This window comes from Carassius gibelio, chromosome A4 (genome assembly GCF_023724105.1).
Source record: "Carassius gibelio isolate Cgi1373 ecotype wild population from Czech Republic chromosome A4, carGib1.2-hapl.c, whole genome shotgun sequence".
Taxonomy (NCBI): Eukaryota; Metazoa; Chordata; class Actinopteri; order Cypriniformes; family Cyprinidae; genus Carassius; species Carassius gibelio.
Window position 1 is genome coordinate 1734197 of NC_068374.1, and position 72089 is coordinate 1806285.

General features: G+C 43.0%; 5 protein-coding genes across 11 annotated transcripts in view; 4 read left to right on the forward strand and 1 right to left on the reverse strand.

Annotated features, from left to right (window-relative positions):
* Positions 1 to 5235: 5235 nt before the first annotated feature.
* LOC127967903 (protein kinase C and casein kinase substrate in neurons protein 2) lies at positions 5236 to 18470 on the forward strand. 7 transcript variants are annotated; one of them, XM_052568672.1, is made up of 11 exons: positions 5236 to 5318; positions 8046 to 8100; positions 8177 to 8333; positions 11525 to 11760; positions 12208 to 12360; positions 12754 to 12929; positions 13015 to 13135; positions 13948 to 14045; positions 17326 to 17460; positions 17581 to 17792; positions 17861 to 18470. In XM_052568672.1, the coding sequence occupies exons 2-11, from the start codon at positions 8047 to 8049 to the stop codon at positions 17971 to 17973; spliced, it is 1455 nt and encodes a 484-aa protein (XP_052424632.1). In that variant the 5' UTR covers positions 5236 to 5318; position 8046; the 3' UTR covers positions 17974 to 18470. The 7 variants fall into 7 exon arrangements, with proteins under 7 accessions (XP_052424632.1, XP_052424625.1, XP_052424641.1 ...); XM_052568665.1 differs by having other exon boundaries at positions 5264 to 5381; XM_052568681.1 differs by having other exon boundaries at positions 5265 to 5381; positions 17341 to 17460.
* A 1179-nt stretch (positions 18471 to 19649) lies between these two features.
* arfgap3 (ADP-ribosylation factor GTPase activating protein 3) lies at positions 19650 to 26185 on the forward strand. Its single transcript, XM_052568658.1, has 16 exons — positions 19650 to 19818; positions 20275 to 20393; positions 21822 to 21894; positions 21982 to 22113; positions 22201 to 22281; positions 22551 to 22629; positions 22712 to 22771; positions 22845 to 22891; positions 23033 to 23169; positions 23246 to 23377; positions 24721 to 24846; positions 24927 to 25019; positions 25094 to 25208; positions 25278 to 25365; positions 25448 to 25578; positions 25658 to 26185. The coding sequence occupies exons 1-16, from the start codon at positions 19750 to 19752 to the stop codon at positions 25673 to 25675; spliced, it is 1500 nt and encodes a 499-aa protein (XP_052424618.1). The 5' UTR covers positions 19650 to 19749; the 3' UTR covers positions 25676 to 26185.
* On the forward strand, positions 23384 to 24819 carry LOC127968173 (uncharacterized). Its single transcript, XM_052569166.1, has 2 exons — positions 23384 to 24529; positions 24671 to 24819. The coding sequence occupies exon 1, from the start codon at positions 23477 to 23479 to the stop codon at positions 24383 to 24385; it is 909 nt and encodes a 302-aa protein (XP_052425126.1). The 5' UTR covers positions 23384 to 23476; the 3' UTR covers positions 24386 to 24529; positions 24671 to 24819.
* Positions 26186 to 27844: 1659 nt separating the features above from the next.
* Positions 27845 to 45585, forward strand: LOC127968115 (T-complex protein 1 subunit beta). The gene is made up of 16 exons (XM_052569025.1): positions 27845 to 27939; positions 28635 to 28709; positions 39473 to 39538; positions 39616 to 39727; positions 40436 to 40512; positions 40587 to 40699; positions 40775 to 40977; positions 42089 to 42189; positions 42263 to 42390; positions 42578 to 42681; positions 42800 to 42919; positions 43014 to 43142; positions 44805 to 44908; positions 44999 to 45098; positions 45173 to 45314; positions 45411 to 45585. The coding sequence occupies exons 1-16, from the start codon at positions 27937 to 27939 to the stop codon at positions 45439 to 45441; spliced, it is 1608 nt and encodes a 535-aa protein (XP_052424985.1). The 5' UTR covers positions 27845 to 27936; the 3' UTR covers positions 45442 to 45585.
* A 19035-nt stretch (positions 45586 to 64620) lies between these two features.
* The window catches only part of LOC127968077 (gastrula zinc finger protein XlCGF8.2DB), a 9749-nt gene continuing 2280 nt past the window's right edge, over positions 64621 to 72089 (reverse strand). The window contains exon 3 of the mRNA XM_052568958.1: positions 64621 to 66262. Coding sequence (XP_052424918.1) covers positions 65208 to 66262 — 1055 coding nt within the window. The 3' untranslated portion in view covers positions 64621 to 65207. The remainder of the gene's footprint in view (positions 66263 to 72089) is intronic.

The following is a 72089-nucleotide window of genomic DNA, read 5'->3' on the forward strand; positions in this document are numbered from 1 at the left end:
TTAAGGGACAGGTGGCAACCCTAACGGTACCTGACATTGTTTCAACATTGAAATACCGGCTGGGGAGTGCACAGGAGCATGACATTGCAGAAAATGTGCGATCACAAATGTAGCCTATGTTGATCCAAATATGGAAAACACTTTCGAATTTAATAATATGAGGTTCTCTCTAGAGATGTTTTGCCACATTTCTTTAATTAAGGATGATCGGTGCGTAGTATTGTGACGGTTGGTGAAAGGACAGTCTGGAAGCAATAGCGAGTTTACAGTTTAATGAGAAGATATAGCAGTGGTACATAAACAATGACGATGAGACAACGATACTCCGAGGAGATGGTGAAGCGGTGAGAAGTCCAGATGATGATGGAGAGAAGGTGAGTAATCCGGGTGTTGACGGCGTGAGGCAGCAGGAGAGAGTGGCACAGGAACTGCGGGGAACAGAGCCGAAGGTAAGTGTCCGTGGCTGAGTGAACGTGTGAAGAGTGGACGAGGTTCTGGGGAAACACAGACATCCAAACGCAAACTACAAAGAAGCCAGACGGGGGTAACACAACGACATAAAACAATGATCTCACAAACACAAGACATGAGACAAGCCATTATATAGGAGATGAGTAATGAGTGGCAGCTGTTGCTGGTACAATTAACGGAGACGCCCACAACTAATCAGTGCAGACGCAGAACACACAGAATTCACCACAAAGTGTAAACAACCCGAGATCACGGTTTACCAACCGTGACAAGTATATGGGGTTTCCATTTGCCTGAACTTCAAGTGAATGGTGGGGCAAAATGAAAATCCAGCACGCTCACATTTCTTGTTTTCTCCCTTTAAAAATTTTTTGTCCATTCTGATGCAAAATTTTTACCGAACTAATGGCTGTTGATGACTATTTGAATTGAATTCTGCCAAAGTGAATGCTTGTAAATATGTGGTCGTTAAATGCGTAACGTTATGGGATTAGGTATGCTCATGTCTGAAAATAATATATGAAAAACAATATATTTCACATAAAGCCATTAGGTTTGTAACAAACGGACTGGCGACAGAAGATTAAGGTTAACTGGTATTTTTTTGAGGAAGGCAGAATATAACAGTGGGTGAGTAGTAAATGGAAGTAGGAGGATCCTTGCACACGGGTAATGCACTTCCCAGATGGGGTGAACAGACTGGAGGATGATGGTGATGGTGAGTAGTAGAGGTACTGACCGAGGTAACACTGGAGCCACGGGATGGAAAAGGCAGATCACTATGAGAGAAGGTAAACACAATATGGAAGTATTCGCAGGCATCAACTCAAGTAACTTTACAGGAGAATGTTCCGCTGAATAGTCACGAGATCAGACAGGTGAGGATTTGAGGTGTGTGCTTATATAGTGCTGGGGCAGATTGGTGATTGGATTGTGATTGGATGGTGAGCAGGTGCTGATGATTAATATTCAGGTGAGGGAGTGCATTGTGATGAGCCTGACCAACTTGAGACAAAGATATAGCTTATATTTATTTAGTAGCCTACTTATTTTTAATGTAAATAATAGAATTAATTGTAAAACTGAACGTTTCTTTTTTTATTGTGTTAAGCATATGATGGCTCGCATTTGAATTTGTGACAGGCCGCAGGTTGAGAACCACTGGAATAACCTGAGGTAGACACTTATACATCGGATGAATTAACAAAGATACAACTTCACAGTGAACTCATTTGGACATTTGGACATCAAAAGATTTGAAATGTCTGAATCTTTCCCTTTCTGTAACCTGTAAACTGTAAACTGTAATCTGTAAACTTTGGTAGGTTCTCACTTACATGGAAACATGTTTCATGCTCAATCAAAACAAAAAAGTTATTTTGCTGAAAACTGGCATGTTTTCATTAGTACTCGTTCAAACAAAGAGTCCAACACGATACTCAACATCACAACATCTTACCCACTTTGTGAGATTGACAGTGGCTTGTGAATCAACATGGAGAAATTCAGTTATATTTTCTGAAAATTCAAGTGTGTCAAGTCAACACATTTAGTGTCTTTATAGACAAGCATTCCCAATGATATGCTACTGCAAACTGGTGTTTCTTTGCATGCAAAATTGTCAAAGTTTTTGAAGTTCTTAACATAATCTTTACAAATGTTGTGTTTAGCTTCAAATCTGATGGTCCAGATATTAATGAGTAGTCCAATCTTTCTAATGCACCTTGTAAAATTAAAATTAAAATGATGTTTTGGAAACAAGTTTTTTGAAGGGCACAGTTCTTTAAAGAGTTTATGGTGTTCAGTAATAAGGTGCTTTAAATAAACTTTCATGCCCTCAGTGACTAAGTAAGAGAACACAATGTTTATGATGTTCAACAACAAGAGCAACAGGTGCCACTGCAAATCATCATCTGGTACCAGGTCATGAAATATCAAAGGTGTGTTTGTGACTAAACACAGTGTTCACGATGCATTTAAGCCTATCCCCATGTCCTCCGCTCTAAGAGTCCTCCTGTAATGACTGTCCAAGCCACTAGGGAGCGTTGTCTGCTAACTCATGCAACCACTCTCCCAGCCATTGGTTGGCACCCCCTGCTCTTTACTGAGAAAACTCTCCAGGCCACTAGGTGGCACTAACGGCTGTGAACTCATTAATTAAGACTGTATTCCACCTGTATTTTGACATATTTAAGTTTGGCAGTTTCAATGAGCTGTATCTGTCTTTAGCTTACCCTGTACAGGTTACCTGTGTTATAGAACTGTTAACTTATGTTTTCCAGTTGCCATTTGGCCTACCTTCTGTTTTGTGTTGTAAAGCTGTAGAGCTCAAGTAAAGACTGTTTTCCTCTGAGTTACCTGAGCCTTTGAGTTTGCCCTTCCTTCTGCACATGGGGCTTCTAAGATATTTGTGAGCTTGTTTTTAGTTTCCATATAGCCATTATTAAAAGCATATGTCCTGTTTCAAACTTTCTTTAGAGATGAAATGTTCAGTTAGATATTCATAAAGTAGTTTTATCTCACATTGACCAACCCTTTCCAGAAATATCATGCATGACATTTGCCAGCATAGTTTTCCCCAGTATTGAAATTCTGCCAAGTACTGAGCATGCTTTTCCTCTTGATGCAAAAAGAAGATGATGTTTTTCTTCCCTTTCTGGACATGGACAGTAGACCGTACACACAGCTTCAATGGAGGCACTGAGAGCTCTCGGACTAAATCTAAAATATCTTAAACTGTGTTCTGAAGATAAAAGGAGGCCTTACATGTTTGGAACGACATGAGGGAGAGTTATTAATGACATAATTTTCATTTTTCGATGAACTAACCCTTTAAGATTTTTATTCATTCATTTATTTTAAAAAGGATAAAGTCATGTCTTGAAGCAAGACACAAACTCAGAAAATATCTTTATCTATCTATCCAGCTCTATGCCCTGGTCATCTGTGACTTTCAATGTAACTTTCTGCTGGACTAAAACATTATACAAAAACAGTACAGTACAAAAATACTGCTACTTAGTCTTTATTAACTAAATACTGATTATATATCAGTCACCTGCACTAAGAAAATAATACAAACTTCTTCCAGTTTTACATATATCTTCTTCCCTCCACATTGCACTTTTATCAACATTGTGACCTGAAATAAAAGAGAAAACATGTCATTTAAGATAACAACTAATGTTAGTCTGATTGAGAATGTTATATATATATATATATCTGTGTGTAAGCTGAAAATCACACACTCTCAGAAGTATTTATCATGGCTGTAACACTTAAAAAATGACAGGACTACACTTTCTCTGCTCAAAATGTATCGTATTAGCCAGGTACACTGCAGTTTAAAAGAAAAACATCAGGTAATGTTCAGATATAAGACTCCTGCTGGATAAATAATATCACCTCTTCGACTGGCTGAACAGAATGTATCAGCTGCTGTTGTTCACAATGAAACTAAGACAGTTAAAGTGCATTTAAACTGCAGAACATCTTCATGTGAGTAAAGTACATTAGCGTAGAGCTGCAGGTCAGTGTAGTAAACTAGATTTCAGTCCCACAAGAAAGAAGAGGAAATGCCTCCTTTCGGTTCAGACTCACAGACTCCTAGAAATGATCTCGAACACACAACAGAGCTTCACTGTTTAACTCAACAGTGTGGGATCCGCATTAAAATAAATCTTTACCATGCAGTCTACATCCTAAACAGATGCTTTTGATGAAGAAACCTATCATTTCTTGATCTTTATTTCTGACAGGATCAATATAACTTAGTTATCTTACGGTCAGCAGTCTGCCACATGACATTAGCCTACATAACGTAACAGCTACGACAAAACTGTGTTCCTGTCAGAAAATATCAAACAATTTGAAAAACAGTTCTCCGTGCTGCAGAACCAGGGTTCACCTTCTGAACATTTAACTCCCATGAACACCAATGAATCAACTCCAAACTACAACACAGCCACGGAGTATCCCATAACACAAACTTTAGTCAAACTCCTAAATTTGACTCTTTCACACTTATTTGCCTATCTCCAGAAATTTGCTGTGTATGTGTGTGTCATTCAGTGTGAGCGCAGGTGTTATCAGTGGATTAAACACACTGCTGCTGAAACATGAGCTCAGCTCTAATTCAGGACGGAGGGAGAAACCCCTAAAATATCCCGTGTGAGACACACACGTGTGTGTTCCTGCAGCTCAACACTCATCAGAGTAGAACAAGCACAGGAAGAAGAGTCACTGCTGCACACCTGCAGAACACACACACACACATGCACACACACACACACACACACTATAGGAGACAGCGGGGCAGCTTGTCACAGCGTCTTTGTCTCATCAGATTTGCTGTGATCATTTAGATATGAATCCTGTCCTTCAAACTCTAAGTCTAATAACTTATTTCTCATTTATCTGTTGTGTAGAACATGAGCACACTTGACCCCATATAGTGGATGTGTGCTGTGTTAAATAATGAACTGATTGATTTATTTATATCTGAGCAATACCGCTGGATATGGACTTCAACAATAAACCTGATAAAGTTAAACCCGTGTAAATACTGTCAGGATCAGTACAAACGTCAGGTTTATTTCTGCTGTGTGATAAAGACGACATAAAGAGTGACATAACTTCAGAGATGAATACAGTCTCGTTTTACATGAAGACAACCCTTTAATGTTCCCCAGATTTCTTTCATTCTTTAATTGTGTGTGAAAGTGAAACTAAACTGTGAGTGCTGAGTTTGTATGATTGCGGCGAGCGGAAGTGACGTCAGAGAGCCGCTCAGTCAGTCAGTCAGACTCAGATGAGAAGCGGAGAAAGTCAGACTGAAACCCGCTCAGGTAAAGAGGATTCCGCCGCAGTCCGAGATCTTTTCTGTCAGCACTGATCACAGGCGCTTAACGGTAACGTTACTCGAGCTTATACAGCTGAACGCGTTGAACGCGCGCGTCGTTTGTAACGGACCGCGCTGGTGTGTGTGTGTGTGTGTGTAGTCGAGTGAGTCATGATCTTTTCTACAGTCTATGGTCATGATTCAGAAGTGACAGAGACGCCGTGACGTCACGAGCGAAGCCGTCTGCCCCAGTGACGTCACATGTGTGCGAGAGGATCAAACTCTGATTTTATTACTTTTAATAAAATATACATATAATGCCTTATTACAGTATGGCATTATGACTGCATTCATAGTGAATGGCATACAGGTGTCACACACACACACACACACACACACTCATTTACTGTCTGAAAGTGATTTGGTGTAACCATGAAGTGCTAACATTATATATTTTACATACATTTATCTACATTAGAACACTTTTTGCTAAAGTTACAGAGAGGAGGGGAAAGTGAATTTAAGACCACGTGTTGTAGTTTTTAGGAGTTGGTTTATAAATTTCAAATATTATAATAATATTTCACAGCTCCAGGAAATTAAATCACATCAGTTTGCAGATTGAATTTGGCACCGTTAAAATACAGAAATAAAAACATGCTAAAGTTATACTGAAGAACTGAAATTTGAAAAACTCACAAAAAAACTTAAACTTATTTTATTTCTGCTACATTTCTCTTTCTCATTTAGTTGAAGTACAGAGTAACTAAAACTGCAGTAAGACTAATGACATGATTATTTAGTAAACTGATACTATACAGGTGCTGGTCATATAATTAGAATATCATCAAAAAGTTGATTTATTTCACTAATTCCATTCAGAAAGTGAAACTTGTATATCATATTCATTCATTACACACAGACTGATATATTTCAATTGTTTATTTCTTTTAATTTTGATGATTATAACTGACAACTACGTAAAATCCCAAATTCAGTATCTCAGAAAAGTAGAATATAACTTAAGACCAATACAAAGAAAGGATTTTTAGAAATCTTGTCCAACTGAAGAGTATGAAAATGAGAAGTATGAGCATGTACAGCACTCAATACTTAGTTGTGTCTCTTTTGTCTGAATGACTGCAGCAATGCGGCGTGGCATGGAGTGGATCAGTCTGTGGCACTGCTCAGGTGTTATGAGAGCACAGGTTGCTCTGATAGTGGCCTTCAGCTCTTCTGCATTGTTGGGTCTGGCATATCGCATCTTCCTCTTCACAATACCCCATAGATTTAGGACCACAGGTCAGGCGAGTTTGCTGGCCAATTAAGAACAGGGATACCATGGTCCTTAAACCAGGTACTGGTAGCTTTGGCACTGTGTGCAGGTGCCAAGTCCTGTTGGAAAATGAAATCTACATCTCCATAAAGTTGGTCAGCAGCAGGAAGCATGAAGTGCTCTAAAACTTCCTGGTATACGGCTGCGTTGACCTTTGACCTCAGAAAACACAGTGCACCAACACCAGCAGATGACATGGCACCCCAAACCATCACTGACTGTGGAAACTTTACACTGGACCTCAAGCAACGTGGATTGTGTGCCTCTCCTCTCTTCCTCCAGACTCTGGGACACTGATATCCAAAGGAAATGCTAAATGTACTTTCATCAGAGAACATAACTGTGGAGCACTCAGCAGCAGTCCAGTCCTTTTTGAAGCGAGACACTTCTGACACTGTCTGTTGTTCAAGAGTGTCTTGACACAAGGAATGTGAAGCTGAAACCCATGTCTTGCATACGTCTGTGTGTAGTGGTTCTTGAAGCACTGACTCCAGCTGCAGTCCACTCTTTGTGAATCTCCCCCACATTTCTGAATGGGTTTTGTTTCACAATCCTCTCCAGGGTGCGGTTATCTCTATTGCTTGTACACTTTCTTTTCTACTACATCTTTTCCTTCCCTTCTCCTCTCTATTAATGTGCTTGGACACAGAGCTCTGTGAACAGCCAGCCTCTTTTACAATGACCTTTTGTGTCTTGTCCTCCTTGTGCAAGGTGTCAATGGTCATCTTCTGAACAACTGTCTGGTCAGCAGTCTTCCCCATGATTGTGTTGCCTACAGAACTAGACTGAGAGAACATTTAAAGGCTTTCAGGTGTTTAGAGTTAATTAGCTGATTAGAGTGTGGCACCAGGTGTCTTCAATATTGAACCTTTTCACAATATTCTAATTTTCTGAGAGACTGAATTTGGGATTTTCCTTAGTTGTCAGTTATAATTATAAAAATTAAAAGAAATAAACACTTGAAATATATCAATCTGTGTGAATGTATACATTATACAAGTTCCTCTTTTTGAATGGAATTACTGAAATAAATCAACTGTTTGATGATATTTGGTTGTTAAGTGTTGATGTAAGAAGTGCTGTTTCTGGGTCCAGGCCTCAACTCGCTTCACTTGGGAATACGACCTCAGCAGACGTTTATGAGCATTGTTTATTCATATTAATAATTTAAGCTAAACGCTTTCAAACTTATGATATACACTACAGTCTCCGTGCTCACAGCGTCCCAAACACAATGTTGAGTGTGTTTTTAATAGAGCAGGAAGTGAGGTGATGGCAGCTCACACGCATGGGCTGTGTTCATGGGAGTCACATGTGTCGCAGTGTGTGTGTGTGTGTGTAAGAGCAGTGTTTATCTGAATGTGAATCTCTTGTGAACATGTTGTTGTTGTGTTTCAGCATGTCAGTCTTGTCCGACTCTCTGGGGGATGTGTCCAGCGACAGCTTCTGGGAGGTGTGTAGCGCTCCTCTGTGTGTGTTTCTCTGCTAGCGTGTGGTGTGTGTGACGCTGGTGTGTGTTCCTCCGTCAGGTGGGGAACTTCAAGCGTGCGGTGAAGCGTGTGGACGATGGGAACCGGCTGTGTAACGACCTGATGAACTGTCTGCACGAGCGTGCACGCATCGAGAAGAGCTACGCCACGCAGCTCAGCGACTGGGCCAAGCGCTGGACACAGCTGCTGGAGAGAGGTGCACACACACACACACACACACACAGCTGAGGGTTTGACGCTGTGTGTATCTTTAGCTCACACTGGCTAGGCTGGTGAGTGTATCCTCACTTCCCCTAGATACACTGTTAGGGGTTTGCGGTTCATCTGAGGAAACCATATAGGGAGGAAGTGAAAGTGAAGTTAGCGCTGATTTAACTGTAATCTGAGATCTGTGTTTAAAAGCTGACAGGAACGACATTAATCTATATTTCAAATCACCACATGATGATGTTTTAATGGTTAGGACATAAACAGCTGATCAGTAATTAAATGTTTCATTTCTACAGGCTTCTAGAGAGAGTAAATAACAAACCTCAGGCCAGGTAATACATTCAGAAGGAGTGCGGGAGTGTCTTAACATCCTGTGTTTTTCATTTCTAGCCAACTCCGACACACCTGTCTGGAGGTTTCTTGCACGTCTGAAGACCTTGATAAGCTGGTTTGGTGTGTTTGATTAGGGCTGGAGCTGAACTCTGCATGAAATATGGTCCTCTAGGATATATTAAAATATGAAATAAAACATTACAAATGAGGAAAACACAACAAATGAAATATACAGAGGTTTTATAAGTCTTTACAGAAAGACCAGACTAAAAATATATGTTTTTAATTTAGATTTGAAACTATATTACCACATTTAGTTTTGCTATGAGGTACTGTTAGAAGAAAAGAATAAGAGGACCTAAGAGTTCTTCTAGGTTCATATACTGTAAGCATTTTTGAAAGATAGCCTGGAGCAATGCCTTATAAACTAATACTATATTTTTAAAATCGATAGGAAAACTATCAGGTAACCAGTGTAATGACTTTAATACTGGTCTAATATGATCTCTTTTTGGTTTTTGTCAATATTCGCAGCAGTATTTTTGGATTAATTGCAATTGGTTGCTCATATTCTTTGGTAGACCAGAAAGAAGGGAGTTATAGTAGTCAAGCCTGCTAGTTATAAATGCATGAATTCATTTTTCAACAGGTGTTGCTCAGAGAAAGAAATGATCTTACTTTAGCAATGCTCTTCAGATGATAAAATGCTGTTTTGGTAACATTACACACATGAGCTTTAAAGTTAAAAACAGAATCAAAGACAACTTTTAAGTTTTTTCTAACATGGCTTGGATTTGACCCGACTATATTTACTTCAGGGGTCAATTTCTGATCCAGTAATCAATACTTCAGTTTTATCTTGGTTGAGTTGTAAGAAGTTTGGTGACCTCCAGACATTTATGTCTTGGATGCAATTTGTATCGATTTGCACAGGTTCATCAGGAGACATGGCTACAAACACACTGTGGGTCATCAGCATAGCTATGAAAAGAGATACCATGCATTTCTCCTGATGATGTGACAGAGAGGTAACATATATAGATTAAAAAGCAGTGGTCCTAAAACTGATCCCTGAGGAACCCCACATGGTACCTTTTTATATTCAGACAACCTATTATTAATAGATACTACAAATGTTCTTTCAATAAGATATTATAAAAAATAAAACTATTTAAAATGCTTTGAATTTGCATTTATGAACATACTCAACTGATTAAAGGGAGGGTGAAATGCTTGTTTTCACTCAGTATCCTGTTAATCTTGAGTACCTATAGAGTAGTACTGCATCCTTCATAACTCCAAAAAGTCTTTAGTTTTATTATATTCATATGAGAAAGATAGTCTGTACCGATTTTTCCCGGAAAAACACGACCGGCTGGAGGCGTGACGTGTGGGCGGAGCTAAAGAATCACGAGCGCCAGTAGGCTTTTGCGTTGAGAGCGTTTGGAAGCTGTGACATTACCGTGAGGAAAAAACCAACCAAAACAAACCATGGCTAACAGTCAGATTCAGCGTATATTTATGATCCAGAATCAGATCCTGAGGCTGAAACTGAACAAGAGCAGTATCAGCAACGACTCGCTCCGAGCGGGGCTCGAACCCGGGTCTCTGATGGGAGGGGACGCACTAACAAGGAGGCAGAGATATTTGAAGCAGTTTTACTCACCGCCTGCGGTTCCAACACACGATCGTGACCCTTTTTCATTGGGATTGCATCATCCTTAAGAAATAAACGATACGCAAATCCAGCGTCAAACTGGGCCTTGTTTGTAAAACAAGCATCTTCGAAATGTAGGGAACAAACAAAAACACTTGCACAACTCCGTTGATGCTCTGTAAAAATAAACTCCATCCTCTGGTCCCTTAATGCTGTTTCTCTTTTGGTAATCTGTGCAGGGTTGTCTTGCCCTGGCAACCAAAAACACACTCCTTTTGTGACATTTCGCGACGCTATCTTTGTCCATGTTTAGCATGGGAATCCAACTCTTTAACAGTGTAAAAAACTCAGTATGCATGAAATAGCATTTCACCCCCCCTTTAAAAATTATTTTCTCTAATATTTTACATAAGAATTTAAGATTTGAGATGGGTCTATAATTACTAGGAGTAAAAATATCTGAGCTCCCTCTTTTTTATAGACAGGTTTTACTAGGACAGTAGAGAAAATGCCAGTCTGCAGGGAGTGATTTACTATCTCAAGTCTATCAACAGATATGGAGCCAACAAGTACTTTTTAAAAGAGAGGTAGGAACTGGATCAAGGGAACAAGTAGATGGTCTCAGTTCTGTCACAATCTTTCATAGTGTCTCAACATCAACCAGAGTAAAATGGTAAAATGATGGAGGGAGCATAATGGACCGGCTATAACATATTAAACAGATTCCTGATCTAATGTTTATAACTTTATCTCTGAAGAAGCATGCAAACTCTTCACATTTCCAACTTGGTGACTTAGAACTATAATTTTATGATTCATAAGTGAATCCATTTTATTAAATAATAATTGGAGGTTATTATTATTTGCATTTATAAGGTTTAAGAAATAAGCTTGCCATTTTCTTTGAATTTCTTTATTGTAAATGTTAAGATTTTCAATGATTTTAAGCGTATTTCTAGTTTAGTTTTACGCCATCTTCGATCAGCACGTCAACAGTCTTTTTTCAGTTTCAAGAGCTGCTCTTATTCTATTATTAAACTCATTAACTCATTAAAATGTTCCTTTCACAAGTCTTATAATGCATGCACTTCAGAAGTAATGTAATGTTTTTTAGCGATGGGTTCAGTGGCTTGTGACCCAGAGGTCAGAGGTCTTAATGAAGGTCTTGTCTGTGTGGTCTCCTCCAGGGCCTCAGTACGGGACGGTGGGGCGAGCATGGTCCGCTCTGATGACGGAGGCAGAGAAGGTGAGCGACCTGCACATGGAGGTGAAGACTGCACTGACCGGAGAGCACCTGGAGAAAATCAAGAGCTGGCAGAAGGACGCTTACCACAAACAGATGATTGGTGGCTTCAAGGAGACCAAAGAAGCAGAAGATGGCTTTCGCAAGGCACAGAAACCCTGGGCCAAGAAGCTCAAGGAGGTAGGAGCACAACAGCTCCACACAGTCTGCAAACACAGGTTTATCACTGTCAGGAAGCTTCAGGGCATGTGATGCAGTGTGTTCAACTTATCTGACAATAAATATGGGTGTGTTCAGCTTATTTCCACATGAGACTGTTTAGTATGTCACCCACAGAGCATACACTCAGTTTGTTGGTCGTACTACATTTTAAACAAAAATGTTTAACATTCTACTTCCTTGATAAAAATGTTAACAATTATTATTAACCATTACACCTGTCATGAGAATGAAGATGTGTGTGGTTGTGCTTTTGAGGACTTCTGTTGAGTGTGTGAGATTGGTGTGGCCCAGAAACATCTGCAAGGTGCTCATCCATCCATGCAGGCATGCTCTTTGGAGCTGATATTACCCACAACCCCACTGCTGTTCTCTGATATTGTATGAGTGCATGTATGATGACGGCAGGTGAATGCGATGAAGAAGGCCTACCACAACGCCTGTAAGGAGGAGAAAACGGCCTCCAGCCGAGAGAGCTCAAGCAAGCTGGAGAATAACAACCCAGAAGCCCAGAAGAAGCTGCAGGAGAAAGTGGAGAAGAGCCAGCAGGAAGTTCAGAAGGTCAGTGGTTTCTGCAAGCAACCACAAACCGCCCGAGCTGATGTTCTTTAAGACTTCTGTACGCAGATGAGCAGATGTTGATTGGCTTACTGCTTTCTGTAGTGTTTTTACAGTACTTACACTCTATAGGAACTTATGAAAGAGTTGACACAGTTAGTGAAAGTTACTGTATGTTTAAACAGAACCTCTTAAATATACAACAATTGAACAATAAGATCTGTCATGAACGAGTAACATTTAATAGTGTTATAAATACCTATTTTAGATTTTAGTAGTATAAACTGGCAACACAATCTGTCATCAACGTATTGTGAACGCTCAGATTGCGTAGAAAACCCCTATGTTTCAGGTTGGTCCAGCGGATGTGACGGCGTGTGTTTGTGTGTGTTGCAGGCGCAGGAGCACTACAGGACGTCTCTGGAGGAGCTGGAGAAGCTGACCCCTCAGTACATGGAGAACATGGAGCAGGTGTTCGAGCAGTGGCAGCAGTTTGAGGGCAAGAGACTGCACTTCTTCAGAGAGCTGCTGCTGGACGTCAAGCAGCACCTCGACCTCTCCTCCAATCACAAGTGAGCACCTGACCGCGGCCGTGTCATCATTAGAGACACACAGGAGCGCTGTTGTTGTTCAGAGCTGTGATGGTGTCTCCTTCAGGTACTCCAGCATCTATCACACACTGGAGGACACGCTCCAGGCAGCCGACGCACAGGAAGACCTCAAGTGGTTCCGCTGCAACCACGGGCCCGGCATGACCATGAGCTGGCCTCAGTTTGAGGTACGAGACACACAGAGAACCGCCACGAGCTCCAGACGCATGTGACTTCCTTCTGCCGATCACACTGATCTGTTAACACAGAGAGAGTGAACAGGGCCGACACACGAGCACCATAACTGTGTCATAACAGCAGTCCAGATGATGCTTGGTGTGAGGAACAGGCTGAAACTGAAGACCTCGTGGACCTCACATAGCATTGGCCTAACACCAGCACACATGAGATTGAGGAGCTCTGCTGGAGGGAAAGACTCACACTTCACATGTTATAAGTTGAAAGTCAATTATGAGACACTAAGTCATGATTATGAGACAAACAAGATAAATAGATGAAATCGTGAGATACTAAGACATAACTATAAAATGGTCAATGTAATTAAAATTAAATGGACATCATGAGATGCTTTCATAATTATGAGATGATAAGCCATAACAATGAGATAAATAGTCAAAGGAGCACAATAAAAAGTCTACTCATTAAATATTAGTCATAATTCTAAAACTCTACACATAATCGTGGTATACTGTCATTACTATAAGACACTGTGAGTCATCATTGAGATAAATGGTCAAAAGAATGAGATAATTATGAGATCCTAAGAAAAAAATGTCTATTTCACTCTGTTCCTCACACAGAGCATGGTATGAACACACACGTGTCACGTTGATATGATATTCATGCTGCTTCTGCTCATTTTGGAGTCTGATTTGCATCCACTTTGACTGTGTGAAACCAGATGCTTAAAGCAGTTCCACAGGTTAATTAGAAAAGCCATGGAGGGTTGAAGGGCCGTGTGTGTGTGTGTGTGCTGCAGGAATGGTCCATGGACTCGAATCAAACCAAGAGGAAACACGCTGATGGAGAGACTCTGCCGGGGATGAGTCAAACCACAGAGCAGACCTGTAAAACCAGGTGAGTCCTCCGCTGGAGCAGAGCGAGTGTGTGTGTGTGTGTGTGTAGCTCTTGAGCGTTATAGTGTGTAGACTCCAGTGAGAACAGCATGTTTTATTATTTCAAGTGTTCTGGGTAAAGAAATGTGTGGGAGCCTGTTTCTGTCATGAGATGCTGTACGGTAATTATTAGATCATAAGCTGAAATCCTCAGCTACTCTCATAACTGAGGAGACGGTATGATAAAAGTCTAAATCCTTTCATACTGACATTATTAGGAGAATAACTTGACAAAAGTCAAAAGTGTTTTAGTGATCATTCTGACTTGTCAAGTTTGACTTTTCCTCTCAATTATCATTTATCTCATAATTTCTTGTCATTTTGATTCGTTTCATAATTACAACTGAGTATCTCATAATTATAATAATGACAGTTTCGCATGATTTTGTCTGTTTACTTTTCAATCTTATCATTTAGGTTTTTAGTTATTATGAGGTGCTATCTCATATCTTGTTATTTGTGCTGATTGTGAGCAGTTGCGGGTACAGAAGGTGATTAATAGGTGGGTGCCTGGTGAATATACGGAGGGGTCTGATTCCCGGTATTGTAGAGCGTTCACCCTGCGTGCGGACGCGGTCCGGCGATCCGCTCCATGTGCGCTGCAGTGCAGAGATGGTTTCGCACCGTGACCGAGTCTCTGAATTACAGTGACAGGCTGACAGTGCACGGTCCGTGGTCAAAATGAACACAGATTGACATGAAAATATAATAATCTCACCATAAATGCGTTTAATTAAATAAAATGTGGTAATCTCACCATAAATGCGTTTAATTAAATTATACTCTTTTACACAGTCATCTTTTTTTACTTTAGGACCGGGGTAAAGCAAGGAAAAATAACATTTACTTCAGCAAGGCGACATAATGAACAACTCTCGTCTCATTCATGGTGGAGGTGAAAAAACGATTTATTTGTGACATGCAATATTTATTGTATCAAAACTTAAATGCAAAAGAAAAGGCATGATAGACAGCTGTTTTTGTCAGTTTTAAGTTTTAATTTGAAATGTTTTAATATAAGTAGGCTACTACATGGTTAAATATTTTACCACTTGTTTGAGCAACTTAATATATAAATCTATATAAGTAGCGCTGAATAATACGTCGTTTAAATTGTGTTTAAACGTCTATTAAAGAGTGTATATGTACAAAGAGAATCGCAATGCTGACAAACCTTTTTATTACTTTTTTTAATAAAAGTGTCTGATAACTTCTGGATTTGAAATACAAATAGTGAGTATGTGTTTCGTGGATCAGTCACTGCACACACGGAGTATGTGTGTTTCACAGTGTAACAGAGGCGTTACACTGCTTTTAAGTCAGTGCGCACGGAGAGCGTGTGGCCGGCCCGTGCAGAAAACAAAAGAATCACGACAGAAGAAAACAGGTATGCTATGTGTTATATATTCACAAGGCAAACATGTTTTTACTGGTGTTCAGGTCACACACAGATTACATCACATCAACACGTGCAAATCACATCACGTGACTTAAATACCATAATACACTCAGCTGTATTTCGAGACACAGAGCCAGAAGTGCATTCACAAAACGTAAACAAACGCCAAAGGAGACGTGAACATTATACGAAAAGTGGGCAGAATAACACAGATAACACCCTGTTAGATGAACAAAATAAGAAACAACAACAGGTCTCGTAAGAGTTGCTACACCCAAACTGAAATAACTCGAACCATCCTTTCAGAAACAGCAGTAATACACACACGCAGCGCTACCTGAGCTCTAAAGCAGGCCGAGTCTTCTGGGCTTTGAGTTGAAACGCTGATTATGTCATCAGAATCTGAACTGTCAAGAAGTTCTCTTTCAAAGGACAGAAGTGCCAAGTTGTTCAGGCGTCCAGTCCAGTCGAGGAGAATTGCAATGCACATAGATGGCTTTAGGAAATGTTCCTTTCAAAATAAACTATACCCTTCCCTTGTGCTTGTTCTCTTTATTTTACGGAGTAGGATCGAAGCTGTAGCTTCAAGCAGCTCATCCTGGATGTGGTGGCTCATGAATGTGGCATTTCGGGGGATTTTCAATTTCTGGAGCACATTTTGACATGAACTCGAAGAGCTCTAGGAAATGACCTCTATTAAGTGCATCCTCGGTTTCTCTGTGGCCTCTGAGGGGTATTTCCAGCTTGGCACAGAACATGGCAATGTCCAACACAACTTTAACATGCTCCCTGTTTCGCTGCACAAGTGACGGCGTGTCACCGTGCAGCTGCTCCACAACTGTCCTGCGGCTTTGCGGTGCATGGCTGACCATGTACGATTTTTTTTATTGTTTGTTCTGCAGATATAACATCTTCAACTGAGAAACATTGAGTTCTTTCACATAAGTAATTATTAAACCAGTTTGAGCTGTTTCACTCAAACCCACACAACAGTAGTTTATGATCCACAGAATCAAATGCTTTGGAGAGATCTACAGTGCTGTTTACTATCCAAACATTTAATAAAGCATGGCTGCTGTTATAGTACTGTGACCTGATCTAAAGCCTGATTGAAATTCATTTCAGATGTTATTTTCAGTCATAAACTGTTTTACTTGATCATTTATAAAAGATTCAAATACTTTTGCCATCTCTGACAACCTTGAAATCGGACGGTAATTATTCATCTCAGATGGATCATCACCTCTTAACAAAGGTAGAATCAGATGATTTCCATGCACAAGGAATAACATTTGATTTTAAACTTAAATAAAAATTGAAGTGATGCGCTCTGTTAGAAGATCTGCAGCGATTTTTAAAAAGTATGGCTCTATTTGATCAGATCCCGCTGATTTTTTACAATCCAAGTTAGATAAGGCTTTATAAACTTGTGTAGCTAAGATGGGAGTAAAAGTGAACAGCTGAGAACAACACGAAGCGTTTGCCACATTGCCTTCTACATTATGTTCCTTTAAATGACTGAAGTCTGTAATTAAGTCAGCAGTGATAAAAAAGGTTGTTAAAAGCTTCTACAATATTTTCTCTGTCCCGTATTACACTCTCATTTATTTTTAAACAGTCCGGCAGACTTTACCACCAATTTACCACCAAGTCAGCTTCCAGAAATTAGTCGGATCGTTCAAATTTTCATTCATCATATTTAAATAATAATCAAATTTAGATTTTTTTTTAACCAATTTTGTAGTTATTTCTGATTGTCCTATAATAATACAGTCTATGGTGATAGCTGAAGTGAATGGAGCCATGTGATTGGCTGAGCCCTGTGTGTGATGTAACACTGTAGCGTGCCTGTGGTCAGCAGCTTAAACCCGTTTGATGAAGAGGAGGATGGGGAGGATGAAGAGGAGGCGGCGGTGATGATGGAGCGGCCCGAGAGCAGCCTGGTCCCTGTCAAACCAGAGGAAGTGATAGCACAAACGTTAGTGACCTCCCAGCCTCGTCTTTCTCTCTGTCTGTGATTCTGCACGGTCACATATCAGCTGATATTGAGTGCACATGTAGTTCTTCTGGGCTTGTGTGGTGTTTCCTGTGCTCTCAGTGAAGCGTGTGGTGTTTCCTGTGCTCTCAGCGCTGGTACTGTGGAGAAGACGGCGGCTGACGGCTCTGACAAGGAGGCAGGGAATCCCTTCGCTAACACTTATGCTAACAGCAATCCGTTTGAGGACGAGCCGTGTTCAGCGGGTGAGGCGTGTGTGCGAGCCCTATACGACTACGAGGGCCACGATCGGGACGAGCTGAGCTTCAGAGCAGGTACGGCTCACAGGAAGTGACGTGATCAGCCCCTCTGTGTGTGACGATGACTGTGTGTGTGTGTGCAGGAGATCAGCTGATGGAGATCAGAGAGGAGGACGAGCAGGGCTGGTGTCAGGGGCGTCTGAGCGACGGCACCGTCGGACTCTACCCCGCCAACTACGTGGAGCACCTGCAGTGACGGCGCTGAAGGGCATGATGGGAAACAGGCCGAGCGCTCGAGCTGATCAACACTCATCACTCTCCAGGACAAGCAGTCCTGTGCCACTTTAAAGACAGTTTGCTTTGAGGAACACAAGGGATGTGGATGGACATGATCTGACCCCAGTGTCTGTGGGATGTCGGGTCAGATCTGGGTCTGGGTCTGGACGTGCTGTAGAGCGCCTCATATATCTATATATTACTGTGTGTGTGTGAGTGTGTGTGATGAAGCCCTGAGCATCCACTCTGTGTTCACTGTGTTACAGCTGATGAAAGATCATATGTGTGAATAGTCTCGTTTCTTTCAGGTGGTGCTGTGTTGTGGTGCCATACAGTGACAGATGCACGTCTGTGTGTGTGTGTGTGTGTGTGTTTCATATTTGTGCAGTACTGAAATGGATTGAAGGAGCTGAATGTTGTGCAGTTACACAGTTCATTGGTGTTTATTCAAGCTGACAATAAAAGAATTCAATCCTATTTGCTGAATTATTATTTTCCTAATTGATATACATGTATGCATAAACATACTTTTTTTTTCTTTATTTCCAACATTAAATAAAGAGAAAGTATTGATTTATTACATTACATTTACATTTATTCATTTAGCAGATGCTTTTATCCAAAGTGACTTACAGATGAGGACAGTGGAAGCAATCAAAAACAACAAAAAGAGCAATGATATATAAGGGCTATAACAAGACTCAGTTAGGTTAACACAGTACACCTAGCATGGGATTTTAAATAATATAATAAATAAAAAGAAAACAGAGAATAAAAAATAAAAGAATAGAGAAAGCTAGTTAGAGGTCTTTACATATATATATATATATATATATATATATATATATATATATATATATATATATACACACACATACATACACACAATTGCATAATAAATTAAATGAAAATAGAATACAAAAAGATTAGAAAGGTAGTTAGATTTTTTAACAATAGAATTATAATAGTGAGTGTTAAAGTTAGAGGATCAAATAAAGATGGAAGAGATGTGTTTTAAGTCGATTCTTGAAGATGGCTAAGGACTCAGCTGCTCGGATTGAGTTGTGGAGGTCATTCCACCAGAAGGGAACATTTAATTTAAAAGTCCGTAAAAGTGACTTTGTGCTTCTTTGGGATGAACAATCAAGCGACGTTCACTTGCAGAACACAAGCTTCTAGAGGCACATAAGTCTGTGTATATATACACACACTCACACACACACACACACACACACACAAATAAAAATAATTAAATGATGAATGGGCTATAGCTGATGTTGCAATGCAATGTATACTTTTAGTCAAGGCAGTTTATTTGTAGAGCAATTTTCATAAACAATGGTAATTCAAAGTGCTTTACATAAAAGTAAAAAAAAAAATCACAATAATAAAATGATTTTTAAATAACTTATTTAAAATGAAATAAAACAATTACATTTTATTAAATATAAATGTATCGTAACACAAATATGGAGAACATTATTTTATTATTTCACCCCTAATGTTGACAACTTGTTTTCTCAGAAGTAGTTTGAAACATTAGAATAGACACGTGACCTGATTCGGTGTGTCGTCTCTCTCTCTCTGGGACGCATCTGTTATGACTTGAGCTGCTGTTTGTGTCGGTGCAGCGTCCGCGTGTTGTCCGCCAATCAGCGCGCGCCGTACCCGTGACGTCTAGGCAGGCGGAAGTGCGCTGTTGTTTTGGGAGCGTGTGCAGACTCTCCAGGGCTCACGGTTTCCCGCAGCTGTAAGCATGACGGACCCCAGTAAACACGACATCACCGCCGTGCTCAAGCGCCTGCGCTCCGTGCCCACGAACAAGGTGAGTGTGAGCTCCACACACCGAGCCTCGCGCTGCTCTCGGCCGAGCGGGGAAACAGGAAGAGGGGTGACACGTCACACAGGTTTATATCAAACATATGGCAGCTGAAGCACACCAATGCTTCGTCCTGCTTATTATTAAACCAGTTCTATTCGCGAAAACAAATGTCCTGATTCACACTGCCCTTTCTAAACATTTCTAAACGTTTTTCATAAAATAAATCTTGTGTTGAAATTCTACGGAACAAAGCAAAACATATAAAAATAAGTGGAACAATATATTGTATAGATGTTAGAAACAATGCTAGATTGTGTGTTAACAATTTGAGACTTCAGTCTGTAAATCTGATTATATGATCATTTAAAAGCAGACTGACTCTGAATTCTGCAGTAAACAGTATGGTGCAGGTGTGTATTGGGATTGGTTGTATTAATTAGCTATGATGTGTGTTGTCAGGTGTGTTTTGACTGCTCTGTGAAGAACCCCAGCTGGGCAAGCATCACATATGGTGTCTTTCTCTGCATTGACTGCTCAGGGACACACCGCTCACTAGGAGTTCATCTGTCCTTCGTTAGGTAAACTGTACACTCACACTCCTCCATCAGGTAAACTTTACACTCTCACACTTCATCAGGTAAACTTTACACTCTCACACTTCATCAGGTAAACTTTACACTCTCACACTTCATCAGGTAAACTTTACACTCACACTCGTTCATCAGGTAAACTTTACACTCTCACACTTTACACCATTAAACTGTCCTTCATCAGGTAAACATTACACTCTCATACTTCATCAGGTAAACTTTACACTCTCACAATCGATCAGGTAAACTTTACACTCTCACACTCCTTCATCAGGTAAACTTTACACTCTCACACTTCATCAGGTAAACTTTACACTCTCACAACCCTTCATCGGGTAAACTTTACACCATTACACTGTCCTTCATCAGGTAAACTTTACACTCTCACAATCCATCAGATAAACTTTACACTCTCACAATCGATCAGGTAAACTTTACACTCTCACACTCCTTCATCAGGTAAACTTTACACTCTCACACTCCTTCATCAGGTAAACTTTACACTCCTTCATCAGGTAAACTTTACACTCCTTCATCAGGTAAACTTTACACTCTCACACTCCTTCATCAGGTAAAGTTTACTCTCTCACACTTCTTCATCAGGTAAACTTTACACTCGCACACTCCTTAATCAGGTAAACTTTACACTCGCACACTCCTTCATCAGGTAAACTTTACACTCTCACACTTTACACCATTACACTGTCCTTTATCAGGTAAACTTTACACTCTCACAATCCTTCATCAGGTAAAGTTTACTCTCTCACACTTCTTCATCAGGTAAACTTTACACTCTCACACTCCTTCATCAGGTAAACTTTACACTCGCACACTCCTTCATCAGGTAAACTTTACACTCTCACACTTTACACCATTACACTGTCCTTTATCAGGTAAACTTTACACTCTCACAATCCTTCATCAGGTAAAGTTTACTCTCTCAAACTTCTTCATCAGGTAAACTTTACACTCTCACACTTTACACTATTACACTGTCCTTCATCAGGTAAACTTTACACTCTCACACTCGTTCATCTGGTAAAGTTTACTCTCTCACACTCCTTCAGGTAAAAAATGCAAATAAATTCTTCATGGAGGAACAGGCGAGAACTTCTGATAGACTATTATTAGAAAAATCTGCAAGAAGTTCTCCCAAAGGAGACAGTAACACTTACTAACTGTAGGGGTGCACAGGACACAAGTGAATTTCTGTAGATCATTTTATTGAATAAAAGTATTTAAATTCAATCTGTCATTTAGATGTGTTCAGTTCTGTCGCCATTGCCCATCACGACTGTCACAGTAAAGCTCCAGCAGCGACGCTGCTACATGTGGTCGTGGGGTTCACTTACTTTTTCACGAGGCTGTTGTGTTTCTTCTGTAACTCTCGATGAGTTGTTCTTGCCTCTGTTGCAGGTCCACTGAGCTGGACTCGAACTGGTCCTGGTATCAGCTGCGCTGTATGCAGGTGGGCGGCAATGCCAGCGCGGTGAGTGTCACAAACCAGTGCTAATCAGCATCCTGTGTGCTCACACTGTGTTTGTGAGGAGCATTAATGTGAGTGTGTTCCCTACAGAGCGCCTTCTTCAGTCAGCACGGCTGTATCACCAATGCAGCCAATGCCAAATACAACAGCCGAGCAGCAGCACTGTACCGAGAGAGGATCAAGAGTCTGGCCACGCAGGCCACCAGACAGCACGGCACCGAGGTCACACACTCACACACACACTCAAAGACACAAACCCAAAGCTCGTAGCGCTCATGATCGTGCTCATGTTGTTGTCTGTGTGTTCAGTTATGGCTGGACAGTCAGGCTCCTCTGTCACCCACATTACCCCTCGACAAACACCAGGACTTCTTCACCCAGCACACCCAGGTGACTTCATGAAACTTCATTTTAGTTACATGATTTATTTTTATGCATTTAGCAGACACATTTATCCAAAGCGGCTTACATTGCATTCAGACTAACATTTTATCTCCTAACGTGTGTTCCCTGGGATTCGAACCCCCTACCTTGTGCTTGCTAACGCAATGCTCTACCACTTGAGCTACAGGAACACTAATAATTTACGTAATAAGTATTCATGGAAAATTCATCATATGTATGCCTTTGAACCTGTCTGCTTTCGTTGTGTTTTCCAGACCCCTCTTAGGGAAGGATTCAGTGTCCAGATGAACACCAGCCCACCACAGGAAGAAGTTCAGGATAAAAACAACAACGGTACAGTAACGAGGGAACACAGTGTGCTCACATATAGTGATGTCTGATGTTTCTGGACGCTGTTTGTGTCTCTTGAGCGCAGGTGAGAGTGAGGTGGGTCCCAGTGTGGAGCAGCTCAGTGTGTCTCCTTCATCTGCTGCAGGTAAAGCTCATCTGACACGCACAGCTCAGATCATAACTCACTGTATCCTGAACCTCTGATTCTCCTCTCGCAGATCTGTCCTCTCTGATCAAGAAGAAGCACACCACAGGAAAGAAACCGGTCTGTTCATGTATTATTCACAAATACATTTAAATGCAGTCATACACATGTTGAAAGTCTGGTCTTCTCTGATTATAGATTAATGAATGTTAAAGGTCCTGTAGTGTTGAGCTGTTTGTTGTGTGTGTGTGTGTGAATCAGGCGGGCAGCAGGAAGGCGGGTCTGGGTGCTCAGAAGGTCAGCAGTCAGAGCTTCAGTGCGCAGCAGAAGAGAGCTCAGGCCGTAGACAGACAGCAGGAGGAGAGGAGCCCACAGAAGAGCAGCAGCACTGAGCCCGAGTGAGTGAGAGAACATCAGACTCTCAGCCAGAACACATGAGCGTCTGCTCATCCTGCGCTCACTGTGTGTGTGTAGAGTTCTGTCTCTGAGCCGTGCCTATGAGAGTCTGGAGGTGCAGCGGAGGAGTGACGAGGTCAAGCTGAGCCGTCTGGACAGTAAGAAGCAGGAGCAGGCGGAGCGGCTCGGCATGGGCTTCGGCGGACGCAGGTCAGCGCTGCTCCATCACACTCCTGAACACTAACATGACACTCCTGGACACTAACATGACACTCCTGAACACTAACATCACACTCCTGAACCACTAACATGACACTACTGAACACTAACATGACACTCCTGAACACTAACATCACACTCCTGAACACTAACATCACACTCCTGAACACTAACATGACACTACTGAACACTAACATGACACTACTGAACACTAACATGACACTCCTGAACACTAACATGACACTCCTGAACACTAACATCACACTCCTGAACACTAACATGACACTCCTGAACACAAACATGACACTCCTGAACACAAACATCACACTCCTGAACACTAACATGACACTCTTGAACACAAACATGACACTCCTGAACACTAACATGACACTCCTGAACACTATCATGACACTCCTGAACACTATCATGACACTCCTGAACACTAACATCACACTCCTGAACACTAACATCACACTCCTGAACACAAACATGACACTCCTGAACACAAACATGACACTCCTGAACACTAACATGACACTCCTGAACACTAACATGACACTCCTGAACACTATCATGACACTCCTGAACACTATCATGACACTCCTGAACACTAACATCACACTCCTGAACATTAACATCACACTCCTGAACATTAACATCACACTCCTGAACACTAACATGACACTCCTGAACACTAACATGACACTCCTGAACACAAACATGACACTCCTGAACACTAACATGACACTCCTGAACACTAACATGACACTCCTGAACACAAACATGACACTCCTGAACACTAACATGACACTCCTGAACACTAACATGACACTCCTGAACACTAACATGACACTCCTGAACATTAACATCACACTCCTGAACACTAACATGACACCCCTGAACACTAACATTACACTCCTTCACCTTTTCTCCTCTTCTCCAGCTTGTTTCCTAATCCAGTTGTCTTTTGAAACTATTGTTAAATCTTGGACAAATTGATTTTGGTCCTTTTTGCTGAGTGATAAGTTATTTTTGTAAGTTGTAAATCTGGGCAGAGTCAGATTTTGGCCAGTGAGGTGTGAGTGTGGGCGGAGTCTGACTTTGACCAGTGAGTGTGGGCGGAGTCTGACTTTGACCAGTGAGGTGTGAGTGTGGGTGGGGTCTGATTTTGAACAGTGAGATGTGAGTGTGGGCGGAGTCTGACTTTGACCAGTGAGTGTGGGTGGGGTCTGATTTTGAACAGTGAGATGTGAGTGTGGGTGGAGTCTGACTTTGACCAGTGAGGTGTGAATGTGGGCGGAGCTAAGGCAGCCACCTCTTGCTGTGTTTTCCAGCGGTCTGTCTCACTCAGTGATGGAGGACATGCAGATCATCCAGCAGGAGTCTCCAGCTCCGAGCTCCTCCAGCAGGAGAGTGTATGAGGAGGACGAGGAGCAGGACGACAGGCGCTTCTCCTCCAGGTGAAACTTCGTTCCTGAGGCTCTGAGCTGTTAGTGTCTCCGGCTCCGTGTTTATGAATGTGTCCTGACTCTTCTCACAGGCTCCTGGATGAAGGTGCAGGATCCTCTGATCTGTTCTTCTCTCAGTGGAAGGGAGCCACGAAGCAGACAGACTACATGGACGCAGACGAGAGGTCAGAGGTCTGTCTTATACTGGCATAAACCGGACATGTGTTGTCATCATAACTCTGTGTTTGTGTGCTCTCAGGGTGACAGCGAGGAGGAAGGAGCCACAGCCCGTCTCTGATGATGCTCAGAGGAAGTTTGCCAATGCCAAAGCCATCTCCTCAGACATGTTCTTTGGGAAGCAGGACAACGCAGAGGTGAGCGCACCAGCCGCACGCCGCTGAGAAACACCAGCTGTGTGTAGATAACTGTTCTTCTGTTTGCAGTATGAGGTGCGAGCGCGGCTGGAGAACTTCTCGGGCAGTTCAGCGATCAGCTCAGCCGATCTGTTCGACGAGCAGAAGAAGTCAGCAGGTGTGTGTTTACTGGTCTGCTGGTCTGTCTGGAGATCATTGTTCTGTCTGATGTTTCCTGTGTGTGTGTGTGTGTGTCTCAGCGGTGTCCTCGGGCTCCTACATGAGCAAGGTTCTGCCGGCCGTGCCAGACATGGTGCAGTTCAAGAGCGGCGTCCGCTCGGTGGCCGGGAAGCTGTCGGTGATGGCCAGCGGAGTGGTGTCCTCCATACAGGTCAGTGAGTCCACTAACACTACCTAACTCTCATCTGACCCGCTGGGGTTTACTCTGATCTCTGTGTGTGCTCCTGCAGGACCGCTACAGCACTTGAGATCGTCTCCAGGCTCCTGAAGATCCTGCTCCTCGCCTCTCTTATCTTAGCCCTACAGCTTTATCATTTACTCGCTGGGTTTGTTTGGGGGTTTTTTGGTTTAATGCCGCAGCTTGAGTTTTGACTGAAACAAGTCTTTTTTGATCACTTGGGGACCAAACTCCTCTTTATTTGAAGAGAAATGTTTGCACTATACTCCAGCTGTATGTCTTACAGTAATGAAGTGAGCAGCACAGTACTCGTGTTGTTCTCATAGAGAAGCTTTATATGAACCATGTGTAATGTAGCAGAAGATGAAGATGAGAGGGCCGTCTCGGGTCGTTTCGCACACTACAAACGTGACAATCGTTTACCTGAAGCCTTATTCATCTTGTTGCCTTATCTGTGTTTGGTTATCATATCTGTGTTTATCTTGCTTTGTCACTTATGAACATGTATAAAACACTGATCTTGTGGGTGATTTATGTGGTTAGTGGGTTTAATTCAATAAAGATCAGACTTGAAGCATAACCGAACTCTGGTTTTGTTCACTTATAGCCGTAATGGTTTACTCATCTGTCATAATAATAATAAAAAAAACTAAGATTTGTTGGGATTTTCAATAGTATACAGATACTAATCATGCATAAATGATCAGTATGTAAATACAGTGAGTTAATAGTGTTACATCAAAAATCATACTCCGCTGTGATTGGTCAGTCCTGACAGCGCAGAGAAAACACCTCTCCTGCTTTGATATCAGGACTTTGTGTGTCCTGGAAATAAATGACATGGTCTGAAAACATGACGACTGCGTCAGTGAGCATTCAGTGTGATGAAATGAAAGAGATATCTTCATGTTTACAGAGCTTTCATGACGATAACCTGAAATAAGCTGACTATTAAAAAGAACAGCTGAACATCAGTGCACAGATAAAAAAAATATTAAAATGAGTTAACTAACCTGAGCAAACAATGATTTACACAAGAAAGATGTTTCCTGTTTTCTGCTGGCTGTACTGTAATCAGATTCACTTCCTAGTGACTTTTAAATGCTCTTTTGTCGTGTTGTTATTGTCTATGGGGAATACGTTATTCTTTATAGCAAGTGACAGAATGTTCCAGATAATGAAGGAAAAAAACAGACAAATCTACGTCTTTGATTCAACCAGTCCCTGTGGGTTGAGTGATGCACATTTCCAGCTTAAACAAATGTGAAAATGTTCATGATTTTCCTTCAAATGTTGGCTTAAGGGTCTGTTATTCATACTCTTTGATGTATGAATGATGCTGTTAATATCTGCGTATATCTGTGAGATGACAGCTAAAGGTTCACCTGGCACATGGATGCTCATGAAGAACAAGGTTAGTTTTGTAATGGGGACATATGTCCATCTCTTACACGTAACCTATAACAACTGTGACACTGGTTTGTATTTTATTATTATTTATTTACTTGTTTTATTAACAAGATTCACTGCATAAATTTCCAAATAAAATATCATATATATAACGTTATAATATATATATATATATATATATATATATATATATATATATATATATATATATATATATATATATACATATATATATATATATATATATGTATATATATATATATATATATACATATACACATATATATATACATATACAATTATATATACATATATATATATATATATATATATATATATATATATATACAATTATATATATATATATATATATATATATATATACAATTATATATATATATATATATATATATATATATATATATATATATATATATATATATATATATACACACACACACACACACACATATATATATATATATACACAACCATATATATACAATTATATATATATATATATATATATATATATATATATATATATATATATATATATATATATATATATATAAATATTTGGGTACACTTAAGAAGTGCAATCATCTATCTTACTGAACTAGAAGACGGATTGTGCGTCTAAAGCGCAGATAAGAGTCACGGGACGCCAAAGTGTGCTGCTTTTGTGGAAAGTTCCGCGATTTAGCAAAGTAATACCACGAGAGTGTGCTTATTCTGTTATTAATAGCAGAGTGAAAATATTAATGTATTACTTTAAAGTGAAGTGTGTTTTTATCAGGAGCCGCGCAGGCGCGCCGCGGGACTCTTAAGTCGACGCGTGCTCGCGCAGGAAGCGGTGGCTCAGGCGCGCACTTCCTCTTCCGGCAGCGTGCACATCTCTTCAGCACATCTACGGTCATCATGGTGAGCGCTCAAGTGTTGGAAACACAGTTTAATGAGACTGAAATTAGCGAGCGGCGCGTGTATCTGTGTGGTTCTGCCGCGATGTTCGCGCTGTACTCGGGCGGGACGAGGCGCTGCGTGCTGCGAGCGTCTGCCGCTTCAGCGGATGCGTCAGATAGAGATATGATTATATATACATATTTATGATGTGTGCTGTGTTACTGTGTGTGTTTTTGCGTTGCTGTGTCCGCAGATAAACGGGTTTATTGATGAATTTGTGTGTGAATATGTGACGCAGCATCTGTAGCGGCTCGTGAGGAAGTTTCTAGTGTTTTCTGAGGAGGGCGGAGTCACCGCCCCTCATTTGCATACTCTTTATAATTCCACCTTCAATCATCGCGATACTATTATTATTATTACACGGAGAATTACGCAGATGATAGTGCAGTGTTTAAAAGTAAAATTTAGTTTTGTGTAAATAATTATTCAAATGATAGCAATATTGTCCCTTGTTGGAGCTTCCTGATCCTACCCATGTCACGTCCTAATAAAGGCCAAAAAAAAATTTGCATGGCATTGATATCCTAATACAGTGTCCAGAGATCTGTATTATTTTAATTATTGATGTGCTGTCGTGTTTTTGAGGGACAGACCTCCTGTTGAATAGAAGAGGTCATCATTATGAACTGATGAATGTGTTTGTGTTTGACACGCAGGCGTCTCTATCGATGACCCCCATGAACATCTTCAGAGCGGGAGCAGATGAGGAGAAGGCAGAGACAGCGCGTTTGGTGAGTGGAACGAGCAATCACTCACACCTGATCACTCTTCACCTCTCACGGTCACTCGCACACCTGACCGCTCTTCACCTCTCACAGTCGCTCACACACCTGATCACTTTTCACCATTCATGGCACAGCACACACTTCACCTCCCATGGTCACTCGCACACCTGACCACTCTTCACCTCTCACAGTCGCTCGCACACCTGACCACTCTTCACCTCTCACAGTCGCTCGCACACCTGATCACTCTTCACCTCTCTTGTTCGCTCTCACACCTGACCACTCTTCACCTCTCACAGTCGCTCGCACACCTGATCACTCTTCACCTCTCTTGTTCGCTCTCACACCTGATCACTCTTCACATCTCTTAGTCGCTCGCACACCTGATCACTCTTCACCACTCACGGTCGCTCACACTCCTGATCACTCTTCACCTCTCATGGTCACTTGCACACTTAATCACTCTTCATTCTTCACCTCTTCATTCGCACACCTGATCACTCTTCACATCTCTTAGTGGCTCGCACACCTGATCACTCGTCACCTCTCACCGTCATTCGCACACCTGATCAATCGTCACCTCTCACGTCATTCGCACACCTGATCACTCTTCACCTCTCACAGTCCTTCACAGACCTGATCACTCTTCACCATTCACGGCACAGCACACACTTCACCTCTCATGGTCGCTTGCACACCTGATCACTCTTCACCTCTCATGGTCGCTCGCACACCTGATCACTCTTCACCTCTCACGGTCATTCGCACACCTGATCACTCTTCACCTCTCACAGTTACTCGCACACCTGATCACTCTTCACCACTCACGGTTGCTCCCACACCTGATCACTCTTCACATCTCAGACTCCTTCACACACCTGATCACTCGTCACCACTCAGTGGCTCGCACACCTGATCACTCTTCAAATCTCACAGTCCTTTACACACCTGATCACTCCTCACCATTCACGGCACAGCATACACTTCACCACTCACGGTCGCTCGCACACTTAATCACTCTTCACCTCTCAGTCGCTCGCACACCTGATCACTCTTCACATCTCTTAGTCGCTCGCACACCTGATCACTCTTCACCACTCACGGTCGCTCGCACACCTGATCATTCGTCACCTCACACGGTCATTCGCACACCTGATCACTCTTCACCTCACACGGTCATTCGCACACCTGATCACTCTTCACATCTCAGACTCCTTCACACACCTGATCACTCGTCACCACTCAGTGGCTCGCACACCTGATCACTCTTCAAATCTCACCTTTACACCTGATCACTCCTCACCATTCACGGCACAGCATACACTTCACCACTCACGGTCGCTCGCACAACTGATCATTCTTCACCTCTCACGGTCATTCGCACACTTAATCACTCTTCACCACTCACGGTCGCTCGCACACTTAATCACTCTTCACCACTCACGGTCGCTTGCACAGCTGATCACTCTTCAAATCTCACAGTCCTTCACACACCTGATCACTCTTCACCTCTCACGGTCGTTCGCACACCTGATCACTCCTCACCTCTCACGGCACAGCATACACTTCACCACTCACGGTCGCTCGCACACCTGATCACTCTTCACCACTCACGGTTGCTCCCACACCTGATCACTCTTCACATCTCAGACTCCTTCACACACCTGATCACTCGTCACCACTCAGTGGCTCGCACACCTGATCACTCTTCAAATCTCACAGTCCTTTACACACCTGATCACTCTTCACCATTCACGGCACAGCATACACATCACCACTCACGGTCGCTCGCACAACTGATCATTCTTCACCTCTCACGGTCATTCGCACACTTAATCACTCTTCACCACTCACGGTCGCTCGCACACTTAATCACTCTTCACCACTCACGGTCGCTTGCACAGCTGATCACTCTTCAAATCTCACAGTCCTTCACACACCTGATCACTCTTCACCTCTCACGGTCGTTCGCACACCTGATCACTCCTCACCTCTCACGGCACAACATACACTTCACCACTCACGGTCGCTCGCACACCTGATCACTCTTCACCACTCACGGTTGCTCCCACACCTGATCACTCTTCACATCTCAGACTCCTTCACACACCTGATCACTCGTCACCACTCAGTGGCTCGCACACCTGATCACTCTTCAAATCTCACAGTCCTTTACACACCTGATCACTCCTCACCATTCACGGCACAGCATACACATCACCACTCACGGTCGCTCGCACAACTGATCATTCTTCACCTCTCACGGTCATTCGCACACTTAATCACTCTTCACCACTCACGGTCGCTCGCACACTTAATCACTCTTCACCACTCACGGTCGCTTGCACAGCTGATCACTCTTCAAATCTCACAGTCCTTCACACACCTGATCACTCTTCACCTCTCACGGTCGTTCGCACACCTGATCACTCCTCACCTCTCACGGCACAGCATACACTTCACCACTCACGGTCGCTCGCACACCTGATCACTCTTCACCACTCACGGTTGCTCCCACACCTGATCACTCTTCACATCTCAGACTCCTTCACACACCTGATCACTCGTCACCACTCAGTGGCTCGCACACCTGATCACTCTTCAAATCTCACAGTCCTTTACACACCTGATCACTCTTCACCATTCACGGCACAGCATACACATCACCACTCACGGTCGCTCGCACAACTGATCATTCTTCACCTCTCACGGTCATTCGCACACTTAATCACTCTTCACCACTCACGGTCGCTCGCACACTTAATCACTCTTCACCACTCACGGTCGCTTGCACAGCTGATCACTCTTCAAATCTCACAGTCCTTCACACACCTGATCACTCTTCACCTCTCACGGTCGTTCGCACACCTGATCACTCCTCACCTCTCACGGCACAACATACACTTCACCACTCACGGTCGCTCGCACACCTGATCACTCTTCACCACTCACGGTTGCTCCCACACCTGATCACTCTTCACATCTCAGACTCCTTCACACACCTGATCACTCGTCACCACTCAGTGGCTCGCACACCTGATCACTCTTCAAATCTCACAGTCCTTTACACACCTGATCACTCCTCACCATTCACGGCACAGCATACACATCACCACTCACGGTCGCTCGCACAACTGATCATTCTTCACCTCTCACGGTCATTCGCACACTTAATCACTCTTCACCACTCACGGTCGCTCGCACACTTAATCACTCTTCACCACTCACGGTCGCTTGCACAGCTGATCACTCTTCAAATCTCACAGTCCTTCACACACCTGATCACTCTTCACCTCTCACGGTCGTTCGCACACCTGATCACTCCTCACCTCTCACGGCACAGCATACACTTCACCACTCACGGTCGCTCGCACACCTGATCACTCTTCACCACTCACGGTTGCTCCCACACCTGATCACTCTTCACATCTCAGACTCCTTCACACACCTGATCACTCGTCACCACTCAGTGGCTCGCACACCTGATCACTCTTCAAATCTCACAGTCCTTTACACACCTGATCACTCTTCACCATTCACGGCACAGCATACACATCACCACTCACGGTCGCTCGCACAACTGATCATTCTTCACCTCTCACGGTCATTCGCACACTTAATCACTCTTCACCACTCACGGTCGCTCGCACACTTAATCACTCTTCACCACTCACGGTCGCTTGCACAGCTGATCACTCTTCAAATCTCACAGTCCTTCACACACCTGATCACTCTTCACCTCTCACGGTCGTTCGCACACCTGATCACTCCTCACCTCTCACGGCACAACATACACTTCACCACTCACGGTCGCTCGCACACCTGATCACTCTTCACCACTCACGGTTGCTCCCACACCTGATCACTCTTCACATCTCAGACTCCTTCACACACCTGATCACTCGTCACCACTCAGTGGCTCGCACACCTGATCACTCTTCAAATCTCACAGTCCTTTACACACCTGATCACTCCTCACCATTCACGGCACAGCATACACATCACCACTCACGGTCGCTCGCACAACTGATCATTCTTCACCTCTCACGGTCATTCGCACACTTAATCACTCTTCACCACTCACGGTCGCTCGCACACTTAATCACTCTTCACCACTCACGGTCGCTTGCACAGCTGATCACTCTTCAAATCTCACAGTCCTTCACACACCTGATCACTCTTCACCTCTCACGGTCGTTCGCACACCTGATCACTCCTCACCTCTCACGGCACAGCATACACTTCACCACTCACGGTCGCTCGCACACCTGATCACTCTTCACCACTCACGGTTGCTCCCACACCTGATCACTCTTCACATCTCAGACTCCTTCACACACCTGATCACTCGTCACCACTCAGTGGCTCGCACACCTGATCACTCTTCAAATCTCACAGTCCTTTACACACCTGATCACTCTTCACCATTCACGGCACAGCATACACATCACCACTCACGGTCGCTCGCACAACTGATCATTCTTCACCTCTCACGGTCATTCGCACACTTAATCACTCTTCACCACTCACGGTCGCTCGCACACTTAATCACTCTTCACCACTCACGGTCGCTTGCACAGCTGATCACTCTTCAAATCTCACAGTCCTTCACACACCTGATCACTCTTCACCTCTCACGGTCGTTCGCACACCTGATCACTCCTCACCTCTCACGGCACAACATACACTTCACCACTCACGGTCGCTCGCACACCTGATCACTCTTCACCACTCACGGTTGCTCCCACACCTGATCACTCTTCACATCTCAGACTCCTTCACACACCTGATCACTCGTCACCACTCAGTGGCTCGCACACCTGATCACTCTTCAAATCTCACAGTCCTTTACACACCTGATCACTCCTCACCATTCACGGCACAGCATACACATCACCACTCACGGTCGCTCGCACAACTGATCATTCTTCACCTCTCACGGTCATTCGCACACTTAATCACTCTTCACCACTCACGGTCGCTCGCACACTTAATCACTCTTCACCACTCACGGTCGCTTGCACAGCTGATCACTCTTCAAATCTCACAGTCCTTCACACACCTGATCACTCTTCACCTCTCACGGTCGTTCGCACACCTGATCACTCCTCACCTCTCACGGCACAGCATACACTTCACCACTCACGGTCGCTCGCACACCTGATCACTCTTCACCACTCACGGTTGCTCCCACACCTGATCACTCTTCACATCTCAGACTCCTTCACACACCTGATCACTCGTCACCACTCAGTGGCTCGCACACCTGATCACTCTTCAAATCTCACAGTCCTTTACACACCTGATCACTCTTCACCATTCACGGCACAGCATACACATCACCACTCACGGTCGCTCGCACAACTGATCATTCTTCACCTCTCACGGTCATTCGCACACTTAATCACTCTTCACCACTCACGGTCGCTCGCACACTTAATCACTCTTCACCACTCACGGTCGCTTGCACAGCTGATCACTCTTCAAATCTCACAGTCCTTCACACACCTGATCACTCTTCACCTCTCACGGTCGTTCGCACACCTGATCACTCCTCACCTCTCACGGCACAACATACACTTCACCACTCACGGTCGCTCGCACACCTGATCACTCTTCACCACTCACGGTTGCTCCCACACCTGATCACTCTTCACATCTCAGACTCCTTCACACACCTGATCACTCGTCACCACTCAGTGGCTCGCACACCTGATCACTCTTCAAATCTCACAGTCCTTTACACACCTGATCACTCCTCACCATTCACGGCACAGCATACACATCACCACTCACGGTCGCTCGCACAACTGATCATTCTTCACCTCTCACGGTCATTCGCACACTTAATCACTCTTCACCACTCACGGTCGCTCGCACACTTAATCACTCTTCACCACTCACGGTCGCTTGCACAGCTGATCACTCTTCAAATCTCACAGTCCTTCACACACCTGATCACTCTTCACCTCTCACGGTCGTTCGCACACCTGATCACTCCTCACCTCTCACGGCACAGCATACACTTCACCACTCACGGTCGCTCGCACACCTGATCACTCTTCACCACTCACGGTTGCTCCCACACCTGATCACTCTTCACATCTCAGACTCCTTCACACACCTGATCACTCGTCACCACTCAGTGGCTCGCACACCTGATCACTCTTCAAATCTCACAGTCCTTTACACACCTGATCACTCTTCACCATTCACGGCACAGCATACACATCACCACTCACGGTCGCTCGCACAACTGATCATTCTTCACCTCTCACGGTCATTCGCACACTTAATCACTCTTCACCACTCACGGTCGCTCGCACACTTAATCACTCTTCACCACTCACGGTCGCTTGCACAGCTGATCACTCTTCAAATCTCACAGTCCTTCACACACCTGATCACTCTTCACCTCTCACGGTCGTTCGCACACCTGATCACTCCTCACCTCTCACGGCACAACATACACTTCACCACTCACGGTCGCTCGCACACCTGATCACTCTTCACCACTCACGGTTGCTCCCACACCTGATCACTCTTCACATCTCAGACTCCTTCACACACCTGATCACTCGTCACCACTCAGTGGCTCGCACACCTGATCACTCTTCAAATCTCACAGTCCTTTACACACCTGATCACTCCTCACCATTCACGGCACAGCATACACATCACCACTCACGGTCGCTCGCACAACTGATCATTCTTCACCTCTCACGGTCGCTCGCACACTTAATCACTCTTCACCACTCACGGTCGCTTGCACAGCTGATCACTCTTCAAATCTCACAGTCCTTCACACACCTGATCACTCTTCACCTCTCACGGTGGTTCGCACACCTGATCACTCCTCACCTCTCACGGCACAGGATACACTTCACCACTCACGGTCGCTCGCACACCTGATCACTCTTCAAATCTCACAGTCCTTTACACACCTGATCACTCCTCACCATTCACGGCACAGCATACACTTCACCACTCACGGTCGCTCGCACAACTGATCATTCTTCACCTCTCACGGTCATTCGCACACTTAATCACTCTTCACCACTCACGGTCGCTTGCACAGCTGATCACTCTTCAAATCTCACAGTCCTTCACACACCTGATCACTCTTCACCTCTCACGGTCGTTCGCACACCTGATCACTCCTCACCTCTCACGGCACAGCATACACTTCACCACTCACGGTCGCTCGCACACCTGATCACTCTTCACCACTCACGGTTGCTCCCACACCTGATCACTCTTCACATCTCAGACTCCTTCACACACCTGATCACTCGTCACCACTCAGTGGCTCGCACACCTGATCACTCTTCAAATCTCACAGTCCTTTACACACCTGATCACTCTTCACCATTCACGGCACAGCATACACATCACCACTCACGGTCGCTCGCACAACTGATCATTCTTCACCTCTCACGGTCATTCGCACACTTAATCACTCTTCACCACTCACGGTCGCTCGCACACTTAATCACTCTTCACCACTCACGGTCGCTTGCACAGCTGATCACTCTTCAAATCTCACAGTCCTTCACACACCTGATCACTCTTCACCTCTCACGGTTGTTCGCACACCTGATCACTCCTCACCATTCACGGCACAGCATACACATCACCACTCACGGTCGCTCACACAACTGATCATTCTTCACCTCTCACGGTCGCTCGCACACTTAATCACTCTTCACCACTCACGGTCGCTTGCACAGCTGATCACTCTTCAAATCTCACAGTCCTTCACACACCTGATCACTCTTCACCTCTCACGGTGGTTCGCACACCTGATCACTCCTCACCTCTCACGGCACAGGATACACTTCACCACTCACGGTCGCTCGCACACCTGATCACTCTTCACCACTCACGTTTGCTCCCACACCTGATCACTCTTCACATCTCGGACTCCTTCACACACCTGATCACTCGTCACCACTCAGTGGCTCGCACACCTGATCACTCTTCAAATCTCACAGTCCTTTACACACCTGATCACTCCTCACCATTCACGGCACAGAATACACTTCACCACTCACGGTCGCTCGCACAACTGATCATTCTTCACCTCTCACGGTCATTCGCACACTTAATCACTCTTCACCACTCACGGTCGCTCGCACACTTAATCACTCTTCACCACTCACGGTCGCTTGCACAGCTGATCACTCTTCAAATCTCACAGTCCTTCACACACCTGATCACTCCTCACCTCTCACGGCACAACATACACTTCACCACTCACGGTCGCTCGCACACCTGATCACTCTTCACCACTCACGGTTGCTCGCACACCTGATCACTCTTCACCACTCACGGTCGCTCGCACACTTAATCACTCTTCACCACTCACGGTCATTCGCACACTTAATCACTCTTCACCACTCACGGTCGCTTGCACAGCTGATCACTCTTCAAATCTCACAGTCCTTCACACACCTGATCACTCCTCACCTCTCACGGCACAGCATACACTTCACCACTCACGGTCGCTCGCACACCTGATCACTCTTCACCACTCACGGTTGCTCGCACACCTGATCACTCTTCACCACTCACGGTCGCTCGCACACCTGATCACTCTTCACATCTCAGACTCCTTCACACACCTGATCACTCGTCACCACTCAGTGGCTCGCACACCTGATCACTCTTCAAATCTCACAGTCCTTTACACACCTGATCACTCCTCACCATTCACGGCACAGCATACACATCACCACTCACGGTCGCTCGCACAACTGATCATTCTTCACCTCTCACGGTCGCTCGCACACTTAATCACTCTTCACCACTCACGGTCGCTTGCACAGCTGATCACTCTTCAAATCTCACAGTCCTTCACACACCTGATCACTCTTCACCTCTCACGGTGGTTCGCACACCTGATCACTCCTCACCTCTCACGGCACAGGATACACTTCACCACTCACGGTCGCTCGCACACCTGATCACTCTTCAAATCTCACAGTCCTTTACACACCTGATCACTCCTCACCATTCACGGCACAGCATACTCTTCACCACTCACGGTCGCTCGCACAACTGATCATTCTTCACCTCTCACGGTCATTCGCACACTTAATCACTCTTCACCACTCACGGTCGCTCGCACACTTAATCACTCTTCACCACTCACGGTCGCTTGCACAGCTGATCACTCTTCAAATCTCACAGTCCTTCACACACCTGATCACTCTTCACCTCTCACGGTCGTTCGCACACCTGATCACTCCTCACCTCTCACGGCACAGCATACACTTCACCACTCACGGTCGCTCGCACACCTGATCACTCTTCACCACTCACGGTTGCTCCCACACCTGATCACTCTTCACATCTCAGACTCCTTCACACACCTGATCACTCGTCACCACTCAGTGGCTCGCACACCTGATCACTCTTCAAATCTCACAGTCCTTTACACACCTGATCACTCTTCACCATTCACGGCACAGCATACACATCACCACTCACGGTCGCTCGCACAACTGATCATTCTTCACCTCTCACGGTCATTCGCACACTTAATCACTCTTCACCACTCACGGTCGCTCGCACACTTAATCACTCTTCACCACTCACGGTCGCTTGCACAGCTGATCACTCTTCAAATCTCACAGTCCTTCACACACCTGATCACTCTTCACCTCTCACGGTTGTTCGCACACCTGATCACTCCTCACCATTCACGGCACAGCATACACATCACCACTCACGGTCGCTCGCACAACTGATCATTCTTCACCTCTCACGGTCGCTCGCACACTTAATCACTCTTCACCACTCACGGTCGCTTGCACAGCTGATCACTCTTCAAATCTCACAGTCCTTCACACACCTGATCACTCTTCACCTCTCACGGTGGTTCGCACACCTGATCACTCCTCACCTCTCACGGCACAGGATACACTTCACCACTCACGGTCGCTCGCACACCTGATCACTCTTCACCACTCACGTTTGCTCCCACACCTGATCACTCTTCACATCTCGGACTCCTTCACACACCTGATCACTCGTCACCACTCAGTGGCTCGCACACCTGATCACTCTTCAAATCTCACAGTCCTTTACACACCTGATCACTCCTCACCATTCACGGCACAGAATACACTTCACCACTCACGGTCGCTCGCACAACTGATCATTCTTCACCTCTCACGGTCATTCGCACACTTAATCACTCTTCACCACTCACGGTCGCTCGCACACTTAATCACTCTTCACCACTCACGGTCGCTTGCACAGCTGATCACTCTTCAAATCTCACAGTCCTTCACACACCTGATCACTCTTCACCTCTCATGGTCGTTCGCACACCTGATCACTCCTCACCTCTCACGGCACAACATACACTTCACCACTCACGGTCGCTCGCACACCTGATCACTCTTCACCACTCACGGTTGCTCGCACACCTGATCACTCTTCACCACTCACGGTCGCTCGCACACTTAATCACTCTTCACCACTCACGGTCATTCGCACACTTAATCACTCTTCACCACTCACGGTCGCTTGCACAGCTGATCACTCTTCAAATCTCACAGTCCTTCACACACCTGATCACTCCTCACCTCTCACGGCACAGCATACACTTCACCACTCACGGTCGCTCGCACACCTGATCACTCTTCACCACTCACGGTTGCTCGCACACCTGATCACTCTTCACCACTCACGGTCGCTCGCACACCTGATCACTCTGAACCTCACTCACAGTCTCTTTCTCTCTCTCCTTCTCTCTGCAGTCATCCTTCATCGGAGCCATTGCCATCGGGGACCTTGTCAAGAGCACCCTGGGGCCCAAGGGCATGGTACGACCCGCATGCACTGCTCATGCTTACACAGACACTCATGCTCCTCACACTTACCCTGACCTCTGACCTCACAGGACAAGATCCTGCTGAGCGGCGGCAGGGACAGTGTTGTGACCGTCACCAACGACGGAGCCACCATCCTGAAGGCCATCGGCGTCGACAACCCCGCCGCTAAAGTGCTCGTGGGTCAGTTCAGGTCCAGATGCTCCTCACCGCGGTGTAATACTTCCTTCAGGAGTAGAACCTGTCCTTTCTTCTGAAGGGAAGCCTATCACTGTTTACACAGAAATATCAACCAGCACAAATGTGTCAAATGTTTCTCGAGCAGTAAATCATCTTATTAGAATGATTTCTTAAGCTCATGTGACACTGAACACTGGACATCACAGAATAATGACAGTCTAACAGAAATTCACACAGAAAACTTTTAACTTTAAACTTGAAAACTTTAACCTCTAACTTTAGCACTCACTGTTCTAATTCTGTAAAAAAAAAATCTAACTACCTTTCTTAACTTTTTTTTTGTATTTTCTTTTTATTTATTATGCAATTCTGTGTGTGTGTGTAAGACCTCTAACAGTAGCTTGCTCTATTCTTTTTCTATTCGATCTGTTTTCTTTTTATTATATTATTTAAAATCCCATGCTAGGTGTACTGTGTTAAGCTAACTGAGACTTGTTATAGCACTTATATATCATTGCTCTTTTTCTTGTTTTTGATTGCTTCCACTGTCTTCATCTGTAAGTCGCTTTGGATAAAAGCGTCTGCTAAATGAATAAATGTAAATGTAATGTAGGAAACCTCCGTTTGAGATTGTAGTAATGAGTCAGAGTTCTATGAAACCTCAGTGAGCAGAAGAGCCTGGTTTCTCAGTAGTGACTGTGTTGTGTGCAGACATGTCTAAGGTGCAGGATGACGAGGTGGGTGACGGGACCACGTCTGTGACGGTGCTGGCGGCCGAGCTGCTGCGGGTACGAGCTCTTCCTCTCAGTGTCTGACTGATGGAGGTCTGAACCGTGTCTAATGTGTGACGCTTGTGCTGCAGGAAGCTGAGCTGCTGATCGCCAAGAAGATCCATCCTCAGATCATCATCTCCGGCTGGAGGAAAGCCACGCAGGCGGCCCGCGACGCTCTCAGAGAGGCAGCGGTGGATAATGGGTAACGAGTGGAACTGCACTGTCTGTGTGTGTGTGTGTGTGTGTCCATGTGTCTGAAGCGTGTGTGTGTCCTCAGGAGCGACGAGCTGAAGTTCCAGCAGGATCTGATGAACATCGCGCGCACCACACTCTCCTCCAAGCTGCTGACGCACCACAAGGATCACTTCTCCAAGCTGGCCGTGCAGGCCGTGCTCAGACTCAAGGGATCAGGAAACCTGGAGGCCATCCACGTCATCAAGAAGCTGGGAGGAAGCCTGACCGACTCCTACCTGGACGAAGGTCTGCACACACACACACGTTTAACATCAGACTCCACACAGTGCAGGGTTACAGCTGACAGGGTGTCAGTGCTGCAGAACAGCCTTTTCAGTCGTCTGTCACGCACTTAAAGTTGATCTTTAAATGCATCAATGCTGTAATAGAATATTTTATGAAATAACAACAAAAGTACTTTATTTAAGATTGACTAAGTGAAAATTTGACAACAGAAAATGTAATTTAAATGTAAAAACGAGTAATGATTTATGTGATATGGTTATTTATTAGTATTTTTAATCGGATAAAAGCAGTGATATCAGTGACAATTAAACATACTAAAAGCTAGGGGGCGCTCTTGTGCAGAAACTCCAGATATCCCCTCAGATGAAGTACCATAACACACGTGGTTCCATATGTAATGTCAAATATCACGATCACACTAGACAGGTCTATTTACGTGAGATCTAGCTTTAATCGCGATTTATCAGCAGCCCTAATAATTGTGATGATGGAATATTGTTGTTCCTGTAGTAGTAGTAGTAGTAGTAGTAACAATTCCACTTATTATTTTATTTATAGTTTTTAGTGGGTTTAATTTTTTTATTTTTTATTTAAAATGTGTAAAACAATGATCATCTGATCAGCATTGGCCAGAATGTTAATATTTTGAATGGTGTGTATTATGGTTTTTAATACAGGTGTTTTAATCTTCCTGTAGTTATAGTGCATTAATCATCTCTCTTAACTGATTATTAGAGACTGACCTATAAAGTTTTGTCTGTATTATTAGCTGATATGAGCACACTGTAATATACACACAGATATATCGTTATCAGACTTTTTTTACTCCTTAATATCGGTATTGTATCGGCCCTAAAAAAAAAAAAAAGTATCTGTTGGGCTCTAGTTTTTAATAAGGGCGTATTAATCTTCCTATAGTTGTAGTGCCTAAGTCAGATCTTTGATTAATAGTGTACTGAATAATACATACGAAGGATCTTCTAGTTTGTCCTCATCTCAGATAATATTGCTGCTTGTGAAGCATTGAGAAAAGCAGAATGTAGTTCTGCAGGTGGATCTGTGTTGTGTTGATTGGTCAGTCATGCTGTTTTTTTTCTTCTGCTCCTCACAGGTTTCCTGCTGGACAAGAGGATCGGAGTCAACCAGCCCAAGAGGATCGAGAATGCTAACATCCTGATCGCTAACACTGGCATGGACACGGACAAGATCAAGGTAGAGCGGCGTGTGAGCGCCAGTGCAGGCGTGACTAGCAGCAGGACGCTAACGCTAGCGTGTGTCTCTGCAGATCTTCGGCTCCAGGGTGCGAGTGGACTCCACTGCTAAAGTAGCTGAGATCGAGTCGGCCGAGAAGGAGAAGATGAAGGAGAAGGTGGAGCGCATCCTCAAGCACGGCATCAACTGCTTCATCAACAGGTGCGCTCGGGTGGGGTCACGTGATGTCATGCGGGGTCACGTGATGTGTGTGATGTGTGCGGGGTCACGTGATGTGTGCGGGGTCACGTGATGTCATGCGGGGTCACGTGATGTGTGTGATGTGTGCGGGGTCACGTGATGTGTGCGGGGTCACGTGATGTCATGTGACGTGTGTGTTCCTCCTCAGGCAGCTGATCTATAACTACCCCGAGCAGCTGTTTGCGTCCGCCGGTGTGATGGCCATCGAGCACGCTGATTTCATGGGAGTCGAGCGCTTGGCTCTGGTCACAGGTACACAAACACACAAGTGCTGTCTAGTGCACACCATGAATGATGTTAGCTCCACTCAACACATCCATTATCTGTCATTATTGATCAGACGAGTAGAGTTCTCTCCTCTTGTGCTCAGGCGGAGAGATCACCTCCACCTTTGACCACCCTGAGCTGGTGAAGCTGGGCCACTGTAAGCTGATCGAGGAGGTGATGATTGGAGAGGATATGCTCATACACTTCTCTGGAGTGGACATGGGTGAGTGTGTGCCCAAATGCTGTCATTTATGTGTTCCTGGCAATCAGGAGTGAATGGATCAGTCTGATGTGTGTGTGTGTGTGTGTGTGTGTAGGCGAGGCGTGCACCATCGTCCTGCGTGGGGCGACGCAGCAGATCCTGGACGAGGCCGAGCGCTCGCTGCATGACGCTCTGTGTGTGCTGGCTCAGACCATCAAAGAGACGCGCACAGTGTTCGGCGGAGGTGAGGACGCCAGCGGCTCTCTGACTCACACACACTCATCACACTTACAATCATCACACACACTCCCTCTTTCACACTCACATTCACGTGCTCTCACTCTCACGCACTCACTCATCACTCTCATTCATTCACTCTCACGCACTCACTCATCACTCACACTCTTAAAATTATCACACTCACTCACTCTTACAGACACTCGCTCACATTCACACGCTCTCTCATCTCACCTTCACACTTGCACTCACTCGCACACTCTGACTCGTATATTACAAACTCACCCACTCACACTCATTGCACGGTCATTATTCACTCACTCACAATTATCACTCTGACACTCAGCACTTTGAATTTCATCATTCACTCTCACACTCATCCCTCACACACACACACACACACACACACACTCTCTCTCTCTCTCTCATGGTCTTACACTCATCACACTCACACGTTCTTACTCACACACATTCATTCACTCTCTCACATTCACTCATCACACTAATTCACTCACTCTCACAATCACTCACACACTGTCTCACTCATCACTCCGCTCTCACTCATCACACACACACACACACTTAGCCATTACTCACTCACAATCATGAATCCCTCTCATCCCTCACAATCCTCAATCACACTCACACACTCTCACTCACTCATCCAATCAAACACTGACTCATTTTCACACACTCACATTTACAAACTCACCCATTCTTAGACACTTATTGCACTCACAATCATGACTCACTCCCTCACATTCACACACTCACTCACTCACACTCATCGCTCAAACACATTCATCACTCACACTCATCCCTATCACACTCTCACACGTTCTTACTCAATCATCACACACACATTCATTCACTCTCATCACTCTTCTCACCCTCACACACTTGCACTCACTCATCACTCACAATCATTCTGACACATCACTCTCAATTTCATCATTCACTCTCATACTCCACACTCACACTCATCCCGCTCACACACACACACTCTCTCATGGTCTTACTCATCAGACTCACACCTTCTTACGCTGAATGAGTGTGTGTGTGTGTGTGTTTAATGATTCACTCTCACTTACATTCAAACACTCACTCACTTCACTCACACTCATCACTCACAATCCTCACTCACACTCCTCACACACTTTCACACTCATTCACTCATCACTACACAAACACACACACACTCTTAGTCATTACTCACTCTCACAATCATGAATCGCTCTCACAATCCTCAATCACAATCAACACGCACTTTTACAAACTCAGCCACTCTCACACTGTGCACTTTCACAATAATGACTCATTCACTCACATTCACACACACTCACTCACAATCATCACTTAATCTCACGTTCATCATTCACTCTCACACTAGGGCTTGGTGATATCTAACGATATGATCATGGGCATCAAGTCAGTAAATCTGGTCAGACAAGCTACGCAACACCGCGTTCATTATCCCAGATGAATCGCCTTCAGTAATGAATATTGTGTAGCTTGTCAGTGAGCAGATTTACTGACGATGCCCATGATCATGTGGGTAGATGTATCTCCCAGCCCTATCTCACACACTCACTCTCACACACACACTCACTCTCACACACACACACACACTCACTCATCACTCACTCTCACACCTGTGTCTGTGGTTCAGGCTGCTCTGAGATGCTGATGGCTAAAGCCGTGACAGATCTGGCCAACCACACTCCAGGAAAAGAGGCAGTGGCCATGGAGTCCTTCGCTAAAGCCCTGATGATGGTACGACACACCACTACACCAAAACACACCGAGCTGGTTTGATGGGAAGAGTAAGTGTTGAGTGACTCTGGTCGTGTGTGTTTGTTGCAGCTGCCCACCATCATCGCTGATAACGCCGGGTACGACAGCGCAGAGCTGGTGTCTCAGCTGAGAGCCGCTCACCAGAACAAGAAGAGCACCTTCGGCCTGGGTAAGACACACTCACACACACACACACCAGCCCCGAGGAGTCTGACCCCTGACCTCTGACCCCTGCTCTCTCAGACATGACCCAGGGCGCGGTGGGAGACATGGCGGCTCTGGGCATCACCGAGAGCTTCCAGGTGAAGAGACAGGTGCTGCTGAGCGCGGCCGAGGCGGCGGAGATGATCCTGCGGGTCGATAACATCATCAAAGCTGCTCCCAGGTGAGGCTTCATTCATCAGCGCTGTCTGGGACAAACAGCAGAGCGCCTGTGCGGTCTCTTAACCTCTCTCTCTCTCTCTGTGTGTGTGTGTTTCAGGAAGCGTGTGCCGGATCATCACCCCTGCTGAACACTCACAACAGCCCGTGTATTTATTGATCGGAAGTTGATGCTCTTTGTTTTGTAGTTTGTTTTCGCACTTCCCAAGCATTGGTTGTCTGCATGTTACTGCTCTACTTTTGTTTACTCAATAAAACCGTCATGAACATCTGAAGTGTGTGTGTTTACTTACACATCGATCTGCCCAACTCTCGTCACACTGAGCTCTTACCGAATCATTCGCTCTGAACCCACAGGAACTACCTTCTGATCCCGTTCAGGAGAATCACTCTTGTGTTTGAGAGTGTTTGTGTGGCCGTGCAGAAGTGTGACATGAGTCTGGATGAGTCTGACTGTGTAAAGCAGCTGGGACAGCGGCGACTGTCTTCATCTCACACTCTTCCTCATCTCTTCAACTTCATTCCAGCATGTTCTCTTCCTAGTTTCAAAGTCACTTTGGATAAAGCATAAAATGGATAGATTTTAAACGAGACTTCATTTTGATGCATTTAGACTTGAGATCTTGTCATGTCACTTCTAAAGTAAATCTTCTCTGTCTAATAATGTTATTTGCACTATAGACGACACAAAAACTGAAGAGATGTGATTTTAGTAAAGACACAGAAGAAGCTTGCTGTACTAGTTTTCATGAGGTTTCAGACTAAAAACACTGATGGTCTGAATAGGGTCTCAATTAAAAGCTCTTAAATCAGAGCAGAAACTTATAAATTCATCAAGTTGTGGCATTAATGGTGCATGTGCTGCAAAAATGATCATCTACTGTATTTTTGTCTAGTTTTCCAGGACAACTTACATCAAGACACATTTAGATTACATTAAAAAAAAAAAGTGTACGAAGGCATCGTTCCCCTTTGTGTTTATTAAAACAAGAAATATCTGCTCCATACAATGTTTGCTGTGTGTCAGTTGAAGGACATTTAGATGTTTGTACTGCAAAACAACACAAATACTGAATAAGAAAGTATTAGTACTTTTTTCCTTTTTTTTTTTACAAAAACTTTAATTTAATAAAAAATGTATTTACACTCAGATCGATATTTCATAATTTGAGAATAAAGAGTGTTTCAAAACTAGGAAACCACTGAGAAAGCCATCAGTTATGGAGTGTAGAGTCATTAGACAGGGATTAGATCAACCACAATCAAGAGAGATGAGTAATAAAACATGATCAATAGAAGACATGTCCCATCACATTACGAAAAGTTTCCCATCACAAGGCTAGCGTTACGGTGTTTGCCCTCAGTGTGGAGTCGACTTCAATCCTCTAAAATTGCATTTTTCCATCTCAAAAATATATCTAAATTACGGCCTATGCTCTCAATGTCAAATGCAGAATGTTAATCCATGTATTTATGACTTCAAGGTTAGACTATTGTAATGCTTTATTGGGTGGTTGTTCTGCACACTTGGTAAACAAACTACAGCTAGTCCAAAATGCAGCAGCAAGAGTTCTTACTAGAACCAGGAAGTATGACCATATTAGCCCTGTCCTGTCAACACTGCACTGGCTCCCTATCAAACATCGTATAGATTTTTGGCTCCTAAACTCTGGAATAACCTACCTAACATTGTTCGGGAGGCAGACACACTCTTGCAGTTTAAATCTAGATTAAAGACCCATCTCTTTAACCTGGCATACACATAACATACTAATATGCTTTTAATATCCAAATCCGTTAAAGGATTTTTAGGCTGCATTAATTAGGTAAACTGGAACCGGAAACACTTCACATAACACCCTATGTACTTGCTACATCATTAGAAGAATGGCATCTACGCTAATATTAGTCTGTTTCTCTCTTGTTCCGAGGTCACCGTGGCCACGAGATCCAGTCTGTGTCCAGATCAGAGGGTCACTGCAGTCGCCCGGATCCAGTACGTATCCAGACCAGATGGTGGATCAGCACCTAGAAAGGACCTCTACTGCCCTGAAAGACAGCGGAGACCAGGACAACTAGAGCCCAGATACAGATCCCCTGTAAAGACCTTGTCTCAGAGGACCACCAGGTAGAGCTGTAGTCAAGTCCGGCTTTGTCGAATCCAAGTCAAGTCAAGTCCAAGTCCAAAAGTTTCGAGTCCAAGTCCAAGACCGAGTCCAAATGAAAGAAAAAAGGGTCTTCTTCAAGACCACATACTTAACTACTGATAATGTTTGTGATGCGAGAGAAAGCATATCTCCTATTCTAAGAAAATTATTTTACATTATTATTTGTAATGATCAAAAAGCATGTGCAAAGTAACAACTCTGTAGGACAGGGGTCTCCAAACTACATCCTTGATGGCCAATGTCCTGAAAAGTTTAGCTCCAACTGGCCTTAAAACACCTGGAAGATTAGTGTGTCTAGTAAGAGCTTGATTAGGTTCAAGTGTGTATAATTAGGGTTAAAGCTAACAGGGGCGTTAAACAAGATCCCGGGCCCTATGCATAGGCAGTCCTGATGGGCCCCCATGGCCCCCACCCATGAAAATATCCAGGTAAAATAAAATATATTTCAGATTCATACTTTTCAAGGGCCCTCTCTTCCTTTGGGGCCTTGCTAATGAGTACTGGTTTTACCCCCAGTCCGACCCTGGGAGCTAAACTTGGATAAACAAACAAAGTTTGGAACTGTAAGGTCAAATAATTTTTATGTACTTCATTTTTTGTTGACATTATATCTGTGGTCAAAAATGTATATGACTATGCCTAATTGGCACAGTGCACAGACACAGGCAAAGCTCGGGATATGACAAATGTGCGCAGCAAGGCTAGAATGGATCCGTTTGGCTCTACTGGACATGCGCACATAAATACAGCGACATTTTTGTCATACTGTACGAGTGCTTGCATAGACTAGTCGAGCTCTGTCGGAAACAATCGACTACTCCAGCATGCATTAACCATAAAGCATACAAAGTGTTTGCAAGTACGATGTGAATTTTAGAATTACAATATTGCGTGGAGCTGTTACTACTATATGACCTTATCTATGTTGCATGTAAAAATAAAATATGTAATGTAATAATTAGGGTTGTGCCTGAAGCCGAATACCTTATTTAGAATGGCACGGATAATGGCTTAAAAAACGAATAACGGACAAGGAATAATTCTGCCTGAATACTCGGCTGAAGCTGACACAGTCAGGTGTTTGCTAGATAACAGGTGAGCCAGGGCATCAGCGCCAGAAGTGAATGAATGTAAACTTTATGAGTGAAAAGATCGCAAATCAAACACAGCATTGTTGTCGCCTCTCTGTTTATCTCTCAGAAATCAGAGCGATACAAGAGTAATTTTACCTATAATAATACATCATAGCTACACGTTATATTATTTATATATATTTAAAAGGCAAATATTGAAAGCTTAGGCTACCATGATACGAATGAATGGAATAAGCACAGCACGCTCACCAATCAAACAGACGCGCTGCGCGTCTCAGTCTCTCAAAAACCAAACCAGTTCTCTCTCAAGAGTAGGCTAATAATCAGCTTTGATACGGATACATTGTCTACTTGTCCTACATGTTTGCATATTTACCTTTTGCTGGTTTGCGCGGCACACACACATCTGTTTAGTGAAGTTCATTAACATTAAGACTCGCTCAAAGTGTTCTGCGTAATGAGAATGTGTGCATTGAATGGATTCAGTCGTGTTCAAATGATCACTAAACGTTTGTCATGACATCTCTCTGCTTGCATGATAAATATTATTTTAGAAATTACTAATTATTTCAGTTTAACACGACATACTTGTTCAGTGATAACTACGAAAAATATATAAAAAGTCATAACAGTCTTATCAAGTAACTGTACGATGTTGTATCCGAATGCAGATAGGAAAAATTTTGTGATTGTTACAGATACAAATACTGGCTGTTACATGAAAATGTAAATATGTAATGTCATATATAAAGTTTTTAAAATTTACATATGTAATTGTTGCATAAGGCTATACATTAATACGCGTTTATTGATAAAAAAAAAAAAGGCTATCTAGGTGTAGACGTAAATAAAACACAATCTAACAGGTAGAAAATTAAATTAGAAACATCTAAACTTTTCAGGTCGCAGTAAGTGCACCGCTGGTCATGCACATCCTTTCCCGGAACAATACTGAAAGATAAAATGGAGAAACAGATGATCATAGCTGTACAAGGATAGCCATTTTGTAAATGAATCTATTAGCAGAGCTACTGAAAGGGATGTTTATTGCTGGAATTCTATTTATTCTTTGCTGAAACTTCTGCGTCATAATGGAGAGCGGGTCATGGTTGCCCAGCAACAGCAGACGCCACTGGAGCGCGAGCGCAGGCTACAGTGCTTCGGAAATAAGGAGAGCGCGCGCCTAGCGTTTTCCACACGTTTTCAGTCGCGACATCATGCAAATGTGGTTTTGTTTTGAAGGAGACATTTTTTATTTTATTTTTTTGCTGGACTCGGTCGAGACCAACTAGAAGACTTGGCGAGTCCAATGGCCAAGTCCGAGACAAGTCCGAGTGCAAATGCAACGAGTCCGAGACAAGTCCGAGACGACAGAAAAATGTCTCAAGACCGGACTCGAGTACTACAGCCCTAGCACCAGGACAAGCCCACAGGAAACAAATGATTCTTCTGCACAATCTGACTTTGCTGCAGCCTGGAATTGAACTACTGGTTTCGTCTGGTCAGAGGAGAACTGACCCCAACTGAGCCTGGTTTCTCCCAAGGTTTTTTTCTCCATTCTGTCACCGATGGAGTTTCGGTTCCTTGCCGCTGTCGCCTCTGGCTTGCTTAGTTGGGGTCACTTCATCTACAGCGATATCATTGACTTGATTGCAAATAAATGCACAGACACTATTTAACTGAACAGAGATGACATCACTGAATTCAATGATGAACTGCCTTTAACTATCATTCTGCATTATTGACACACTGTTTTCCTAATGAATGTTGTTCAGTTGCTTTGATGCAATGCCTTTTGTTTATAGCGCTATATAAATAAAGGTGACTTGACTTGACTTTTTTTTAAATGATGGGAGTCGATGTGAGTGTCCCACTTCGGGTCCTGAGAGAACAGGTGGGAAGAGAACCCAGCTCTGAGGAGCTCCAGTGCTGATGGTGCGGGTGTTGGATAGTAGTTTTCCCAGCCTCACTAGCTGCTGCCTGTCTGTGAAAGCTGGTGATCCACTGATAGATAGAGCTATGAACAGAGAGCTGGGTCAGTTTATTCAGAAGGGTACCTAGGATGATAATCTTGAAAGTGGAGCTGAAGTCCAAAAAGAGGATCCTTGAATATGTCCCTGATTTGTCCAGATGGAGGATGTAGTGCAGTCCCTTTACTGCATCATCCACAGACCTGTTTGCTCAGTTACTTCATGACCACAGATGCTATAGCAATGAGTCTGTAGTCATTAAGTCTTGTGATTTTTGGTTTCTTGGGTACAGGGATGATGGTAGAACATTTGAAGCAGGAGGGGACTTCACACAGCTCCAGGGATCTGATGAAGATGGATGATAGCTGGAGAGCACAGGCCTTGAGGCAGTCAGAAGAGTGGTGTATCTGGGCCTTGGGCTCTCCTTATCTTCTGTCTCCTAAAGACTTTGCATACATCCTCTTCACAGTTCATGTGTGCAGGATGAGAAACAGTAGTGGGGAGGGAGGGGGAGGGAGTTGATGGCTGTGCTGTGAGACGTTCAGAGCGGGTGTGTTGTGTCAGACCAGGCTTTTGCTTTTTAAACCTTCAATAAAACACTTTCAGGTCTTCAGTCAGTTGTTGATTGGCCTTAGTCCTTGGGGATGGGGTCTTGTAGATGGAGATTGCTTTCAGGACATTCCACACTGATGTAGGGTTGTTGGTTGAAAGCTGTTTTTAAGCTTTAAAGAGTAGCTTATTTCCCTATTTAGTGTGTATTTGGCCTGTTTGGCCTGGCGAAGCTGTTTGAGTTTTCTACTGAACCAAATTTTGTCATTGTTAAATATGTCCTGGTGGGAACACATATCCTAACAGAAATTGATGTAGGACGTCACTGTGTAAGTATCTCAGCCAGATCAATAGCTGCAGCCCATCTATTGATTCAACAGTCCATGTCTTTACAGTTTTTACTACAGGCTTAGCAGATTTGAGTTTCTTCCTGTAGGCTGGTAGATGATCAGTGATCAGACTCCCAGCGCTGCAGAGTGATATGCATCCTTTAAAGCAATATAGCAATGGTCCAGTATATTGTTGTTTCCGTATTTAGGCAGTTCGCGGGTGAGATTAGCTTTATGAAAATCGAAGAGAACGATAATTAAAGCCTGGATAATGTTGCTCTGTGTGTGTTATCTGATCGGCCAACAGTTCTAGCACCGCTTTCACACTCGCGTCAGGAGGAATGTACACACTCACCAGAATAAATGGGGAAAGCTAATAAAAAGGCTTACAGTTAATAAAGTGAGCTTCAAAATGTGGATGACACATCTTCTTTAAAACTGTCATGTCTGTATATCAGCCTTCATTGATATAAAAACATAACCACCTGCCTCTCGTTTTCTCTGACAACTCGGTGATGCAGTCCACTCCGAAAAGCTGGGAGCCCGTTAGATGAAGCGCGCTGTCCTGAATGGCTTCGCTCAGCCAGGTTTCTGTGAAGCAATGTGCTGGATAGTTTAGAAAGTCCTTGTTTGTGCAAAAGGAGTTGTAGTTTGATTTATTTATTTGCTAGGAAGCAGAGATTCACCAGATGAATGCTCAGCAGTGGAGTCCTAAAACCACACTGTCGGAATTTGACGAGCGCATAGGTACGCTTACATCACCTGGAACGCTGAGGGGAGCTCGGCTCCCCTGAAAAGGACCTGGGCTCCCCTGAAAGCCTACTTTGAGACAATTAGGGGGAGCTCTAAAACACGGTCCATTTTTTGTGTTGCATATAGATTTTGATTTTCTGTACATTAAGGTTCCTGAAATAAATGATGATATAAAAAATGTGTCAATGTTGTGTGTTTATTCGCTCATTACATTACTATTTCCGAACACTATTTTCCGCTGTGTCTCCTGCTGTGACTGAAATTACTACGTTTATTTCAGCACTTGAACTTCTCACTGAGTTGGTATTTTAATGTTAGGTTAACTTCAAGTTCAAAACATACTTTATTCGTTTTTTGGAACACTCTGTGGATACTAATAAGAATGTCAAAAAGAAGGCAGCCAAACCTCAGTCAATTTGGATTTACAAAACAAACGAAGAGGAGTGATGACAGCGCACCAGCTACAACTAGCTTGCCGGTGATACCGCCGCCGCCGCTAAAAGTTGCAGCTAGTGACAGCACCAGCACCGAGGATAGTGAGACTTTGACACCAGAAACCACCGCTGCGACCTGCAGCGGACCAGGCGATCATGCAACACCTTTCAACTGGACAACAAAGCAATGGAGTGAGTGGAGAATCAGGAATACATGGCTCTATTCCAAAAATCAGAAGTTAGGATGTACAGTATGCATGGAGGCAGAAAGCCTATTGCTCGCCGAAAGAGCAACGGGAGTACATCTGTTAAGAGGAATGGATGAATTGAGAGGTCAGCAGTGAGTCACAGAATAACCTGCGGAAAAAGTTTTCTAAGCATCGGGACAGTTTGGCACACAAAAGAGCGGTTGAGATTTCGGAGATGAAGGAAAATGATGTGCTCCCAAACAAGGAACTTGAAGTAAATGCTAATTTTATGCAAGAAACAGCTACGTCTTTCAGATCTGCTTATATGGTGGCCAAGGAAAAAATGGCCTACAGAAAGCTCCCTGCTGTAATGTCCCTTCAAAAACTTAATGGTGCAAACGTGGGAAATGTGCACAAATCAGACCATGTTTGTGCTGAAATAATCGGACATATCGCCAGTGAAATGCACCGACTTGAGTTAGCTGTCAAAGACTTTGTAACCCAGGTCATTAACTCGGGTCACTAATATTTATAATTATTATTCTTTTGTTTATATCACTATAAAATTAATAGTAAGAAAATAAGGACATGAAGTAAAATTTATTTATTTCATTACAAATAATCCCAAAACATAGAAGTTGAACTAAATCCTTATTGGTGAGGTGAAAGGTTAGCCCCGCCCTTGTTGGAAAGTTTCCAAAAAAAGGCCGTGTCAAGCAGAGATGAGAGAGAGTGAGAGAGATTGCGAACGACACGAGACACGACACTGATAGTAGATTAAATGATTTGAGAATCGCTGTTTAATAATCCAGCTATAGATCATTCTAAAGTGAGAAGTAGATTTATGTTCAAGCTTTGAGAAGTTCATTGTGAACTTGATGCGACGAGAAGTTAACACTAACGTGATAGGATCAATCTTGCGATCTTTTTCCTTGAAACTATTTTTTTTTTCTTTTGTTTTCTGATTTATTTTTCTTCTTGGTGAGTACAAATTTCTTTATAAGAAATGTATTTTGGAAATGTGGATACTGTTTTTGTAATCTCAATGTGTAAAATCCATTTGAAAAATGATGTGATGTAAAGAAAAAATAGTTTGAAAATGCTTTAAGTGTTTCTGATTATAATATGTGAGTGCATATAGTTATGTTTAAATGTTTGAAAGACATACTTTTTGTTGAGATGTTATATTTCTCTACTGTAAAATTGGTGCCATGCGGTGCTAGCTTTGCTAATACTGCATATAGACTCTAGTGTGTTGATTAAGCACAGTGGGACTAGCATGTATTTGTTTCTTGTATCCAAATAATTGAAACAGACATTTTAGTAATTTGAAACTGTTTATTTGAATGAGTTTAACTGATGATTGTTTTGGCTTTGTTTTTGCAAGGCCGGGTTTTTTTTTTGTGGTTCTTGTTTTATTTCTCTCTTTTGTGAGCTTCTGAATTGCTGCTGTGATCTTGAATTCTGTCCTGGCTGTGGATCCTTATCCCTGGTTTGGACTGGCGAGCCATCCCATATTCTTGTACCTGGAAACAGAGCAAAAGAGTTGTGAGAGCTGCAAGAAAGAGTTTTCTGATTGGTAGGACAGACTGCACACATTACGGGTTTTCTTTCTTTTTCCAAGTTTTTCCTGGATTTCCCTGAGGACAAAGTTTTTTTTCTTCATGGACTGTACTCATTAATTCATTTTTGATGAACATTCCTATTTCTGTAATTTGAAATTGAGATATTGAACTTGAAATTGAGACACTGAGGTCAAATTTTAGAAACTGACGTTTGGAATTGTTGACTGTTTCTGTGTTTTTTTTTATTTATTTCAAATACTGTGTGTTACTGTGATCCATTTGTTTTATTTTTTTTTGTTTTATTTCATTCTGCCAATTTCGAAAAATACAACATATGTAAGACAACAAACAAAGAGAAAACAAATACACTTACCTTTTAATTAGCTACATTCCAGTATTCCGAGTGGTTCATTTATTTTATTAATTTTTACTATCATCTTTGCTAATAATTGCTCCTGTGAGTCGATCCGAAAATCTTCTGTTTCTGGTCCATGGTTTATATTTTGTAGGATCTAGTATCGAGCCGTGTGCTACATAAAACTTGGCGAGAGCCAGCCAGGAGCAAAATTGCAGCAAAGTGTAAAAGTTAAAACTTGATAATCACATATAGACAATAAAGAGTTTAAGAGAAAAGTAATACGAAAAAAAATTTAAGCCCACTTGCTCAAGTAGAATAACAGTTAAACAGATAGAAATGGAAGTAGTGAAACGTGAAGACATTAATGTCCGGAGAGCAGTCATTGTAAATGGCTTAACCCTTTCTGACTCAGATTCAGAAATAGAAGACTGCCTGTTAAAATATGGGTCCATCAAACGCAACGTAATCATTGACGATCCCAAGTCAGAGTATCACCACAGTGCTATTGTGGAATTCTCACATGAGTCTGCCATGCACAATTTAGGAGCCTCACTGCCCTTAACTATCAGAAGCACACTAGATGCTAATGTTGTGTTCCAGGTACGCAGCCTGAGTAGTGTGTACACTTCTGAAACGAGTGGAAACATCACTGAAGAGTACCTGGAAGAATTGAAGGCCATCGCCAGAGGCAGTGGAAGAACTGTGCAGGAAGTGCTCCAGTGCGAGCTGCAGAAGATATCTGTGTTGATGTTTCCAGAAAGTGAACAGCCTGCAGATGACAGTAGTGTGCGAGTGAGTACCCCCAGAAATTTGAATCCGGAATGTCAACTATCTGTTAATGCGCAACAAGGACAGGCAGAAACAGCTGCAATACCCTCACCAGAGATCTTTCCATTATTGAGTGTTTCAACCCAAGAACCTGAAAACCCAGCCAAGGGGAGCACCCTGGCACAGTCCTCTCATAACATACGGAGTTCTGACGCCAGTGTTGCAGAGACCATGTCCTTGAACCTACCTGTTAGTGCTTTGAGTCCACCAGGAATCCAACGAGTAGTGATGGAGCATGTGGTAAAGACCAGTGAATCTTTGTCCTCTTCGCATGCTACTTTCCGACTGAAATCCTTTTCAGGAAGAATCCCTCGCCCAAGCCATGAACCAGACTTCGACACCTGGCGTGCGAGTGTGGATTTCCTACTGAATGACAAGTCTCTCTCTGATCTACACAAAACTGGGAAGATTCTCGACAGCCTACTGCCTCCAGCCTCGGATGTCGTCAAGCACATCAGTCCATATGCCCTGCCACTAGATTGTTTGGAACTGCTAGAGTCAGTATATGGCTCAGTGGAAGATGGAGATGAATTGTTTGCGAAGTTCATTGGCACCTTGCAAAATCAAGGGGAAAAATCCTCCACCTACCTTCACCGTCTTCATGTAATGCTGAGTGTTGCAATTAGACGAGGTGGTGTTGCTGAAGCTGAACGGAACCGTTGCCTTCTCAAACAATTTTGCAGAGGTTGCTGGGACCACAGCCTAATCACTGAGTTGCAGCTGGAAGGAAAGAGAGTCACATCCCCTTCATTCGCTGAGCTGGTAGTTCTCATTCGTACTGCAGAGGACAAACAGACTTTAAAAGAAGAAAGGATGAGGAAACATCTCGGAATAACCAGACATTCTACTGTTCCAATTAAATTACGAACAACGACCCATCAACAGGTTGTGTGCTGCAGTGATGTATCTGAAGATTCCACTGACGAGGTGTCAGGCCAGTCAAGTGAAAAGCCGAAGTCAGCAAAGTCCAAAAGCAAAGCTGAAAAGTCTGAAGTCGAAACCCTGAAGAAGGAGGTTGCAAAACTCCAAGCCCAGATCTCTGCGATGAAACCAGAGCCAGTTCATAAAGTAAAGATCAGTCCTACTGTTGAGGAATTCTCTGAATTGAGGCAGCAGATAGCTGAACTTCAAGCTCATCTTGTCCCAAGAGCGCAGAGGGAATATCGAGAGTCTCCAGTTTTGAGCACTTATCCTGAAAAGTACCGACCTAAGCCGATTGAACCTGAGATGGATAGAAATTCAATACCCACATGGCAATCGCACAGCAGACCCCGCCCTGGCTATTGTTTTCATTGTGGAGAGTATGGGCATCTTGCTGTTAACTGTGAAAATGACCCAAACCCCCGCAAGGTTGACGAGAAGCGCCGTGAGTTAAGAGAGCGACAGGCCAGATGGGATCTGCAGAACGTCTCCAACACTAAGCATTTAAACTGAAATCCGTCTCAGTTGCGGGGCAGACAGAGACGGGAAGAAGAGAACAATGCCCTAAGAAGAATGAACATCTGTTGCACCAGCATCCTCATGAATCTCCACGTTGTGAATTACCTACCGGATTAGTAGGGACCAGGTGCACCACAAGGATTCAAATTGAAGGGAGGGAAGTGAACTGGCTTCTGGATACTGGGTCGCAGGTGACAACCATTCCCAAGTCCTACTATGATAAATACCTGTGCAGGCACCCTATGAAATCCTTGGAGCATCTTCTTGAAGTAGAGGGAGCCAACGGACAAGCCGTACCCTATTTGGGTTATGTCGAGCTCTACTTAAAGTTTCCCGAAAGGTTCCTGGGGGTGGAAGCCGAGGTCCCGACACTAGCTCTGATAGTCCCAGACCTGACAAATTTACCACAGATTCTAATTGGTACCAACTCGCTTGATGTGTTATATGCCGATTGCACTCAAAGGGGCACAGGTGCTATCAAGTCACTTTGTTATGGCTATCAGGCTGTGATAAATGTGCTGCAGAAGAGGAAATTGCATGCTTCCAGTGGAACTGTGGGATGTGTTAAGTTGAAAGGGAATCAACAAGAAGTTGTACCGGCAGGGTGCACTGTAGTTCTGGATGGAATAATTCATGTGAAAGGCCTTTTTTTTGACAAATGGGTGTCAGTGGAGCCACCTACAACATCTTCCTTACCTGGTGGTCTTTTGGTGGCAAGCTGTCTGCACAGTCTACCTTTAAGGCAACGCTTTGCTCAGTTACCAGTAGTAGTGAGGAATGACACTCAAACTGATCTAGTAATTCCCTCAAAGGCTGTGATAGCTGAAATCCATGCAGTCCAGCGGGTAATGGAAAAAGATTCTTCTAAAGAGGATACTGGAAGTGAGAAGACAGAGCCGCGTCTGTCAAAGATTCCAATTGACTTTGGAGAGTCTCCATTAACGCCAGAGTGGAAAGCGAGAATAACATCACTGTTGAATTCGATGCCTGATGTCTTTGCATTACACGATCTGGACTACGGACACACTGACCAAGTGAAGCATCGGATAAAGCTTCGTGATGAGACACCATTCAAGCACAGAGCCAGACCAATTCACCCCCAAGACGTGGATGCAGTCAGGCGGCATCTCCAAGAGCTTCTTGAAGCTGGAGTTATCAGAGAGTCAGAGTCTCCATTCTCATCTCCTATAGTTGTGGTGCGAAAGAAGAACAATTCTGTGCGATTGTGCATTGATTTCAGGAAATTAAACTCTCAGACAATCAAGGATGCATACGCCCTTCCTAACCTGGAAGAAGCTTTCTCAGTCTTGACCGGATCAAGATGGTTTTCAGTCCTCGACCTAAAGTCGGGCTATTATCAAATTGAAATGGAAGAGTCTGATAAACAGAAGACCGCTTTCGTATGCCCATTAGGTTTCTGGGAATTTAATAGGATGCCACAAGGAATCACGAACGCACCTAGCACGTTTCAACGGTTGATGGAACGTTGTATGGGAGATCTCAATCGGAAGGAAGTGCTTGTGTTCATTGACGATCTGATAGTCTTCTCAAGAACTCTGGAAGAACATGAAGCTCGTCTGAAGGAAGTGCTCAAGCGGTTGCGTGAGTTCAAGCTAAAGCTTTCACCTGAGAAGTGCAAGTTCTGCCAAACCTCTGTCAAGTACTTAGGCCACATAGTTTCGCAGAGTGGAGTTGAAACTGATCCAGCGAAAGTGGAAGCCCTCAAAACCTGGCCAAGGCCTAAAACGCTTAAGGAGCTCAGAGCTTTTCTCGGATTCTCTGGTTATTACCGAAGGTTTGTGCAAGATTATTCGAAAATAGTGAAGCCTCTCAATGATCTCACTGCTGGGTATCCTCCATTACAGAAAGTTCGCAAGAAAAAGACAGACGAAGCAAAACAGTATTTCAGTCCGAAGGAGCAGTTTGGTGACAGATGGACGCCAGAGTGTCAAAGGGCATTTGATACTGTCATTGCGAAACTCACTTCTGCTCCAGTATTAGGATTTGCTAATCCCAAACTCCCATATGTGTTGCACACAGATGCCAGTACCACCGGGCTTGGTGCAGCATTATACCAAGAGCAAGACAAACAGATGAGAGTCATCGCCTTTGCAAGCCGAGGACTGACCAGGAGTGAAGCCAAGTACCCCGCCCACAAGTTGGAATTTCTGGCGTTGAAATGGGCCGTGACCACCAAATTCAACGATTATTTGTACGGGACTGATTTCACTGTGATAACTGACAGTAATCCGTTGACCTACATCCTGTCCTCTGCAAAACTAGACACCACCAGCTATAGGTGGCTGTCAAGTTTGTCAACATTCACTTTCAAGATACAATACCGAGCTAGGAGTAGAAATCAAGATGCGGATGGACTATCTAGAAGGCCACAAGAGGAAGTTCCAGATGACCTGGAGACACAAAAAGAGATGGAGAGAATTAGACAGTTCACTCACCATCACCTGACAGAAGACTCTTCAATGGTTGTTTCTGCAGAAGCCGTTGAAGCTATCTGTGAACGTCACCATCTTGGTCAGTTATGTGGTAACCCGGGTTCTTCACATCTTCCAGTGACCTTAGTGGAATCCCTTGCTATTGATGTAGAAGCTTTACCACAAGCTTTCCAACAAGAGGATACTTATCAGTTCACGAAGATTCCCCAGTTGTCTGAGGAGGATCTGCGGGAAAGGCAGAGAATCGATTCAGAAATTGGATTAGTTATCCGACAGCTGGAGTTGAATGAAAAGCCCTGTTTCAAGACTATTCCACCTCAATTAATTCTATGGTTCAAAGAATGGAATCGGCTGGAGTTGAGAAATGGTGTGTTATTCAGGAGAAGCCAAAAGGAAGGAAACTCATCATACCAGCTGGCATTACCTGCTTATCTTCGTTCTGCGGTCTTAAGGGAGCTCCATGATGAAATGGGTCACATGGGCATCGAACGGACTCTCGACCTTGTTCGATCAAGATTCTTCTGGCCTAAAATGGCCTCAGCAGTGGAAAAGAAGGTCAAAACCTGCGAGCGTTGTGTTCGACGAAAGACCCTACCAGAGAAAGCTGCTCCATTGGTGAACATCAGAACTAGCCGACCGCTAGAGCTAGTTTGTATGGATTTCCTGTCACTAGAGCCTGACCTAAGTAACACCAAGGATATACTTGTAATAACTGACCATTTCACCAAGTATGCTGTTGCTGTACCGACACGGAATCAGAAAGCCCAGACAGTAGCCAAATGTCTATGGGACAATTTTCTGGTGCACTACGGATTCCCAGAAAAACTCCATAGTGACCAAGGTACTGACTTTGAGTCTCGCACCATTAAAGAACTGTGCAAATACGCTGGAATATCCAAGACCAGAACCACTCCATACCATCCGAGAGGCAATCCGGTTGAACGCTTCAATCGAACACTGCTGCAGATGTTGGGAACCCTGAACAACAAAGAAAAATCAAGATGGAAGGATTATGTCAAACCACTGGTGCACGCATACAATTGCACTAAGAGTGATGTGACTGGATTCTCTCCATACGAACTAATGTTTGGGAGACAACCACGACTACCGGTTGACCTGGCATTTGGGTTACCTGTCGATAGTACGTCTGGATCCCATTCCAAGTACGTACAAGATCTCAAGAGGCGACTTGAAGAAAGCTACAAGGTTGCAATGGGAAATGCTTCAAAGGTAGCAGAACGAAACAAGAAGAGGTATGACAAACATGTTGTTGCCTCCACCCTTGAAGTTGGTGATCGTGTATTGGTGAAAAACGTCCGCCTGAGAGGAAAACACAAGTTAGCAGATAAGTGGGAGCCCGACGTTTACATTGTAATCAAGAAGGCAGGAGATTTACCAGTTTACACGGTAAAACCAGAAAAAAAGAATGGACCTCTGAGAACTCTACATAGGGATCTGCTGCTTCCCTGTGGATTCCTGTGGATACCTGATGAGCTTGTTGAAAGAAAAGTGATTCGTAAAACCAGAGCCAGATGTGCTGAGGAACCTGAGGAGTTTGAGAGTGTGAGCGAGTGTTCAGAGTCAGACTATGATCCAGTTGACCATTATGCTCCTGAAAGATCCTTCGAGATTGAAACCAGAATTCTGTCAAACCCGAAACCTGTTTCGTCCACTGGAAGTAGAAGGACAGTCCACTTATCTGGTGCTGCACCTGTGATGGAAAAGGATAAAGGATGTCCTAGCCCGAAAGAACCCGCTGAAAATGGAAACTTACCTGATATGGAATTCTCCAACGTGCAGAAGGCTGATCATCCTACTTCAGAGGAATCGGTAGAAGGGAACCCATCAGATCTGCCTGAATTTGAAATTCTTGATGAAAGTTTGGTTGATAGATCTGGAAATGAAAATGAACCGATGAGGAATTGTGAGAAATTGGATGCTGAGAGTGAACAATCATCTGGAAATGCGCACAGAGAAGGAAGTATCCTTTCCCCGCAAACAGAAGGTGCCACTCCTTGTGACTCTCAACATAACCAGAGTGAATTAACTGAAACTGGAGGAGGTCTTAGACGTTCGAGGAGACAATGTGAACCCCCCAAAAGACTTCAGTACCCGCAACTGGGTAACCCTCTTAGTTTAGTTATCCAATCCCTGCTGTCAAGTCTGAGTACTGCGATTACTACCAATTTGGAAGGCCCTTAGAAATGACTCCCCTATTGAAACCCTTTAACCTTGAGCATGCAGAGGGACCTGCATACATTCAGGAGGGGAGAGTGTAACCCAGGTCATTAACTCGGGTCACTAATATTTATAATTATTATTCTTTTGTTTATATCACTATAAAATTAATAGTAAGAAAATAAGGACATGAAGTAAAATTTATTTATTTCATTACAAATAATCCCAAAACATAGAAGTTGAACTAAATCCTTATTGGTGAGGTGAAAGGTTAGCCCCGCCCTTGTTGGAAAGTTTCCAAAAAAAGGCCGTGTCAAGCAGAGATGAGAGAGAGTGAGAGAGATTGCGAACGACACGAGACACGACACTGATAGTAGATTAAATGATTTGAGAATCGCTGTTTAATAATCCAGCTATAGATCATTCTAAAGTGAGAAGTAGATTTATGTTCAAGCTTTGAGAAGTTCATTGTGAACTTGATGCGACGAGAAGTTAACACTAACGTGATAGGATCAATCTTGCGATCTTTTTCCTTGAAACTATTTTTTTTTTCTTTTGTTTTCTGATTTATTTTTCTTCTTGGTGAGTACAAATTTCTTTATAAGAAATGTATTTTGGAAATGTGGATACTGTTTTTGTAATCTCAATGTGTAAAATCCATTTGAAAAATGATGTGATGTAAAGAAAAAATAGTTTGAAAATGCTTTAAGTGTTTCTGATTATAATATGTGAGTGCATATAGTTATGTTTAAATGTTTGAAAGACATACTTTTTGTTGAGATGTTATATTTCTCTACTGTAAAATTGGTGCCATGCGGTGCTAGCTTTGCTAATACTGCATATAGACTCTAGTGTGTTGATTAAGCACAGTGGGACTAGCATGTATTTGTTTCTTGTATCCAAATAATTGAAACAGACATTTTAGTAATTTGAAACTGTTTATTTGAATGAGTTTAACTGATGATTGTTTTGGCTTTGTTTTTGCAAGGCCGGGTTTTTTTTTTGTGGTTCTTGTTTTATTTCTCTCTTTTGTGAGCTTCTGAATTGCTGCTGTGATCTTGAATTCTGTCCTGGCTGTGGATCCTTATCCCTGGTTTGGACTGGCGAGCCATCCCATATTCTTGTACCTGGAAACAGAGCAAAAGAGTTGTGAGAGCTGCAAGAAAGAGTTTTCTGATTGGTAGGACAGACTGCACACATTACGGGTTTTCTTTCTTTTTCCAAGTTTTTCCTGGATTTCCCTGAGGACAAAGTTTTTTTTCTTCATGGACTGTACTCATTAATTCATTTTTGATGAACATTCCTATTTCTGTAATTTGAAATTGAGATATTGAACTTGAAATTGAGACACTGAGGTCAAATTTTAGAAACTGACGTTTGGAATTGTTGACTGTTTCTGTGTTTTTTTTTATTTATTTCAAATACTGTGTGTTACTGTGATCCATTTGTTTTATTTTTTTTTGTTTTATTTCATTCTGCCAATTTCGAAAAATACAACATATGTAAGACAACAAACAAAGAGAAAACAAATACACTTACCTTTTAATTAGCTACATTCCAGTATTCCGAGTGGTTCATTTATTTTATTAATTTTTACTATCATCTTTGCTAATAATTGCTCCTGTGAGTCAATCCGAAAATCTTCTGTTTCTGGTCCATGGTTTATATTTTGTAGGATCTAGTATCGAGCCGTGTGCTACAACTTACTTAAGGAAGTAGCTGGATGTAACCAATTTGAGTTTTTTATCTCAATACTTTACGCCCTCTATAACCAGTCATCAAAAAACGCCCGTTTGCTCCAGGAGGCAGCTAAAGGTTTGAACATGCAAATCCTAAAAATAGGTAAAATCTTTACAATTCGTTGGGTGGCTAGTAGTTTTCGCAATGTGAAGGCTGATTTGGCATGTATGAAGGATGTCCTGCGAGAACTTCAAAATCTGTCGCTAAAACTGCAACGCAAACAAACATCTTTAGTTGATGCAAGTTGCCACATTCAGCAGACTATTGACGTCTTGACAGCCATGAAGGCAAGAGGAGGAAAATCCACACAAAAAGCCGAACAACGCATATCGACTGGCCTGTTCAAAGATGTTGAGCTTTCAGAGAGCAGGCCGAAGATAAACCGTCTTCAGTTCAGTATCATCAACAGCCTAAAGAAGAGACTTATATGAAGAGCAAGTATCGCAACAAGTTGCTTGAACAAAGCCTCTCCTCGCTTCTCTTCGTGGATCTGAATGAACCCCCTTTGGAGCAATTTGACCCTCAGGCTTTTGTATCATCTTGGATTAAAGCCGGTCACCGACCCTCAACATCCTGGGTTACAGGACGGAAAGCAAAGACAGAAGACCCCAGGCCTCTGTGGTCACTTCTGATTTAAGGTAAGAATCATGGAATTACTTACTTGATCTGTGCGTTTGTGAGGATTGGCCCTAATCCTATTTAATATTTATGTATTTTTATTATGATTGTTATGTGAGTTAATCTGTTTTTTTAATCATGATTTGCATGATGTAGGCCTAAGCGCGGTTGATTCAGAACCGTGGACAGAGCTGTTTGCCCTAACACTGACAACACTGACTGACGCTTGCGTTTTAAAGTAAACGGTTTACTAAGTAAACAATAGGTTTACTGTAAACCTATTGTTTTAAATGCCCTAAAATGCACCAAAAGTCAGTCAGGGAGGATTGGAAAACAGAGATTCCCCGAAAGCCACTTTGTAATTCAAACCCTGAATGGTTGTATAGTATCACAGCTCCTCTGGCTAAAATGTAAAAAAAAAACTAAAACCTATAACTAGGCCGATCGGAATGAGACTTGGTGGGCAAGTCTGAATCATGCCTCTGAAGGTCTAAAGAAATCATCATATTCACATATGTTAATTTTAAACAACTTTGCCTATAGAACCACAGTTGTCAATCAAACTGTTAAATATTTGAGATTTAAAATGTTTGAGATTTTGTGTCACATTATGATTACAATAAAACCTGAAAATAAAGAAGAGACTTTCATTAAGGATTTTATTACATCTTGTTTATTCCAACTCAATGCTGGCAAAAGTTCCAGCACTTGGGTACCAAGTCAATAATAATATTGTAAAAATGTAACAATTGTTGTTCAGTGTAAGATAAACACTCTATTATGAAAAATATATATATTCTCAAAGGTGCACATTGGGACAACAAAGGATTTGAGAAGTACTGAACAACAGAGAATAAAATAGTCGGGTGACGCCATAGTGGTTCACATTCATATATAATAAAATCAGGCGAAATTACACAAATTATAAAAAGATAAAATAATGAAAATATTCATGATAGTGGAAAATCAGATTTGGGACACATTAAAGCTGCGCTGTGAACGCAGCCTTAATTTCACATAAATACATATTTTATGGTAATGAACCATTTAAAACACTTTACAAAGAACACAAATATGGTCTCACATCTGCATGGCTTTTCATATGAATTTGTAATTTTGATGGCAAAAGATATTATTACACCGATCAAGATTAAATCAGCTTCCTCCAGAGATAATGTGCTGGTGATTTTTGAAATTGCTCCTTTATGTAAACTTGTAAAACTCAGAACCCCCTATTTCTTGCTAAAATGTGTTTGCAAATGACGCCTCAAGTCTTTTTTATAAGCGAATCTCTTCTCACACTGAAGACACGGGAAAGGCTTCACTCCAGTGTGAACTCTCATGTGATTTCGAAGTGTTATTTTCTGTTTGAAACTTTTTCCACACTGACATGTGTATGGTTTCTCTCCAGTGTGGATTCTCATGTGGGCTTTAAGGTTATGTTTATGATTAAAACACCTTCCACACTCTTGGCAAGTGAATGTCTTCTTTTTGTTGTGAACTAGCATGTGTGTTTTAAGGTGTATGTTTTGTTTGAAGCTCTTTCCACACTGTTTGCAGGTGAAAATCTTCTCTCCAGTGTGGATTCTCATGTGGGCTTTAAGGTTATGTTTATGATTAAAAATCCTTCCACACTCTTGGCAGGTAAATGGCTTCTCTTTGTTGTGAACTAGCATGTGTGTTTTAAGGTGTATGTTTTGTTTGAAGCTCTTTCCACACTCTTGGCAGGTGAAAGTCTTCTCTCCAGAATGAATTCTCATGTGGGCTTTGAGGTTATGTTTATAATTAAAACTACTTCTACACTCTTGGCAGGCGAATGGCTTCTCTTCATTGTGAACTAGCATGTGTGTTTTAAGGTGTATGGTTTGGCTGAAGCTCTTTCCACACTTTTGGCAGATGAAAGGCTTCTCTCCAAAGTGAATTATTATGTGGACTTTAAGGTTATGTTTATGATTAAAACACCTTCCACACTCGTGGCAGGTGAATGGCTTTTCTTTGTTGTGATCTATCATGTGTGTTTGTAGGTGTATGTTTTGGTTGAAGCTCTTTCCACACTCTAGGCAGGTGAACGGCTTCTCTCCAGAATGAATTTCCATGTGTTTTTCAAGTTTTCCTTTTTGAGTGAATCTCTTTCCACACTCTTGGCAGGTGAAATAGTTGTTCGATTTGGTTTTCTGAGCTCTATTAAGTGAGGAAGTCTTTTCAGTGTGTACGACTTTTTCTAATGTCATGAAATCATGTTTTATTTCATTCAGTTCTTGGCTCTCCTTTTTCAGCGACAACAGATCTAAAGCAAAAACAAACAAAACGAAAAGATAAATACAAGTTAACAACTTGTTACAACAACTAACAACCTAACCCTAACAAGGACAAAACATCTGACATGGTCGTTCATGTTAAAAACAAAAAAATTGTGTCTTCTACAATATGAAATGGTAGTTGTCAATAATTTCAGTCAGGATTTAAGCATCATCTCTTATTACAGCTATACATTTTCTACTTTTGATACTTAATCATGAGTAAATCATTCTTCTACTGCTATTATCTCGTTCACAACACAAGGCCAAAGTATACTTCATTTTTTTATTGTGTACACACACAGTTATACACGTTTAGGTGCATGCAAATGCAGAAAGCTTGATCTCTGAGTTAGCACTATTTTACTCCAGAAGTTATGATAAATGTCTTTGTTCTATTATATATTTAAGTTATGGTCATCTCATAACTCTCTCACACAAGTGCGGGTCAATGTATCCATCTACTGTTGTTGCAGTCTGCTGTTCTGTTGTTCCATCTTTTTAGTTTCACTTCGGGCCAGTGCTGAAACCTTGTGGAACAACTGGTAAGTGCAAAACCAAGTCATTGTACATATGAAACGGTGCATATTAAGTAGAGATCAAGTGATATCATTTAACTGATATTTTCCCCAATATTTAAGCTTTTTATCATAATTGAATATTGGAATCGGATAATCGGCTTTCGTGAGATCGGATATACTGATAAATGCAGTCATCTTGCAATGTTTGGATGCTAACAGTGCTACTGATACTTTCTGCTCCACTCTTACATCTTGTTTAGACACTGTTTGCCCCTTATCTTCCAGGCCAGCCCGTAACACCCCTTCTGCCCCTTGGTTATCTTATGTTCTACGCGAACACCGTTCTAAGCTTAGAGCTGCTGAAAGGGTGTGGTCCAAGTCCAAAAATACTACTGATCTTATTGTGTATCAGTCACTCCTATCTTCCTTCTCTGCTAATGTCTCCACTGCTAAAATGACATACTACCATAACAAAATTAACAATTCGTCTAACTCTCGCATGCTTTTTAAAACATTTTCCTCACTTCTTTGTCCTCCTCCTCCCTCTCCTGCTTCATCTCTAATAGCTGACGACTTTGCCACGTTTTTCATTAATAAAATTAAACACATTAGTGCACAATTTTCCACACCACAATCAGTCAAGCTCATATCACCAGCAAACTTACACTCATTTACATCATTCTCTTCACTCTCTGAGGCAGAAGTCTCAAAATTCATCCTTTCTAATCACCCTACTACTTGCTTGCTTGATCCTATTCCATCTCATCTTCTTCAAGCCATTTCTCCTGCATTAACACATCCCTCCACACTGGTGTTTTCCCCTCATCATTTAGACAAGCTCATATAACTTTGCTACTTAAGAAACCCACTCTCAACCCATCTCTTTTAGAGAACTACAGACCAGTTTCATTGCAAAAACACTTGCAGCCATGCATATGCATGTGTGTGTGCGTGTGTGTGATCATGATTTGCTAAAATCATTTACTTCAATTTTTTTCCTCAATGTACACACATCACCCCATATTGACAGAAAAACACAGAATTGTGCACATTTCTGCACATTTATTAAAAAAGAAAAACTGAAATAACATAGCTATCGGGGGAGAAGAGCCTTGGTGAGAGAGGTAAAGAAGAACCCAAAGATCACTGTGGCTGAGCTCCAGAGATGCAGTTGGGAAATGGGAAAAAGTTGTAGAAAGTCAACCATCACTGCAGCCCTCCACCAGTCGGGGCTTTATGGCAGAGTGGCCTGACGGAAGCCTCTCCTCAGTGCAAGACACACGAAAGCCTGCATGGAGTTTGCTAAAAAAAAAAAAAACACTGAAGGACTCTGGTATAACTTTTTGGCCTTAATTATAAGTGGTATGTGTGGAGAAAACCAGGCACTGTTCATCACCTGTCCAATACAGGCCTCGAACCCGGGTCTCCGGCATGGGAGCACCAACAAGGAGGCCAAATGGCTGCAGCCACTAGTGTCTGTCGCTAGTTTGTCTCTAGTGCGTGCACTACTCGCTGGCCTCCGTTACACAAGCACACAGCTAAAATAACACACAGCTAATCACAATCACATCTTTTCATGACAGTCTGAACGACACAGATCTGATCTTTTCAAATGTGACCCAGGCCACTTGGGTATGTGGTCCTGAATCCGATACGTATCCGATCTTTTGAAATGCGATCTCCGTCTGAATGGCCAGGCCACATGTATCCGACCCGTACGTCATTGATATGCTACAAACGTTATAATTCTGCGTTAAAGTAGGCGGGAACGAGAAGAGCCACTCACATCAGTATCCCACTACTCCTGTGTTATGTGGAGGGGTTGGGATGAACTCAGATGCAGACAGGATGTACCAAACACAGGATTTATTAAATACAAAAGGGGAAAACAAAACCCACGAGGGGGAAAACAACGACTAGGGTAGACACTAAATTACTTTACAAGACACGATAAACAAGATAAACAAAGACTCTGAACATTAACTACAAATAAACACTCACGGTTACACAAAGACTTCTTAAAGGGGGTTACAAGGATAAACTCTCTCACGAGGCTGACAAGTAGAAACACATATGTGGAACAATCACAGTGTGGAACAGTCACGGTGTGGAACAATGAACCGACAAAAGACAGAGCACACTAGGGGATCTAAATAGGGGAACTAATCTAGACACAACAGGTGGCACAGATAAGGCAATCACGACAAGACTAGGATAACAAGGGGGCGGGGCAAGGGGACGAGACAACACAAGCACATGGCCCAAAGACAAGGCCATGTGCTTGTACACAAAACACGGGTCTGTCATGATCCTGCCTCAAGACTAGGGAAAAATCAAGGACACAAGGGCAGAATCATGACACTCCTGGCTGCAACTGACATCCATGTTTAACATTAGCTACTTCCGCAAACAACGAGTGACGTCGTACACCGTTGAGTACTCTTCTGCGCATGCGGGTCACTTCTGGGTTATTTCACGTTCACAAAGGAGATCACAAAAGGTCACATTTAATTGGAAATCTGAACGGCCTTGCAAAAAAATCTAATTTTTAAAAAAAATCGTAATTGAGCATTAGGCCAGCAGTGTGAATGTAGCCTTAAACCCAATTGTGCATCTCTGGAGAGACCTGAAACTTGCTGTGTACCAATGTTTTCCATCTCTCGACTACATCTAATCACCAGATTCTTCTGTCCAGCCCTCAGAAAGATGGGCATCTCTGGAACCGCACTCCTGTGGGTTAAGTCCTACCTCTCTGACAGATCCTTCAGTGTGTCTTGGAGGGGTGATGTTTCTAAGTCACAACAACTTGCTACTGGGATTCCTCAAGGCTCAGTACTTGGACCACTTCTCTTTTCCATCTGCATGACGTCATTAGGATCTGTCATTCAGAACCATGGCTTTTCTTATCACTGTTACACTGATGACACTCAACTCTACTTCTCATTCCAACCAGATGACCCGACAGTAGCTATTCTCATTTCAGCCTGTCTGAGTGACATTTCTTCCTGGATGATGGACCATCACCTTCAGCTCAACCTTGCCAAGACAGAACTGCTTGTGATTACAGCAAAGCCATTGTTCCAACACAATTTCACCATCAAGTTAGGCACATCAACCATAACTCCTTCAAAAACAGCTAGAAGCCTTGGAGTTATGATTGATGATCATCTGACTTTATCAGACCACATTGCTAAAACTGTCCGATCCTGCAGATTTGCTTTATTCAACATCAAGAACATCAAGCCTTTTCTTTGGGAACATGCTGCACAACTCCTTGTTCAAGCTCTTGTTCTGTCCAGGCTGGACTATTGCAATGCCCTCTTGGCAGGTCTTCCAGCCAGTTCTATCAAACCTTTACAATTAATTCAGAACGCGGCATCAAGATTAATTTTTAATGAGCCAAAAAGAATACACGTCACACCTCTGTTTATCCATTTGCACTGGCTTCCAATAGCTGCTTGTATAAAATTCAAGGCATTGATGTTTGCCTACAAAACTACCATTGGCTCTGCACCCATTTACCAAAATTTGTTACTTCAGACTTACAGTACAGACCAAACGTTTGGACACACCTTCTCATTCAAAGAGTTTTCTTTATTTTCATGACTATTGACTATTGTAGAGTCACACTGAAGGCATCAAGGGCTATTTGAGCAAGAAGGAGAGTGATGGGGTGCTGCTGCAGATGACCTGGCCTCCACAGTCACCGGACCTGAACCCACACGAGATTGTTTAGGGGTGAGCTGGACCGCAGACAGAAGGCAAAAGGTCCAACAAGTGCTAAGCATCTCTCGGGGAACTCCTTCAAGACTGTTGAAGACCATTTCAGGTGACTACCTCTTGAAGCTCATCAAGAGAAAGCCAAGAGTGTGCAAAGCAGTAATCAAAGCAAAAGGTGGCTACTTTGAAGAACCTACAATATGACAGATTTTCAGTTGTTTCACACTTTTTTGTTATGTATATAATTCCACATGTGTTAATTCATAGTTTTGATGCCTTCAGTGTGAATCTACAATTTTCATAGTCATGTGTAATGACGACTTGATAGCTAGGACTGTAACTGTAGCTAGTTGGGGACAAGTGACCACTGTGGTGCATCGATAAGAATGCAATTGGATGCTGTAAATCTCTTCGATGGTTTTATTGACACTCAGCAGAGGATTATCTGTCTTTTATGTACGTACAGTAGGTGTGTGTGGTTCTACAATAAACAATAAAGGAAAGAAAATATCAGAATACAAATAAACAACAGTGCTGACATGATTCAATTAGCAAAGGTAATAACTTGTAATTATTATACATTTCCCTTTAAGTAGCATTAGCTGCTTATACATATCAAATAACCAAAATAAAATACCAGATAAAAACATTATCTTCTTATTGCCTTAAAGAACTGTCTTCATACTGCTAGTTATCACTACTATCAAACCAAAAAACCTAGGTCTCTACTTCTCAACCATAATTACACTCAGCTAATAACTATAAAGTGAGAACACATATAAACACAATATTAATATAAAAATAATATTAATAGGCATTAACATAATGCTAGCGAACTTTATGCTAACATACTGCATTTCAATAGAGTATCTCAGAATAAACTCTTAACAACCCAAGGCACCGAAATACACATACGTAAACATTTAGATCAGGGTACTCACATGTCTCTGAACGCACACATGCACAGATATTGACATGGAAGACATCTATTCACCTCAGGAAATTCTACAATGCGTTTACCGGCCAATCTCACAACCAACTCAAAACGAAACTAAAACTGTTAGCGCTAAAACTGTGTTCTCTCTGTGACCCCGAAACGAAGCCGCTGATTGGCTAATCCCCATAACAGCAAGTCCTTCTTCACATCATGAAAATAAAGAAAACTCTTTGAATGAGAAGGTGTGTCCAAAATTTTGGTCTGTACTGTACGTGCCCTCTAGAAACTTGCGTTCTGCAAGTGAACGTCGCTCTTACGGACTTTTAAATTAAACGTTCCCTTCTGGTGGAATGACCTCCCCAACTCAATCCGAGCAGCTGAGTCCTTAGCCATCTTCAAGAATCGGTTTAAAACACATCTCTTCCATCTTTATTTGATCCTCTAACTTTAACACTCACTATTCTAATTCTATTCTTTAAAAGAAATCTTAACTACCTTTCTAATCTTTTTGTATTCTATTTACATTTAATTTATTATGCAATTGTATATGTGTGTGTGTAAAGACCTCTAACTAGTAGAGGTGCTCCGATCACGATCGGCCGATCGTTATGCGCATCTTGTCAGTAAAGCCGGTTATTT

Coding starts and splice junctions, on each gene's coding strand:
- arfgap3 (XM_052568658.1), top strand. CDS start 19,750: ATGACGGACCCCAGTAAACACGACATCACCGCCGTGCTCAAGCGCCTG. Junction 19,819..20,274: donor GCTCCGTGCCCACGAACAAG/GTGAGTGTGAGC, acceptor GTGTGTTGTCAG/GTGTGTTTTGACTGCTCTGT. Junction 24,847..24,926: donor GACAGGCGCTTCTCCTCCAG/GTGAAACTTCGT, acceptor CTCTTCTCACAG/GCTCCTGGATGAAGGTGCAG.
- LOC127968115 (XM_052569025.1), top strand. Junction 39,728..40,435: donor CGCCGCTAAAGTGCTCGTGG/GTCAGTTCAGGT, acceptor TGTTGTGTGCAG/ACATGTCTAAGGTGCAGGAT. Junction 45,315..45,410: donor ATCATCAAAGCTGCTCCCAG/GTGAGGCTTCAT, acceptor TGTGTGTTTCAG/GAAGCGTGTGCCGGATCATC.
- LOC127968173 (XM_052569166.1), top strand. CDS start 23,477: ATGACACTACTGAACACTAACATGACACTCCTGAACACTAACATCACA.
- LOC127967903 (XM_052568672.1), top strand. CDS start 8,047: ATGTCAGTCTTGTCCGACTCTCTGGGGGATGTGTCCAGCGACAGCTTC. Junction 14,046..17,325: donor GAGCAGACCTGTAAAACCAG/GTGAGTCCTCCG, acceptor GTAACACTGTAG/CGTGCCTGTGGTCAGCAGCT. Junction 17,461..17,580: donor GAGGAAGTGATAGCACAAAC/GTTAGTGACCTC, acceptor CTGTGCTCTCAG/TGAAGCGTGTGGTGTTTCCT.